Raw genomic sequence first — 72089 nt, 5'->3', positions numbered from 1 at the left:
TCATTTGAGTAAAAATTATATTTTTACCATGAACATAAATATAATATAATATATAATTAATTATATAAATTAAAAATATTATATATATATTATTATTATTTAAAACCGTCGGCAGGAAGAGGTTAAACAAATGTGAGCTGGAACTGGGGACTCTGCACTCGCGGAGCAAAAGCACTACACAACTTCGCACTCGTGGAGTGTGGGTTCCAGAACTGGGCTATAAAGCTCGATCGTGTTCTGCTCAAATTCATTTCATCTATCTCTCTACACGCTATCTTACTCCGTATTATATTTATTATTATTATTATTATAATTATTATTATTATTATTATTTTTATTATTTTTATTATTATTATTATTATTATTATTATTATTATTATTAATCATATTATTACTATTAGGAATTAGTATTATTGTTATTAGTATTTTTATACATAAAATATAATACGCGGTCATGAGCGAGCCATTTCAAAACGGGTTTTATGAGCGGGATAGAGCTAAGGAAATTATGGGTTATAGCTATGGAGGTGATGGGTAATGTTCAAGGTTATGCTCGTGAGGTCAATCTAGTATTTATCATCTCCGTTGCGTCTACATACCTTTCTTGCAATATTGAATCTCAATATTGATACGTGAGCACTCACAACTTAACTTTTATATATTAATAGTGTATCCTTAACTAGTGCTCGAGTATATAGGATTATGCATGCTTGTAATTTTGATATTGCCTTTAGTTAGGTTATGTTGAATCTTGAATTAGTTATACATGCGGTTGAGATAAGGTATAAGATATGCATGTCCTTGGAAAGCTATCGAAAAATTAAGAACTTTTCATTTAGATATCGAATGGTTTCGATGAACGGATTAGAAGTTATAGTCAATTGAATTTTTGTAAAAATGATTATTATTATCGTCGTTATTATCGTCATTCTAGTTTTTATCAAATTATTATTATTATTATTATTATTATTATTATTATTATTATTATTATTATTATTATTATCATTTTCAATAAAAAGTATTATCATTAAAAATTGTTATTTTTATTATTATTACTATCGTTATTATCGTTAAAGTTATTATTATTATTATTATTATTATTATTATTATTATTATTATTATTATTATTATTATTATTATCATCATTAAAATAGTTAGTAGTATTATCATTATCATAATATTTATTATTATTAGTATTATTATAATTAAAACTAATATTAGTAACACTTAATTATTATGATTACTATTATTATCATTAAAATGAACGCGATATAAAAGACGATTTAAAAGCTATTAACAAATTGATTAGGAAATAATGAGTATGGGTATCATGATGAAATTTAAAATATTGTAAGATATTGATTTAGATAAAATCATCGTTTTTCACTATTATTATTATTAAAAGTATTAATATTAAAAATATTATTTTTACAAAAATTATTATTTTTAATAGGAATATCATTGTTAATAAGAATTATCATATTGTTATAATACCATTTTCGTAAATATAAATATTGTTATTATTATTAGTAGAATAATAATAATTATTAATACAAAATAATACAACTTTTACTTATTATTATTATCAATGTTATTTTATCAAATAAAAATATAATACAAATAATAAAATTACCTTAATAAAACCTATCATAACATTTTTAAGATATTCAATGAACTTTATAAATTTTATTATCTAAGATATATAAAAGTATATTTTTATATAAAGTTTTATTTGTTAATAAATGAATTATATTATTTACTCTAATAATTTTTTTTAAAAATATTTAAAAATATAAAACGATGATATTTAAACTATATAATAGTCATGTATAAATTTTGGAAATCATTTTGAGTTAAATTGACTTTTGTTGACTTTTGCATATTAGTCTCGAGCATTAGGATTGTGATACACTATGACATGACCTAAATTGTTTGATAGATATTGACCATTATATGAATATATATAATTAATATAGGTTCGTGAATCCGAGGCTAACCTTACGCTTGTTCAATGATGTTATATGTATTTTTACTACGAAATACAGTATGGTGAGTTTCATTTGTCTTTTTACCCTTTACATTTTTTGGCTGAGAATACATGCACAATTTTTATAAATGTTTTACGTAATAGACACAAGTACTTAAAAACATTCTACGAATGAGTTATTATGACGTACACTGGATATCACCCCTTTATAGTCTGGTAATCTAAGAATTTGGAAACCGATCTCCAAATTGACGCGAATCCTAAAGATAGATCTATGGGCACTAACGAGCCCCAGTCAGAGAATTTGAACTGCTTTAGTACTTCGAAATAGGTATACAACCGCCAGCTTTAAAAGATATGATCTATTTGTGAGGTGTACACAACCATCATATTTAAAAGAGTGGCCTGGTTGTATGTCTTTGCATGACTGTAATAACCCGGACTTTTTCGATCAATTTATACTTATAAGATTAATATTTACATAAATTAAAATTTACCAATATGATAAGCAATCCAAATTGTTGAGACTTATGTTTTTGAAAAGAGTTTTACACAACGTTTGACCGTCTAGTTGACCGATGATATCACGAACTATATAACATATGATAATTATACGTTTGTGTATATATATGTATATATACATATTTAACATGATCTAAGGATGTTGTAATACCTCATTTTGTATTAATAACAATAAGTTATAAGTATATTTTGAAATTACTAACTTAAGTTTTCAAAACAATAACCATACGTAACGTTATTTGACATAAATACTTATGACCTATAATGTTTATACATATATCGTATATGTAATGTATTTAATCACTTTTAAGGACTTAAATACATAAAACAATATAAGTGTATTCACAAAAGATAGCTATATTTGAATCCTCGTTCTGTTTTCACAAGATTTCTATACGTATATCTAGAGTATATGTACTCGTATCATATCTAGCTTCTATACATATTTACTATTGGTATATACACATCAAATCACCACCAACCAGCCCTTGTTCATGCCTTATGTATAAGGTAACTACTTTGTTATCTAGTATGACTAATTATACAAGAAAACAACCTAAAATCTTGTCTTTGTTCATCATAAATCACGCCACCACCATCATTTATACATGCATCCATTTTCAATTTTTGATACATCATTTCTCTAGCTAAACACACACACTTACTAGCCTCATGTATCTCTAAGAACTCCAGCAAAAATCCTCTCAAGAATCACCTTAAACACCACCATAACAAGATCAAACAAAAACACTACAAAGATACAACTTTCAATTCAAGTTTATGTCTTAAGTTGCTTCCAAACTTTCATCCAATTCCATCACTCTTTTGGTTCTAGGTTTTTACTCCTCTTTTACAGCAATCTTGTCCAAGTAACTTGAGGTAGTAACTTTGTTCATAACCTTATTCGATTCATATATATATTGCTATCTTATTTTATGGTATACAATTTTAACAACAAGAACATAGTTTGAATGATTTCAAACTTGTTTGCAAACTAAATAGATCTTTCTAACTTAACTTTTAAAATTCTTCAAGACCTGTAATATATCATAAATATATGCTAATTTAACAAGGTATAACTTGGTTTTTCAAAGAACACCTTAAAAACTGAATTTACGACGTCGGAGTGCAACCGGGAGCTGTTTTGGGTTGGATAATTAAAAACTATTTTGAACCTTGAATTGGAGGTTTATTTTCTGGAAAAATGATATTTACTATGAATATGATAACACATAAAAATTTCATGATTTAACTCAAAGTATAAGTATTTTTAGAAAAATAATCATTTAATGTTGTTTGCATAAGGGAAAATGATTAACTTCATAAGTTTCACCAAAGTTTGACCTATGACCTGTGATTTTGAATACAAAATAAGGTATTTACAGTTCATATTCTTAAAGAAGGATTCTATCCAAGGAAGTGGCAAGTTGAACCAACGAAAACGGAGTTGTAACGAAGAAACTATGACCAAAACAAGATCGGATATCCAAAACTAGTTTAGCCACGAAAATAATTGGAGAAAAATTAAATAAATCACATCTTTCTAAAATAACATGATATTTTATATATATGTACTCATAATTTAATTTTATATATTTCAGGATCACCCGTAAACAACACGAGAAGATTAATCATAAGACCTCATGTACGTACGCAACACGTCATTTGACAACACCGGTACTTTATGTACGCAACACGTCATTTGACAACATGGTACCGTGGGTTAAGATTAATCCCGACCAATACGAATACGATGGGGGTTTTATTTATTTCGATGGGGGTTTTATTTATTTATTGAACACCTAAATATGAACCATTAAAATTGAATTGCTATCTACGGACTAAGAAGACATTAAAAGTATTATAAGTATATATACGTGACGATTGTTTAAAATGAAAATATATTGATATATTATATATGGATAGGTTCGTGATATCAACCGGAGACCAAGTCAAAATATATATATCTTCAAGGCAAAAGTGAGTATATAGTCCCACTTTTAAACTCTAAGTATTTCGGGATGAGAATACATGTATTTTATGTTTTACATTATGGACACAAGTAACTGAAAAATATATTCTACGTTGAGTTGTACCACTGGCATACTTCCCTGTAGCTTGGTAACTACTATTTACAGCGGTATTGTAAACGCGAATCCTGTTGATAGATCTATCGGGCCTGACAACCCCAACCGGACTGGACGACCAGTATTCAACGGTTGCACAGTACTTCGTTTCGTGACTACACTTGGTACGGTGTAGTAAGATTTCATAATAAAGGGAATATGCGACGTGATTAAATGTTAAGTATGGTTACCAAGTGCTCAACCACTTAGAATATTTTTATTAAAATGTTTATATATAAAATCTTGTGGTCTATATATATATATATATATATATATTGCTGCCGGCATTAAACCTATATCTCACCAACTTTATGTTGACGTTTTAAGCATGTTCATTCTCAGGTGATAATTAGAAGCTTCCGCTGCAACATGTTGAATTTAAGCAAGATCTTGAGTATGCATATTTGTGTCAAAAATAAAACTGCATATCCGAGGAGTTGTAATGTAAAATATGCTAGAAATCGTATTGTTATCATCACATGTAAAGTTTGTAAGTCTAAGATTATCGCTAAACGATAATCATCTTTATATTGTCTAAAGCTTGTATTATCATAAGAGTTATGGTTTGTAATGTAAAATAAATGCAGTTGTTCTTTTAAAAAAATGTCGCATATAGAGGTCAATACCTCGCAATGAAATCATACGTTATCTAACTTGTTCTTATGGTTAAGGACGGGTTATGACAATGACCGTTTGCGAAATGCCGGTATACAGGGGATATTCTATATACATCTTGTTAAGGTCGATTACCAGGTGTTTGTAGTTCGTATGAATGACTTTTATCTCTATCCAGTTTGCGAAATGCCTGATACGAGATTATGTTTATGAAAATGATTTTTATCTCTATGCAGTTTGCGAAATGCCTGATACGAGATTATGTTTATGAAAATGATTTTTATCTCTATGCAGTTTGCGAAATGCCTGATACGAGATTATGTTTATGAAAGATGGAATCTAAATCTTGTGGTCTATTAAAAATATGAGATTTATGAATTTTGATAAACTAATGAACTCACCAACCTTTTTTGTTGACACTTGAAAGCATGTTTATTCTCAGGTTTGAAAGAAATCTTCCGCTGTGCATTTGCTCATTTTAAAGATATTACTTGGAGTCATTCATGACATATTTCAAAAGACGTTGCATTCGATTCGTTGAAGTTCATTAGAGATTATTATTAAGTAAATGACAGATTAGGTTATTTATAGTTTGGATATTATGAAATGGTATGCATACCTGTCAACTTTCGATAAAATGAAAGTTTGTCTTTTAAAAGCGAATGCAATGTTTGTAAAATGTATCATATAGAGGTCAAATACCTCGCAATGTAATCATATGTTATTGTATTCGTCCTGATGGATTGGGACGGGTCATTACATCAGGATGCGGAAAAAAGACATTTTACTCATTTTTAATGTTCTCTTTGAACGTTTTTCAATTTATATAGTATTATTCCTTTTTGTATGTATGACGTAGCATGGTATATATAGTTTTAAGGTCTATTATTTCACTCGCAATGTAATTATGTATAACGCACGTAGATTTGAATCTATTGTCTGAAATTCTCGAGATCACCCTAAAGCGGTCGAACGAGCAAGACTCTATGAACGTGCTTGCCATTCGAGGTCATCTAGATTCCAAAAAAGACATTTTTCTCGCAAATTCGCACCACGCACTAAACACCACCGACGGTTCATGGTGCTTGGTATTTTGTGTGTTTGGCCAAAATGATAGATCTATCGTATCTTTTGACTCGTAGCTCCGATTTAGTCACTGTTTTTTTCAAATCATGTATTTATTCGAGATCTATCCATTGGCAAACTGTCGTAGGTGTTTTTTCCCAAATATTTATCGAAACGAGTCATCGAAAGCCTTCAATTTTGACTTTTTTCCTATTTTTGACCGTTTTGAATTTCATTCATATTATTCCTTTTGTGTATGAATGACTTAGCATGGTAGATATTGTTGTAAGGCCTATTATAACACTCACAATATAATTATTATAACGCATATAATTTTGAATCTAGTGTCACTTCATTAAATACGCTTTTTAAATCACTAATACGCGCCGCCAAATGGAGTACCATTTGGCGGCGCATAACCTTTGGTTTCAGATTGTGCTAAAATTCTCGAGATCGCCCTAAAACGACCTTAACATCAAGACTCACGGAAAGTGTCTTGGCATTCGAGGTCCTCAGGATGCAGAAAAAAGACATTTTACTCATTTTTAATGTTCTCTTTGAACGTTTTTAAATTTATATAGTATTATTCCTTTTTGTATGCATGACGTAGCATGGTATATATAGTTTTAAGGTCTATTATTTCACTCGCAATGTAATTATGTATAACACACATAATTTTGAATCTAATGTCACTTCATTAAACACGATTTTTAAATTATTTATATGCGCTGCAAGATGGAGTACCATTTGGCGGCGCATAACCTTCGATTTCAGATTGTGCTGAAATTCTAGAGATCACCCTAAAACGGTCGAACGAGCAAGACTCTATGAACGTGCTTGCCATTCGAGGTCATCTAGATTCCGAAAAAGACATTTTTCTCGCAAATTCGCACCACGCACCAAACACCACCGACGGTTCGTGGTGCTTGGTATTTTGTGTGTTTGGCCAAAATGATAGATCTATCGTATCTTTTGACTCGTAGCTTCGATTTAGTCACCGTTTTTTTTCAAATCATGTTTTTTTTTTCGAGATCTATCCATTCGCAAACTGCCGTAGGCATTTTTTCCCAAATATTTATCGAAACGAGTCGTCGAAAGCCTTCAATTTTTACTTTTTTCCTATTTTTGACCGTTTTGAATTTCATTCATATTATTCCTTTTGTGTATGAATGACTTATCATGGTAGATATTGTTGTAAGGCCTATTATAACACTCACAATGTAATTATGTATAACGCATATAATTTTGAATCTAGTGTCATGATGTACGCAGAGGTGTATATGAAATAGCTTTATTTTTACAACTAAATACTATTAAATACGATACAATTTTATACAAGATATTTATTTATTTATAGAATGGATATACTTAAACCTTGCTACAACACTTATAGGCAGTGTACCTAATCGTACAGTAGTGTAGTTTTTAGTAAGTCCGGTTCGTTCTACAGGGAAAATCTTTAAACAAAGCTTAACGCTATATTAGTTTTAATTTATAAAAATACAAATATATATATAAGTAATATTATTATTATAAAGGGGGGTTTTTACCGTTTAATGACCGGTTTGTCGATTTTAAAACTTAGTCCCAGTTAAAACCTAATGTAAAATATTAAAAATAAATACAACTTAATTTAAAGCATAAAGTAAATAACGATAATGAAATTGCGATACATAAAAGTGCGATAAAATAAACTTGCGATAATTAAAAAGTACGATAATTAAAAGTGCAATTAAATACAATAACAATAAATAAAAGTGCGATAATTAAAAGTGCAATTAAATATAAAATAAAGGAAATTAAATATGAAATAAAAGAATTATGCTTATTTAAACTTTCGTAATCATGATGTTTGACGTGTTGATTTTAGTTTTATGTCCATGGGTTAATTGTCCTTTGTCCTGGATTATTCAATATGTCCGTCTGATTTTTGTCCACAACAGTCCATCAGTCATAAATATAAAGTGTGAGTATCCTCGTCAAATTATCCTTATACCCGAAGTCAAATATTCCAACTAATTGGGGACTTAAACTGTAACAAGGTTTTAATACTTTGTTTAATAATTACACCAGGATATCGACTGCGTGTAACCCAAGGTTTTAATACTTTGTTAACAATTACGCCAAGTGTCCTTGTACATAATTTCACCCCTGTTTTAATAATTCCATAGACTATTAATCCATTCCCGTGTCCGGTTAAATGAACGATTATTCGTACATATAAATACCCCGCCCATCGTGTCCGATCGAGTGTATATGGTTATTTATAGGGACGTCCAATTGTAAATCTTTATATTAAAATTAACAAACTATCATTTAGTTAAAAAAAATATAAAGCCCATTAATAGCCCATAGTCTAATTTCCACAAGTGTCGTTCTTTTGTCCAAACCCCAATTATGGTACAAAGCCCAATTACCCAATTTTAGATATTTTTAACCCAACATCATGATTACTTTGGTATTAAATAAGCATAATAATAACTTAGCTACGAGACATTAAATTAAAAAGGTTGAACATAACTTACAATGATTAAAAATAGTGTAGCGTTACACGGACAGAATTTCGACTTACACCCTTACAATATTCGCTAACATACCCTTATTATTATTAAATAAAATTAAAATTAAAATTAAAATATAAATTATATATATACGTTTACATATAGATAGAGAGATTGATGGATTTTTGATATATAAAACGTTCAGAATGCGCGAGCTTTTATAGGCATTTTTTTCCAGGACAGCTCCGCGAGTTGCGGCATTTTTGCACTACAAACTCCGCGAGTCACGGAGTTCGTAAATCCAGCTCACATAAGTTTGGATCCTAGTCTGCCGACGGTTTTAATATATAAATATAATTTATATAATTTATATAATTAATTATATATTATATTATATTTATATACATAGTTAACTTGTAATTTTTAGTCTGTTGCGTCGAGCGTTGAGAGTTAACTCTGGTCCCGGTTTCGGATTTTCGAACGTCCTTGCGTACAATTTAATATCTTGTACTTTGCGTTTTGAATCTTATACTCTTGTAATTCTGAGACGTTTCTTATCAATAATTGGAACCTCTTTGATTGTATTTTATACTTTTGAGCTTTTTGGTCGTTTGCGTGTTCAATTCGTCGAATCTATCTTTTGTCTTCACCTTTTATTATTTAACCGAATATCACTTGTAAATAGGACAATTGCAACTAAAAGCTTGTCTTTCTTGAGGAATAATGCTATGAAATATATGTTCATTTTTAGCATTATCAAATATTCCCACACTTGAGCGTTGCTTGTCCTCAAGCAATATAGTCTTGAAATATACTAGAATCACTTCTTTATTCTTCACACTTTGTACATCAGTGATTTTTATACGGCGGTATAAACAATGGTAGTAATGATGTGGTTTACAGTCTTGTGATGACCCGGGAATTTTTGACCAAATTTAAACTTAATCTTTACATAAATTCGACACGATAAGCAAAGTCTATAATGTTGAATCTCAAAAATTTTGAAATGTTTCATATATTCATTTAACCTTGACTATTCCTGAAGATTCACGAACCTTTAATTATAAATAGAAATGTTTATATAAATAAAAATATATGTAAATAAATATATATTATAAATTAAACTATTATGCAATTTAGTTATTAAGGAATATAACTTAAGATAAATTAAAAACTGTTATTCAAAAATGTTTAGTTAATTATTGAGAGTATATTGAATGTAAATGATTTAACGTTAATAAGTATTAAAGGTGTACGCTGAGATTATTGTTTCAATATATATAAGGAATATATTTATGTTACATGCGATCTAAAACATAATTAAATATGTAGTAGTAGAAATATATATATATATATATATATATATATATATATATATATATATATATATATATATATATATATATATATATATATATATATATATATATATATATATATAGTCTAGTATTATTAATGTTAATGATAATAATAATAATAATAATAATAATAAGTAACAATGATAATAATGAAAAGGATAATAATGTTATTAATGATGATAATAATACTAGTTATAATAATTCTAGTATTATTAATGTTAATGATAATATTAGTAATAATATTACTACAATCATTTATTTATAATAATTTCGTATCTATAGACTATATATATATATATATATATATATATATATATATATATATATATATATATATATATATATATATATATATATATATATATATAGTCTATAGATACGAAATTATTATAAATAAATGATTGTAGTAATATTATTACTAATATTATCATTAACATTAATAATACTAGAATTATTATAACTAGTATTATTATCATCATTAATAACATTATTATCCTTTTCATTATTATCATTGTTACTTATTATTATTATTATTATTATTATTATTATTATTATTATTATTCTTAATATATATGAAATTTGATATGTACAATTAGTGTTATTAATATTATTAATATTATTAATTTAATATATAATACATAAATATGGGATTTGATAAGCGTAATTTGTTATATCAATATTATTAGTATTACTCTCATAATTAGTATTAATAATAATATTAGTATTATTAGTATTATTGTTATAAACAACATTATTGTTATATATTTCTATAATAATTGTTATCATTATCATTACTATTATATTATTATAGATTTGTATCATTATTATTATAATATTAAGAGTATTATTGTAATTATATTTATTAATAGGATAAATTATAATCTATAAAAGTAAATATATAAATATAACTGTTATATAAATACGGAACTAAAAATAGATATATTAGGAAAATAGTTTATTTTTTTTTGACATTACAGCCTATTATTATTAATTAATCATTATTTATAAATTTATTAACAGTATATATAAGATAATTAATATTATAAAGTGTTAAAATTCGTAACCAACTTTATCTGATTTTGTTGCCATCTGAATTTTTTGTTATATGTCAACTTCAAATCTGTCAGGATCCACAAACTTGTACAAATCGATTTTCCAAATTTTATTTTATCTGATTCAGTTAGAAACCTTTACCTGCTTTTATATATTTTATACTGTTATTTTATTTTTTCATTTTTTTTTCTCTTCTGTATATGATTGAGCTATCCTGTTGACTTCAATTCAGCTACCAAACAATTTTGAACGAATCTGGTTACAGTAAATTGTAGTGACCCGAACTTTTCCATGTTTATATATATTAATTGAGATTGATATTTACATGATTAAATGTTTCCAACATGTTAAGCAATCAAACTTGTTAAGACTTGATTAATTGAAATATGTTTCATATAGACAATTGACCACCCAAGTTGATCGGTGATTCACGAACGTTAAAACTTGTAAAAACTATATGATGACATATATATGGATATATATATATATATATATATATATAGTTAACATGATACTATGATAAGAAAACATATCATAAAGTATATTAACAATGAACTACATATGTAAAAACAAGACTACTAACTTAATGATTTTTAAACGAGACATATATGTAACGATTATCGTTGTAAAGACATTTAATGTATATATATCATATTAAGAGATATTCATACATGATAATATCATGATAATATAATAATTTAAAATCTCATTTGATATTATAAACATTGAGTTAACAACATTTAACAAGATCGTTAACCTAAAGGTTTCAAAACAACACTTACATGTAACGACTAACGATGACTTAACGACTCAGTTAAAATGTATATACATGTAGTGTTTTAATATGTATTTATACACTTTTGAAAGACTTCAATACACTTATCAAAATACTTCTACTTAACAAAAATGCTTACAATTACATCCTCGTTCAGTTTCATCAACAATTCTACTCGTATGCACCCGTATTCGTACTCGTACAATACACAGCTTTTAGATGTATGTACTATTGGTATATACACTCCAATTATCAGCTCTTAGCAGCCCATGTGAGTCACCTAACACATGTGGGAACCATCATTTGGCAACTAGCATGAAATATCTCATAAAATTACAAAAATATGAGTAATCATTCATGACTTATTTACATGAAAACAAAATTACATATCCTTTATATCTAATCCATACACCAACGACCAAAAACACCTACAAACACTTTCATTCTTCAATTTTCTTCATCTAATTGATCTCTCTCAAGTTCTATCTTCAAGTTCTAAGTGTTCTTCATAAATTCCAAAAGTTCTAGTTTCATAAAATCAAGAATACTTTCAAGTTTGCAAGCTCACTTCCAATCTTGTAAGGTGATCATCCAACCTCAAGAAATCTTTGTTTCTTACAGTAGGTTATCATTCTAATACAAGGTAATAATAATATTCAAACTTTGGTTCAATTTCTATAACTATAACAATCTTATTTCAAGTGATGATCTTACTTGAACTTGTTTTCGTGTCATGATTCTGCTTCAAGAACTTCGAGCCATCCAAGGATCCATTGAAGCTAGATCCATTTTTCTCTTTTCCAGTAGGTTTATCCAAGGAAATTAAGGTAGTAATGATGTTCATAACATCATTCGATTCATACATATAAAGCTATCTTATTCGAAGGTTTAAACTTGTAATCACTAGAACATAGTTTAGTTAATTCTAAACTTGTTCGCAAACAAAAGTTAATCCTTCTAACTTGACTTTTAAAATCAACTAAACACATGTTCTATATCTATATGATATGCTAACTTAATGATTTAAAACCTGGAAACACGAAAAACACCGTAAAACCGGATTTACGCCGTCGTAGTAACACCGCGGGCTGTTTTGGGTTAGTTAATTAAAAACTATGATAAACTTTGATTTAAAAGTTGTTATTCTGAGAAAATGATTTTTATTATGAACATGAAACTATATCCAAAAATTATGGTTAAACTCAAAGTGGAAGTATGTTTTCTAAAATGGTCATCTAGACGTCGTTCTTTCGACTGAAATGACTACCTTTACAAAAATGACTTGTAACTTATTTTTCCGACTATAAACCTATACCTTTTCTGTTTAGATTCATAAAATAGAGTTCAATATGAAATCATAGCAATTTGATTCACTCAAAACGGATTTAAAATGAAGAAGTTATGGGTAAAACAAGATTGGATAATTTTTCTCATTTTAGCTACGTGAAAATTGGTAACAAATCTATTCCAACCATAACTTAATCAACTTGTATTGTATATTATGTAATCTTGAGATACCATAGACACGTATACAATGTTTCGACCTATCATGTCGACACATCTATATATATTTCGGAACAACCATAGACACTCTATATGTGAATGTTGGAGTTAGCTATACAGGGTTGAGGTTGATTCCAAAATATATATAGTTTGAGTTGTGATCAATACTGAGATACGTATACACTGGGTCGTGGATTGATTCAAGATAATATTTATCGATTTATTTCTGTACATCTAACTGTGGACAACTAGTTATAGGTTACTAACGGGGACAGCTGACTTAATAAACTTAAAACATCAAAATATATTAAAAGTGTTGTAAATATATTTTGAACATACTTTAATATATATGTATATATTGTTATAGGTTCGTGAATCAACAATGGCCAAGTCTTACTTCCCGACGAAGTTATAATCTGTGAAAGTGAGTTATAGTTCCACTTTTAAAATCTAATATTTTTGGGATGAGAATACATGCAGGTTTTATAAATGATTTACAAAATAGACACAAGTACGTGAAATTACATTCTATGGTTGAATTATCAAAATCGAATATGCCCCTTTTTATTAAGTCTGGTAATCTAAGAATTAGGGAACAGACACCCTAATTGACGCGAATCCTAAAGATAGATCTATTGGGCCTAACAAACCCCATCCAAAGTACCGGATGCTTTAGTACTTCGAAATTTATATCATATCCGAAGGGTGTCCCGGAATGATGGGGATATTCTTATATATGCATCTTGTTATTGTCGGTTACCAGGTGTTCACCATATGAATGATTTTTATCTCTATGTATGGGATGTGTATTGAAATATGAAATCTTGTGGTCTATTGTTACGATTTGATATATATAGGTTAAACCTATAACTCACCAACATTTTTGTTGACGTTTAAAGCATGTTTATTCTCAGGTGAATATTAAGAGCTTCCGCTGTTGCATACTAAAATAAGGACAAGATTTGGAGTCCATGTTTGTATGATATTGTGTAAAAACTGCATTCAAGAAACTGATTTCGATGTAACATATTTGTATTGTAAACCATTATGTAATGGTCGTGTGTAAACAGGATATTTTAGATTATCATTATTTGATAATCTACGTAAAGCTTATTAAACCTTTATTTATGAAATAAAGGTTATGGTTTGTTTTAAAAATGAATGCAGTCTTTGAAAAACGTCTCATATAGAGGTCAAAACCTCGCAACGAAATCAATTAATATGGAACGTTTTTAATCAATAAGAACGGGACATTTCAGTTGGTATCCGAGCGTTGGTCTTAGAGAACCAGAAAATTTGCATTAGTGTGTCTTATCGAGTTTGTTAGGATGCATTAGTGAGTCTGGACTTCGACCGTGTTTTCTTTAAAAATGATTGCTTAACATTTTTGTTGGAAACTATATATTTTTAACATATGAATATTATGTGATATATTAATCTCTTAACGTGTTTGATATTATGTGATAGATGTCTACCTCTAGAACAAGTCCCATTGACTCACCTAATAATAATGAAGAGTCAAATGTAAATTGGAATGATTTGTGGACTGATTCACAAGTTCCCGAAGAGGAACCGGAAGAAGAGTCGGAACCGGAAGAAGAATCGGAACCGGAAGAAGAATCGGAACCGGATGAAGAAATAGAACCGGTGGGGGAAATAATAAAACGGTTAAGTAAAAGAAAATCCTCAACCAACCGACCAAAGTTAATTATGGTCAATGGTGTTTCCGCCAAGGAAGCAAAATATTGGGAGGATTACCAATTCTCCGATGAATCGGATTCCGACGAGAATTCCGATGATGTTATAGAAATTACCCCAACTGAATTTAAAAAGGCAAAAGAAAATAATAAGGGAAAGGGCATAAAAATAGAGAAATCTAATTCCAACCCCGATGAACTTTATATGTATCGTCAACCCCCGAAGTCCTTAAGTTGTAACAATGACCCGGGAACCTCTAAACCACCAGGTTTTTCTAAACCAATGTGGACAACGACGGCTCGTATTAGGGGAACATCATATATCCCTAGAAACTTGGCAAAACGAACCAAAACCGAAGAAGAAGAAACGAGCGAGTCGGAATAAGATAGTTGTATTCGTGTGGTGTAATATATGTAATATAGTGTTCTTATGCTTTATGATATATGTAAAAATTACTTGTATTAATAAGTATTTTTTTATGAAACTAACTCTTGTCTATTTTACAGTTTAAAAACACAAAATGGATAGACAACCCAATATTTTAAGAGACCTACCCGGAGACATGATTGATGAAATCTTGTCTAGAGTCGGCCAGAATTCTTCGGCACAACTATTTAAGGCGAGATCAGTTTGTAAGACATTCGAAGAACGTTCCAAGAATGTCTTGGTTTATAAGAGACTTTCGTTTGAAAGATGGGGGATATCACATTGGGAAACCCATAAGTTACGATGTGTTTACTTTGACGCATATATTGCGGGGAACCCAAATGCTATTTTACGCAACGGGTTAAGAAATTATTTTGACTCAATATATCCGAATATTGGACTTCGTGATTTAGAAAAAGCGGCTAACATGCAACATAAAGAAGCATGTTATGCTTACGGATTAGTAATGTTCGCTTCTCACCAAAGTGAGAACAAGAACATCGGGCTACAACTATTAAACAAAACGTTTCCACAAGTGACGGAGTCGGTAATTGGGGTAAGAAATGAGGTTTTTAGATTATTACGGGACTGTTGGACATTACGTAACCCTCGTCCCTTTGATGACGTTACAACACGCTGTCTTATCAACGGCCATAACGGTTATGTTGCACAAGACCAAGGATGGGAAGTAGTCCTAGTAAAACCAGAATGCATGACTTGTTTCTGGACGTATGAATTACGTGTCTTTATTGCCTTTGCCGAACGACTTGTGTACTAGCTAGAATTGTCTTCACAACTATCTTGTATCAAAGTTATTGTGTGCTATATTTCATGCTTTATGTAAAATAAGCGGTATTGTAAGTTTGTAAAATATTGTATAAAAGTTTGAACGCGAAATATTATTACAATCAGTTTTTCATATAGAATTGTAGTAGTTGAATTGTATATTAGCTACTAAGTATGAACTTAACGGGTAGGTACTACCCGGATTTAAACTTATAAAACGCTAATATGAAGAAAAAGCTTTTATAAATGAGTTCATATTATGCTACGAAATACTATTAACTACTCTTAATATTCTGTATGATTAACTTGTTCCATTTAACTATTTTGAAGGAAATGGCACCGACTACTCGACACACCGTGAATATGAATGAAGAGGAATTCCGTACTTTTCTAGCTTCAAACATAGCCGCAGTACAGGCTGCGCTACATACCAACAATAACCTTGGATCTAGCAGTACAGGAAATCGTGTAGGATGCACCTACAAAGAATTCACTGCCTGCAAACCTTTGGAATTTGATGGAACCGAAGGACCGATCGGATTGAAACGGTGGACCGAGAAGGTTGAATCGGTGTTTGCCATAAGTAAGTGTACTGAAGAGGACAAAGTGAAGTACGCTACGCATACCTTCACTGGTTCTGCGTTAACATGGTGGAATACCTATCTAGAGCAAGTGGGACAAGATGATGCGTACGCACTACCGTGGTCAGCATTCAAGCACTTGATGAACGAGAAGTACCGTCCCAGAACCGAGGTCAATAAGCTCAAGACAGAACTTAGAGGGTTACGAACCCAAGGATTTGATATTACCACGTACGAAAGACGATTCACAGAATTGTGCCTATTGTGTCCGGGAGCATTCGAAGATGAGGAAGAGAAGATCGACGCGTTTGTGAAAGGATTACCGGAAAGAATCCAAGAAGATATAAGTTCACACGAGCCCGCCTCCATACAACAGGCATGTAGAATGGCTCACAAACTAGTGAACCAGATTGAAGAAAGAATTAAAGAACAGACTGCTGAAGAGGCCAATGTGAAGCAAGTCAAAAGAAAGTGGGAGGAAAACGGTGATAAGAATCACCAATACAACAACAACAGTAATTACAACAATAATCGCAACAATTATCCCAACAATCGCAACATCAATCGCAACTACAACAAACGGCCCAACAACAACAACAACAACAACAACAACAGCAACTACAACAATCATCCCAACAACAATAATAACCGCAACAACAACAACAATCAGAAGCAGCTATGCCAAAGGTGTGAAAAGAATCACTCGGGGTTCTGCACCAAATTTTGCAACAAGTGTAAAAGAAATGGTCATAGCGCGGCGAAGTGTGAGGTCTACGGACCAGGGGCTAATAGAACGAAAGGAACAAATGGTGTCGGAACGAGTAATGGCGGAGCAAGTAGTGTCGGAGCAAGTTATGCCAATGTAGTTTGTTATAAATGTGGAAAACCAGGCCACATTATTAGAAATTGCCCGAACCAGGAGAACACGAATGGACAAGGCCGTGGAAGAGTTTTCAATATTAATGCGATAGAGGCACAGGAAGACCCGGAGCTTGTTACGGGTACGTTTCTTATTGACAATAAATCTGCTTACGTTTTATTTGATTCGGGTGCGGATAGAAGCTATATGAGTAGAGATTTTTGTGCTAAATTAAGTTGTCCATTGACGCCTTTGGATAGTAAATTTTTACTCGAATTAGCAAATGGTAAATTAATTTCAGCAGATAATATATGTCGGAATCGAGAAATTAAACTGGTTAGCGAAACATTTAAGATTGATTTGATACCAGTAGAGTTAGGGAGTTTTGATGTGATAATCGGTATGGACTGGTTGAAAGAAGTGAAAGCGGAGATCGTTTGTTACAAAAATGCAATTCGCATTATACGAGAAAAAGGAAAACCCTTAATGGTGTACGGAGAAAAGGGCAACACGAAGCTACATCTTATTAGTAATTTGAAGGCACAAAAACTAATAAGAAAAGGTTGCTATGCTGTTCTAGCACACGTCGAGAAAGTACAAACTGAAGAAAAGAGCATCAATGATGTTCCCATTGCAAAAGAATTTCCCGATGTATTTCCGAAAGAATTACCGGGATTACCCCCACATCGATCCGTTGAATTTCAAATAGATCTTGTACCAGGAGCTGCACCAATAGCTCGTGCTCCTTACAGACTCGCACCCAGCGAGATGAAAGAACTGCAAAGCCAATTACAAGAACTTTTAGAGCGTGGTTTCATTCGACCAAGCACATCACCGTGGGGAGCTCCTGTTTTGTTTGTCAAGAAGAAAGATGGTACATTCAGGTTGTGTATCGACTACCGAGAGTTGAACAAACTTACCATCAAGAACCGCTACCCACTACCGAGAATCGACGACTTATTTGATCAACTACAAGGCTCGTCTGTTTATTCAAAGATTGACTTACGTTCCGGGTATCATCAAATGCGGGTGAAAGAAGATGATATTCCAAAGACTGCTTTCAGAACACGTTACGGTCATTACGAGTTTATGGTCATGCCGTTTGGTTTAACTAATGCACCAGCTGTGTTCATGGACCTTATGAACCGAGTGTGTGGACCATACCTTGACAAGTTTGTCATTGTTTTCATTGATGACATACTTATTTACTCAAAGAATGACCAAGAACACGGTGAACATTTGAGAAAGGTGTTAGAAGTATTGAGGAAGGAAGAATTGTACGCTAAGTTTTCAAAGTGTGCATTTTGGTTGGAAGAAGTTCAATTCCTCGGTCACATAGTGAACAAAGAAGGTATTAAGGTGGATCCGGCAAAGATAGAAACTGTTGAAAAGTGGGAAACCCCGAAAACTCCGAAACACATACGCCAGTTTTTAGGACTAGCTGGTTACTACAGAAGGTTCATCCAAGACTTTTCCAGAATAGCAAAACCCTTGACTGCATTAACGCATAAAGGGAAGAAATTTGAATGGAATGATGAACAAGAGAAAGCGTTTCAGTTATTGAAGAAAAAGCTAACTACGGCACCTATATTGTCATTGCCTGAAGGGAATGATGATTTTGTGATTTATTGTGATGCATCAAAGCAAGGTCTCGGTTGTGTATTAATGCAACGAACGAAGGTGATTGCTTATGCGTCTAGACAATTGAAGATTCACGAACAAAATTATACGACGCATGATTTGGAATTAGGCGCGGTTGTTTTTGCATTAAAAACTTGGAGGCACTACTTATATGGGGTCAAAAGTATTATATATACCGACCACAAAAGTCTTCAACACATATTTAATCAGAAACAACTGAATATGAGGCAGCGTAGGTGGATTGAATTATTGAATGATTACGACTTTGAGATTCGTTACCACCCGGGGAAGGCAAATGTGGTAGCCGATGCCTTGAGCAGGAAGGACAGAGAACCCATTCGAGTAAAATCTATGAATATAATGATTCATAATAACATTACTACTCAAATAAAGGAGGCGCAACAAGGAGTTTTAAAAGAGGGAAATTTAAAGGATGAAATACCCAAAGGATCGGAGAAGCATCTTAATATTCGGGAAGACGGAACCCGGTATAGGGCTGAAAGGATTTGGGTACCAAAATTTGGAGATATGAGAGAAATGGTACTTAGAGAAGCTCATAAAACCAGATACTCAATACATCCTGGAACGGGGAAGATGTACAAGGATATCAAGAAACATTTTTGGTGGCCGGGTATGAAAGCCGATGTTGCTAACTACGTAGGAGAATGTTTGACGTGTTCTAAGGTCAAAGCTGAGCATCAGAAACCATCAGGTCTACTTCAACAACCCGAAATCCCGGAATGGAAATGGGAAAACATTACCATGGATTTCATCACTAAATTGCCAAGGACTGCAAGTGGTTTTGATACTATTTGGGTAATAGTTGATCGTCTCACCAAATCAGCACACTTCCTACCAATAAGAGAAGATGACAAGATGGAGAAGTTAGCACGACTGTATTTGAAGGAAGTCGTCTCCAGACATGGAATACCAATCTCTATTATCTCTGATAGGGATGGCAGATTTATTTCAAGATTCTGGCAGACATTACAGCAAGCATTAGGAACTCGTCTAGACATGAGTACTGCCTATCATCCACAAACTGATGGGCAGAGCGAAAGGACGATACAAACGCTTGAAGACATGCTACGAGCATGTGTTATTGATTTCGGAAACAGTTGGGATCGACATCTACCGTTAGCAGAATTTTCCTACAACAACAGCTACCATTCAAGCATTGAGATGGCGCCGTTTGAAGCACTTTATGGTAGAAAGTGCAGGTCTCCGATTTGTTGGAGTGAAGTGGGGGATAGACAGATTACGGGTCCGGAGATTATACAAGAAACTACCGAGAAGATCATCCAAATTCAACAACGGTTGAAAACCGCCCAAAGTCGACAAAAGAGCTACGCTGACATTAAAAGAAAAGATATAGAATTTGAAATTGGAGAGATGGTCATGCTTAAAGTTGCACCTTGGAAAGGCGTTGTTCGATTTGGTAAACGAGGGAAATTAAATCCAAGGTATATTGGACCATTCAAGATTATTGATCGTGTCGGACCAGTAGCTTACCGACTAGAGTTACCTCAACAACTCGCGGCTGTACATAACACTTTCCACGTCTCGAATTTAAAGAAATGTTTTGCTAAAGAAGATCTCACTATTCCGTTAGATGAAATCCAAATCAACGAAAAACTTCAATTCATCGAAGAACCCGTCGAAATAATGGATCGTGAGGTTAAAAGACTTAAGCAAAACAAGATACCAATTGTTAAGGTTCGATGGAATGCTCGTAGAGGACCCGAGTTCACCTGGGAGCGTGAAGATCAGATGAAGAAGAAATACCCGCATCTATTTCCAGAAGATTCGTCAACACCTTCAACAGCTTAAAATTTCGGGACGAAATTTATTTAACGGGTAGGTACTGTAGTGACCCGAACTTTTCCATGTTTATATATATTAATTGAGATTGATATTTACATGATTAAATGTTTCCAACATGTTAAGCAATCAAACTTGTTAAGACTTGATTAATTGAAATATGTTTCATATAGACAATTGACCACCCAAGTTGATCGGTGATTCACGAACGTTAAAACTTGTAAAAACTATATGATGACATATATATGGATATATATATATATAGTTAACATGATACTATGATAAGAAAACATATCATAAAGTATATTAACAATGAACTACATATGTAAAAACAAGACTACTAACTTAATGATTTTTAAACGAGACATATATGTAACGATTATCGTTGTAAAGACATTTAATGTATATATATCATATTAAGAGATATTCATACATGATAATATAATAATTTAAAATCTCATTTGATATTATAAACATTGAGTTAACAACATTTAACAAGATCGTTAACCTAAAGGTTTCAAAACAACACTTACATGTAACGACTAACGATGACTTAACGACTCAGTTAAAATGTATATACATGTAGTGTTTTAATATGTATTTATACACTTTTGAAAGACTTCAATACACTTATCAAAATACTTCTACTTAACAAAAATGCTTACAATTACATCCTCGTTCAGTTTCATCAACAATTCTACTCGTATGCACCCGTATTCGTACTCGTACAATACACAGCTTTTAGATGTATGTACTATTGGTATATACACTCCAATTATCAGCTCTTAGCAGCCCATGTGAGTCACCTAACACATGTGGGAACCATCATTTGGCAACTAGCATGAAATATCTCATAAAATTACAAAAATATGAGTAATCATTCATGACTTATTTACATGAAAACAAAATTACATATCCTTTATATCTAATCCATACACCAACGACCAAAAACACCTACAAACACTTTCATTCTTCAATTTTCTTCATCTAATTGATCTCTCTCAAGTTCTATCTTCAAGTTCTAAGTGTTCTTCATAAATTCCAAAAGTTCTAGTTTCATAAAATCAAGAATACTTTCAAGTTTGCAAGCTCACTTCCAATCTTGTAAGGTGATCATCCAACCTCAAGAAATCTTTGTTTCTTACAGTAGGTTATCATTCTAATACAAGGTAATAATCATATTCAAACTTTGGTTCAATTTCTATAACTATAACAATCTTATTTCAAGTGATGATCTTACTTGAACTTGTTTTCGTGTCATGATTCTGCTTCAAGAACTTCGAGCCATCCAAGGATCCATTGAAGCTGGATCCATTTTTCTCTTTTCCAGTAGGTTTATCCAAGGAAATTAAGGTAGTAATGATGTTCATAACATCATTCGATTCATACATATAAAGCTATCTTATTCGAAGGTTTAAACTTGTAATCACTAGAACATAGTTTAGTTAATTCTAAACTTGTTCGCAAACAAAAGTTAATCCTTCTAACTTGACTTTTAAAATCAACTAAACACATGTTCTATATCTATATGATATGCTAACTTAATGATTTAAAACCTGGAAACACGAAAAACACCGTAAAACCGGATTTACGCCGTCGTAGTAACACCGCGGGCTGTTTTGGGTTAGTTAATTAAAAACTATGATAAACTTTGATTTAAAAGTTGTTATTCTGAGAAAATGATTTTTATTATGAACATGAAACTATATCCAAAAATTATGGTTAAACTCAAAGTGGAAGTATGTTTTCTAAAATGGTCATCTAGACGTCGTTCTTTCGACTGAAATGACTACCTTTACAAAAACGACTTGTAACTTATTTTTCCGACTATAAACCTATACCTTTTCTGTTTAGATTCATAAAATAGAGTTCAATATGAAATCATAGCAATTTGATTCACTCAAAACGGATTTAAAATGAAGAAGTTATGGGTAAAACAAGATTGGATAATTTTTCTCATTTTAGCTACGTGAAAATTGGTAACAAATCTATTCCAACCATAACTTAATCAACTTGTATTGTATATTATGTAATCTTGAGATACCATAGACACGTATACAATGTTTCGACCTATCATGTCGACACATCTATATATATTTCGGAACAACCATAGACACTCTATATGTGAATGTTGGAGTTAGCTATACAGGGTTGAGGTTGATTCCAAAATATATATAGTTTGAGTTGTGATCAATACTGAGATACGTATACACTGGGTCGTGGATTGATTCAAGATAATATTTATCGATTTATTTCTGTACATCTAACTGTGGACAACTAGTTATAGGTTACTAACGAGGACAGCTGACTTAATAAACTTAAAACATCAAAATATATTAAAAGTGTTGTAAATATATTTTGAACATACTTTAATATATATGTATATATTGTTATAGGTTCGTGAATCAACAGTGGCCAAGTCTTACTTCCCGACGAAGTTATAATCTGTGAAAGTGAGTTATAGTCCCACTTTTAAAATCTAATATTTTTGGGATGAGAATACATGCAGGTTTTATAAATGATTTACAAAATAGATACAAGTACGTGAAATTACATTCTATGGTTGAATTATCAAAATCGAATATGCCCCTTTTTATTAAGTCTGGTAATCTAAGAATTAGGGAACAGACACCCTAATTGACGCGAATCCTAAAGATAGATCTATTGGGCCTAACAAACCCCATCCAAAGTACCGGATGCTTTAGTACTTCGAAATTTATATCATATCCGAAGGGTGTCCCGGAATGATGGGGATATTCTTATATATGCATCTTGTTATTGTCGGTTACCAGGTGTTCACCATATGAATGATTTTTATCTCTATGTATGGGATGTGTATTGAAATATGAAATCTTGTGGTCTATTGTTACGATTTGATATATATAGGTTAAACCTATAACTCACCAACATTTTTGTTGACGTTTAAAGCATGTTTATTCTCAGGTGAATATTAAGAGCTTCCGCTGTTGCATACTAAAATAAGGACAAGATTTGGAGTCCATGTTTGTATGATATTGTGTAAAAACTGCATTCAAGAAACTGATTTCGATGTAACATATTTGTATTGTAAACCATTATGTAATGGTCGTGTGTAAACAGGATATTTTAGATTATCATTATTTGATAATCTACGTAAAGCTTATTAAACCTTTATTTATGAAATAAAGGTTATGGTTTGTTTTAAAAATGAATGCAGTCTTTGAAAAACGTCTCATATAGAGGTCAAAACCTCGCAACGAAATCAATTAATATGGAACGTTTTTAATCAATAAGAACGGGAAATTTCATAAATGAGCTCCATTATACTCAATAAAAATCATTGAATCAATTGAATGAGTGAAATCAAATAAAATAAAACACAGAAAAAGAAAAACGTTCTCTGTTCTTGAGTCAAATTAGCAATACTTCGATTTCGAATGAAAAATTAAATTGTGTAAATGCAGTCTCGTTATGAATTGTTTACTTAATCAAACTGCAAAATCTTAAACTCCAACTCTTCCTAACGAATCCAAATTTTCAAGTCAATGTTCTGATTTTAAAAAAGTCAAATTACGTTCTTCAATTAAATTCGAGTTCTCTGTTTTAATTCAAGTCCAATTGAAGATTTGGGAAGTTTACATGAATGAATCCTAACCTATTTCATGTTATAAGTACAGTCTAAAACACTCACGATTTCGAAATCAATTTTTTTTTAAAACCGTAAACAGCAGCACGCTGTTCTTCTTCTTAAATTTTTATTTATTTATTTTAATTGCTTAATTTAACAAGTGAACATCACTGATTATTGTTAGATCCTAATTTGAAATTATAAAACACGTTTTTGTTGGAATTGGATGCTTTGGTCGACTGAATAATATGAAGAAGAAGGAGGAATATAACAAAAGCATTATAAATAAATCGGGGTATATAAAAACAGAAAAATTGGGATGGTTCAATGGTCTTGGATGTTGTTTGGTTAGCTAGAGGTCGCGAGTTCGAGTCCCGGTTTGGATGAATTGTATCTTTTTGAGACTCTAAGGTAGTAATCAATTTTGTTATTACTTTTATTTTTATTATTATTATTATTATCATTATTATTTTTATTAATTGTTGTTATTATTCTTTATTACTAATGTTACTAGTATTATAATTATAGCTATTATTATTATTACTATTATTACTAAAATAAGTATAGTTATATTTATTATTGTTATCATGATATAAATATAATTACAATTACAAATATTATTATTATTATCATTGTTATTATTGGTATTATTGTTATAGCTATCACTAGTAGTAAAAATTATCATTTTAGTTATTATTATTATCAGTAGTATTATCATTATTATTAAATATCATTCTTAACAATGTCATTATTATTATTAGTATGATTATGATGAATATGTTTAATATTATTATTATTATGAAAATAATATAGATTATTATTATTTTCATGGATATTAGTATAATATCTTTTTATGAACAAAATTAACATAAGTAATATTTGATATATTATCACAAGTATTATTATTATTATTATTATTATGTAAGTTATAAAAGATATCAATCGATACATAAATATATTTTTATCATATAAAAACCCTAGTATAAGTTTTTTATTTTTTTTATTACATATTATAAAGAAAGATAAATATTAGTATGTATATATAATATATATAAATTAAATATAGTAAATTTAACTAAATAACATAAAATATAACAAGCATATCATAAATAACAATATATATATATATATATATATATATATATATATATATATATATATATATATATATATATATATATATATATATATATATATATATATATATATGTTCGATTACAATTATGTATTTTAATAATTATACAAATGATATAGGTTCGTGAATCCGAGGCCAACCCTATACTTGTTCAATGTCGTCATATGTATTTTTACTACAAAATACATTAGGTGAGTTTCATTTACCTTTTTTTACTCTTTACGTTTTTGGGCTGAGAATACATGCAAATGCTTTATTAAATGTTTTACAATATTTATATGCGTGAGTTTCATTTGATTCCCCTTTTACTCTTTACATTTTTGGTGCTGAGAATACATGCAATTATTTTATTAACTTTTTTACAATAATTATATGCGTAAGTTTCATTAATCCCTTTTTAAATGCTTTTGCAATATATATTTTTGGGACTGAGAATACATGCGCTGCTTTTATAAATGTTTTATGAAATAGACACAAGTAATCGAAACTACATTATATGGTTGAATGATCGAAATCGAATATGCCCCTTTTTATTTAGTCTGGTAATCTAAGAATTAGGGAACAGACACCCTAATTGACGCGAATCCTAAAGATAGATCTATTGGGCCCAACAAGCCCCATCCAAAGTACCGGATGCTTTAGTACTTCGAAATTTATATCATGTCCAAAGGAGGATCCCGGAATGATAGGGATATTCTTATATACATATTGTGAATGTCGGTTACCAGGTGTTCAATCCATATGAATGATTTTTGTCTCTATGCATGGGACGTATGTTTATGAGAAATGGAAATATGAAATCTTGTGGTCTATTAAATTTATGAAATGATTATTTATGATAAACTAATGAACTCACCAACCTTTTGGTTGACACTTTAAAGCATGTTTATTCTCAGGTACGAAAGAAATCTTCCGCTATGCATTTGATCATTTAAAAGATATTACTTGGAGTCATTCATGACATATTTCAAAAGATGTTGCATTCGAGTCGTTGAGTTTATCAAGATCTTTATTAAGTCAATTATAGTTGAATATATTATGAAATGGTATGCATGTCTGTCAACTTTAGATGTAATGAAAGATTGTCTTTTCAAAACGAATGCAATGTTTGTAAAATGTATCATATAGAGGTCAAGTACCTCGCGATGTAATCAACTGTTGTGAATCGTTTATAATCGATATGGACTTCGTCTGGATGGATTAAGACGGGTCCTTTCAGTTGGTATCAGAGCGGTGGTCTTAGTGAACCGGGTCTGCATTAGTGTGTCTAACTGATAAGTCGTTAGGATGCATTAGTGAGTCTGGACTTCGACCGTGTCTGCATGACAAAAGTTTTGCTTATCATTTTTGTCAGAAATCATTTGTTTATCATCCTTAGTAAATTACCTGCTTATTATTCTTAGTCTAGACACATCTTATTGCATTGACTGCATGAATAGTGTATAGACAAAATTCATATCTTAGCGTATCTGTTATTGTTATCTTTAGCTGACAGCTTTCGTAGATTCATCCGTAACTTATGAGATTTTAGTATTACATATGCATATGTAAATTATGTATTGCAGAATACTAATCTACATCCTATAATCTAATTCTTATCGAAAATCCTTCATCTGATCGTACGAGATGAATCCTACAACTAGTTCGAGGCCCTCAGATTCCGATAGCTATTCCGATAGTTATTCCGACAGCTATTCCGACATAGATGTTCACCTAAGCTCTGAAAACAGCGTCATCGGCATGAATCAACCAATCAGCCATTATCAATTCATCTGATGGGTTCGTAGTTGACTTAATTAATGGAAACGCGTAGAAGGCAATCCCTTCCACCAACCGAAGTCACCTCTTGACAATGAACCTGAAGCGTTTACCGGCGAACCTGTTCGAGACACCATTTTCAGTCTCATTTCCAGGGTAACTCGACAAGGTTATATTCTATCCACAATTCTGAACCTTATTCATCCACTCATTCCGACCGAAAATCATCCTGGATTAATAAATCAACAAACTTCGCGCTCGAATAATCAATTCGGAGAATATGGTGCAAAATGTACCAGCTTCAGCAACATCACCGGCACTAACAGTACAACCAATAACAGCACCAGTACCATCAACAATCCATGCTTCAGTATCATCATCTGTACTTTGAGTATAATCTTCGTTCTACGTATCGTTCTACCTCATTTATCTTCGTTCAACATGGCGAATATGTAATCTCTAAAGTTTTAGAGATTATTTATTCTAGTTCCAACCGAAAAGCAAATGAGTTTAATATTATATTAACTCATTAAATCCATGAATACATCTGAAGAAAATATATATGTATATATGTTTTCATAAAGATTGTAATTAAAAAAAATTCTCTTGTACAAACTGTTAATGGTGAAAATATTTTAACGAGTAGGTAATACCTGAGGAATATGTAAATTTCACATTAATAAGTTACATTGTACATTCTTCGAATCTGTTCAACAGTTATATACTATCCTACTTACATCCACCAATATACAAATTCGTCTACCGCAGAATAACCATTTTCATTCAATTTCATATTTGGATTTTGATCTATCAGAATCCAACAAGTGGCATAATGAAGAAATAATAGACACAATAAAAATTGATTAGAAACAGACTAATTAACAATATTAAATTTTATTAAGAAACCACGCTAACAAAATCCTAGCTAACTGTTCCTAGCTAACTGTTAATTCCGTATTACATTTTATTTATCGCAATTTAATTATCGCAATTTATTTTATCGCAATTTATATTCTCGCAATTTTATTTATTGTCATTTAATTTCTGTTATTTACTTTACTCACTTTATTTATCGTCATTTAATTTCTGTTATTTATTTTACGCACTTTAAATATCGGGACACGTATACAAAGTTTTGACATATCATATCGACACATCTATATATATTATTTGGAATCACCATAGACACTCTATATACAGTAATGATCGAGTTCTCTATACAGGGTTGAGGTGGATTCTATAATAATATATATACTTTGAGTTGTGATCGAGTCTGAGACATGTACACGGGTCACGATACGTATTAATTAATTCAATTATTACATATTAAATTATATATGAATTATTGGACTGTCAACCGTGGACTATAGACTGTAGACTAATAACATTGGATAATTAAAATGAATTAAAATATTGATCATAACATATGAAACTAAACAATTCTTCAAGTTTGCCACTTGATTTCATCTTAAACCTCATCTGTATCTTGACGATTACAATCTGCGTTCAAACCTTTCATGATTCTTGAAAACACTTCAATCGATAGAACGAACCAACCGCACTTCATCTATGGAAGAAAAGATTGATGCATATAGTTATGCACTTGAAAAACTCTCGGAAACTGAGTAAACGTTTAACACATAGCTGTGCTAATTTCTTTAGTTTTATTATCACCCAAAATAACTTTGCAGTTCTTCTTCAAAATAGCCAATTTTGTCACAGCTCCAGCAAGACAACTTTGACTTTTCGTACGAAACAACCTTATTATAATGTTGATATATACGCGTGCTCTTTTATTGTCACCAGAGAACCTTTCATATTCCACCATGTTACCATCAGCGTTTAATCATCTAAAAACACAATTCTCCTGAAACCACCTCGGATTAATAACCGATGATTCAGATATCATAGCATTAAATGCAGAGGAAACATAAAAATGATAGGTGGTCTAAATGGCCAAAAGTTTGATGATAAAGAAAGGAGTGTTAGGAACACTCGATAAAAAATTGGGTATTGAAAAACAGATTGAACTACCCATGAAGGAGACCAAGGACAAATACAAGGACCAAACCTTATATTCAAAGGATTCAGGTAATTATGGATCCGTTGAAATCTTTAGAGAATATCTTGCTCCGAAGTCATGTTAAAATCTTGCGGAAAATCTTTCTCCATCAACCATTGAACTTAGAAATTCCAAAATATCATCATCAATATCTTCGATATTTCTGAGGATATTTTCATAAATATTCTCGTCTGAGAATATATACCACTTCGTGCTTCCTGTGTATCATTATATTGGAAACATTCAATAGAAAATATAGAACCGAAAAGCAGATTATGCGAAACTATGAAGAAAGCCGTGGACAAATCACAAAGAATAAGTTTGACTTCAAAGAATCCAAATTATTCAATGTCTGCTAAAGTCTTTAGTGAATATCTTGCTCCTTACTCTAAACCCTTGCAGACAATAGTTTCTATCATCCTCTGATCTTAGATATTCAAAGATATCATCGTATCTTTCATTAAAAATATCCTCCATATTTCTGAAGATATTTTCATAACTATTCTTATCTGAAATCATTAATCCCTTCGTGCTATTAGTGTTACATCATATAGAAACTGTTAGTTTCTATATTCTGTAAACTTTCAAGCTTAAAATATGAATGTTATTGAAGTAATGTTAGGAACTGATGCATGAGTTAGTATAATATAATGACACTTGATCAACGTGATTATATTACAGTAAGTCATGCTGAGTTTCTAATGAAACGTGATGATTCACAGACCATAATGTCATCATGAGTCATGTTACATAACTCTTTCATTCTACATAACCTCCGAACATATCAAGAAGAATATATTCTTGATAGTTCTATCTTCTGTAATTTTGATAAATTTGAAAATCAAATCGTGCTATCACGTTCCACCATGCTTAGAACATTATAATCATTTGAAACTCTATATCTACAAATTCTGGAATCATTGTTCACTTGACTTGGAGTCGGGAAGAGAAAACAAGAACATGGGACTCCGAAAAATAAAGGAAAATATAAAGCCGATCACAAACATAGGAATTACAAACCGTGTATATCAATGTTTATCGCAACATAAAGACACGGGAGAATTAAAAACATTATAACCTCGAGGGCGAAGTAGAAGAAAACAGATTCCTCTGATTGTAATTGGAAAAGGAGAATAATTGTTGCGATAGTGAGGATAAGGACAGGGATCAGAATTGGATTAAGCACTTTCATAATCTTTTGAATTTGTGGATTTTATAGAAATGGTGAGAATAAGGGAACGGAAGAGCTTAATTTATAAGGGAAATATCAGACAGAGTAATCGAGGCAGATCACCGTATTAAATTATAGAGATCTTAATCTCCTTATTCACTGAAGAATCAAATCTTTTAGATTTTGAAGATTTTCTTTAAATCCCTTGAATTCCGGAATTCAACCAAATCAACGTCACAAGTTAAGATGCATCTTATTTTCTAAATTCAACCCTGACTCTGTCAAAAATTAAGATGAATCTTTATTTTCCTATTTCACTCTTTGGTGATAGTTTCATTCGTACTTTTCGAATAATCGAGTTATTTTATCCATATTAATCAATGATGATAAAACTCAATTAATCAACTCATATTCGTCATGAAAACATTTTTATTGTTAGCTATGACCGCCTCACTCAAATTTCGGGACGAAATTTCTTTAACGGGTAGGTACTGTGATGACCCGGGAATTTTCGACCAAATTTAAACTTAATCTTTACATAAATTCGACACGATAAGCAAAGTCTGTAATGTTGAATCTCAAAATTTTTGAAATGTTTCATATATTCATTTAACCTTGACTATTCCTGAAGATTCACGAACCTTTAATTATAAATAGAAATGTTTATATAAATAAGAATATATGTAAATAAATATATATTATAAATTAAACTATTATGCAATTTAGTTATTAAGGAATATAACTTAAGATAAATTAAAAACTGTTATTCAAAAATGTTTAGTTAATTATTGAGAGTATATTGAATGTAAATGATTTAACGTTAATAAGTATTAAAGGTGTACGCTGAGATTATTGTTTCAATATATATAAGGAATATATTTATGTTACATGCGATCTAAAACATAATTAAATATGTAGTAGTAGAAATATATATATATATATATATATATATATATATATATATATATATATATTCTATAGATACGAAATTATTATAAATAAATGATTGTAGTAATATTATTACTAATATTATCATTAACATTAATAATACTAGAATTATTATAACTAGTATTATTATCATCATTAATAACATTATTATCCTTTTCATTATTATCATTGTTACTTATTATTATTATTATTATTATTATTATTATTATTATTATTATTCTTAATATATATGAAATTTGTTATGTACAATTAGTGTTATTAATATTATTAATATTATTAATTTAATATATAATACATAAATATGGGATTTGATAAGCGTAATTTGTTATATCAATATTATTAGTATTACTCTCATAATTAGTATTAATAATAATATTAGTATTATTAGTATTATTGATATAAACAACATTATTGTTAAATATTTCTATAATAATTGTTATCATTATCATTACTATTATATTATTATAGATTTGTATCATTATTATTATAATATTAAGAGTATTATTGTAATTATATTTATTAATAGGATAAATTATAATCTATAAAAGTAAATATATAAATATAACTATTATATAAATACGGAACTAAAAACAGATATATTAGGAAAACAGTTTTTTTTTTTTTACATTACAGCCTATTATTATTAATTAATCATTATTTATAAATTTATTAACAGTGTATATAAGATAATTAATAATATAAAGTGTTAAAATTCGTAATCAACTTTATCTAATTTTGTTGCCATCTGAATTTTTTGTTATATGTCAACTTCAAATCTGTCAGGATCCACAAACTTGTACAAATCGATTTTCCAAATTTTATTTTATCTGATTCAGTTAGAAACCTTTATCTGCTTTTATATATTTTATACTGTTATTTTATTTTTTCATTTTTTTTTCTCTTCTGTATATGATTGAGCTATCCTGTCGACTTCAATTCAGCTACCAAACAATTTTGAACGAATCTGGTTACAGTAAATGAGCTCCATTATACTCAATAAAAATCATTGAATCAATTGAATGAGTGAAATCAAATAAAATAAAACACAGAAAAAGAAAAACGTTCTCTGTTCTTGAGTCAAATTAGCAATACTTCGATTTCGAATGAAAAATTAAATTGTGTAAATGCAGTCTCGTTAAGAATTGTTTACTTAATCAAACTGCAAACTCTTAAACTCCAACTCTTCCTAACGAATCCAAATTTTCAAGTCAAAGTTCTGATTTTAAAAAAGTCAAATTACGTTCTTCAATTAAATTCGAGTTCTCTGTTTTAATTCAAGTCCAATTGAAGATTTGGGAAGTTTACATGAATGAATCCTAACCTATTTCATGTTATAAGTACAGTCTAAAATACTCACGATTTCGAAATCAAATTTTTTTTTAAAACCGTAAACAGCAGCACGCTGTTCTTCTTCTTAAATTTTTTTATTTATTTATTTTAATTGCTTAATTTAACAAGTGAACATCACTGATTATTGTTAGATCCTAATTTGAAATTATAAAACACGTTTTTGTTGGAATTGGATGCTTTGGTCGACTGAATAATATGAAGAAGAAGGAGGAATATAACAAAAGCATTATAAATAAATCGGGGTATATAAAAACAGAAAAATTGGGATGGTTCAATGGTCTTGGATGTTGTTGGGTTAGCTAGAGGTCGTGAGTTCGAGTCCCGGTTTGGATGAATTGTATCTTTTTGAGACTCTAAGGTAGTAATCAATTTTGTTATTACTTTTATTTTTATTATTATTATTATTATCATTATTATTGTTATTAATTGTTGTTATTATTCTTTATTACTAATTACTAATGTTACTAGTATTATAATTATAGCTATTATTATTATTATTATTACTATTATTACTAAAATAAGTATAGTTATCATTTATTATTGTTATCATGATATAAATATAATTACAATTACAAATATTATTATTATTATCATTGTTATTATTGGTATTAGTTATAGCTATCACTAGTAGTAAAAATTATCATTTTAGTTATTATTATTATCAGTAGTATTATCATTATTATTAAATATCATTCTTAACAATGTCATTATTATTATTAGTATGATTATGATGAATATGTTTAATATTATTATTATTATTATGAAAATAATATAGATTATTATTATTTTCATGGATATTAGTATTAATATCTTTTTATGAACAAAATTAACATAAGTAATATTGGATATATTATCACAAGTATTATTATTATTATTATTATTATTATTATTATTATTATTATTATTATTATTATTATTATTATTATTATTATTATTATTATTATTATGTAAGTTATAAAAGATATCAATCGATACATAAATATATTTTTATCATATAAAAACCCTAGTATAAGTTTTTTATTTTATTTATTACCTATTATAAAGAAAGATAAATATTAGTATGTATATATAATATATATAAATTAAATATAGTAAATTTAACTAAATAACATAAAATATAACAAGCATATCATAAATAACAATATATATATATATATATATATATATATATATATATATATATATATATATATATATATATATATATATATATATATATATATATATATATATATATATATATGTTCGATTACAATTATGTATTTTAATAATTATACAAATGATATAGGTTCGTGAATCCGAGGCCAACCTTATACTTGTTCAATGTCGTCATATGTATTTTTACTACAAAATACATTAGGTGAGTTTCATTTACCTTTTTTTACTCTTTACATTTTTGGGCTGAGAATACGTGCAAATGCTTTATTAAATGTTTTACAATATTTATATGCGTGAGTTTCATTTGCTTCCCCTTTTACTCTTTACATTTTTGGGGCTGGGAATACATGCAATTATTTTATTAACTGTTTTACAATAATTATATGCGTGAGTTTCATTAATCCCTTTTTAAATGCTTTTGCAATATATATTTTTGGGACTGAGAATACAAGCGCTGCTTTTATAAATGTTTTACGAAATAGACACAAGTAATCGAAACTACATTATATGGTTGAATGATCGAAATCGAATATGCCCCTTTTTATTTAGTCTGGTAATCTAAGAATTAGGGAACATACACCCTAATTGACGCGAATCCTAAAGATAGATCTATCGGGCCCAACAAGCCCCATCCAAAGTACCGGATGCTTTAGTACTTCGAAATTTATATCATGTCCGAAGGAGGATCCCGGAATGATGGGGATATTCTTATATACATATTGTGAAAGTTGGTTATAAGGTGTTCAATCCATATGAATGATTTTTGTCTCTATGCATGGGACGTATGTTTATGAGAAATGAAAATACGAAATCTTGTGGTCTATTAAATTTATGAAATGATTATTTATGATAAACTAATGAACTCACCAACCTTTTGGTTGACACTTTAAAGCATGTTTATTCTCAGGTACGAAAGAAATCTTCCGCTGTGCATTTGATCATTTAAAAGATATTACTTGGAGTCATTCATGACATATTTCAAAAGACGTTGCATTCGAGTCGTTGAGTTTATCAAGATCTTTATTAAGTCAATTATAGTTGAATATATTATGAAATGGTATGCATGTCTGTCAACTTTAGATGCAATGAAAGATTGTCTTTTCAAAACGAATGCAATGTTTGTAAAATGTATCATATAGAGGTCAAGTACCTCGCGATGTAATCAACTGTTGTGAATCGTTTATAATCGATATGGACTTCGTCCGGATGGATTAGGACGGGTCCTTTCAAGTCTCACATGACTTATGAAAATTTAGATCCATTAAGGAAATTGGATCTTTATGAAAACATTTGATCTTTTGAAAATTAAATCTAGCTTTTACCCTAGATAAGTTTTCCGAAATAACCCTTCACCGGTGTTTGCAAATTCTTTTTGTGGGTTTGGTGGGTTTCATATTTGAAATTTTTAGCTCAAAACTTGTGGTTTTGTGTCACCCACTTGCTAACCTTGTATTGGGAAAGCAACACGTCCAGTATACTTGCTCCGTATATTACCTTTCGGTAAACTACCGTCCGATTGTAAAGGAAAGTGTTGAACAAGAACTGTTAAGGCAATGTCCCCTGACATGCTTTTAATTATGGTCTATAACGTGTCGGACGCAATTACTATCCTTGGTAGGAGCAATAGTAAAGCTCACCCTTATAATTTTCCGGTCTGGCACAAGGTCCTGTCTTTGACCATGCTATGCAACCACCGTTCTTACGATTGACACCCGATTTGGTTCAGGTGACCTAATGAATTCCAGGTGAATTCCTAGGATTTTACGTTCAATGGTAATGAACGGATTGAAAATGGGTTTTTAGAAAACAAATCGGTTTGAAATTTTGATCAAAATATTTTCTCGTTCAAGCTCGAGTTTTGATATCATTGAATTCCATGAGTTTGTAATTCTCAATCTTTAAGGTCAATCTCTAGGATTGAGTAATATCAGTCTTAAAAGCTGATTTTTGATCTTTAAGGAGATTATCCTTTCTGGGGATCTGATTCATTAGTCTTATCCAGCTAATTTGCACGGCGTCCTCCCCATTTTACGAGACAGATCATCTCATGGTTAGGATAAGTCTGACCACTTGGCGACCCTGTTTTATGCTTAGGTCCGTGGATTTCCTGCTGATTTTAGAGATGACTTTTCTAGGTTTTTCGTCAACCTACAGCTGGTCTGGACGACAACTTCATGACCTAAATCAAGAAGCGCGTTTCTTTTTCGGAAGACTTTACTTCCTTTTAATGATGGAATTGATTCATCGTGTAGATCCATCTTTCTTACAGTAAATCGGGTAAAACTTTTTAGTTTAGTCCAAAGCAAAAGTATCTTCAATTATTTGTTACAGAAATATGTGACATATGTTTAAAATAACTTGGTAAATATTCCCACACTTGGCTTTTATTTTCTTTTATTTGCCTTTTTATTGTCCTCTATTCCATTTTAAATGAATTCTAACATTTTGGTTTGTTTCTCAATTTATGTCCTTTTCGAGGTAAAAATAATTTCGGTGTTAATGCCTAGTTTTATCGTTCATAAATATGTATAAACATGATTTTGAGTTCATTTAATTGAAAATTTTGAAAATTTTTACTAGAATTGGGTAGTCAGTATATAAAACTAGGGATTTTCTTTATTATCAGAGAGCACTAGATTCTAATACAACTACTGCTTTACTAGTATTTCTAATGGTAACCAAGTGTATAAAGTAAAAATTTTAAAATCCGAAAAAATTTAACCCCTTCCCACACTTAAGATCTTGCAATGCCCTCATTTGCAAGAAATCAGTAACAATTTAAATTATTGAGGGTGATTAGCGTAGAAAAATGATTAAATTTTACCAAAGTTTCCAAACATATTGTTGTTTGTGTTGAATGGTAAATGGTGCATATCATTTGTTCATTCCGTCTTGTTGTTACATCACATTTATTTTTCATCTTGTCGTCAAAAATAGTTGCTTTTGCTGAACTTAATGCCAGTCTTTGAAAATGCGTTGTTTTACCCTGTTGTGTACATAAGATAAACTGCAAACATATATACATATTTTTGAAGTTTGGTATATTACCCCACATTCAAAAATTATTAAAATCTAATAATAAAAGTTAGAATATTATAAAACTATTACAATATCAACATAAGTGTTAAATGTAGTAATATTACAAAAATAAAATAAATAAAACTAAATAAACTAGGGTTGATACTGATACCAGTAGGGGTTCCATGCATAACCGTATGTGTTATAAAATGCTTCTGCTGGGTTATAAGTAGGATACGGTGGTTGGATCTCTATCGACCAGGGAGGAAATACGGGCTTTGGAGTAGGAATATAGTTTCTACCTACATGTTGGCAATGAGCTATGATGTGGTTTTGATGAACTTGCCAATCTTCAAATGCTCGATGTCTAGCATTTTCATACTCTTGTGAAGCTATAAACCTTTGCATTTCTGTCATTTCATTTCCCCCTCCCACATTACCTGGCTGTTGATTTCTTTCAACCTGTGGATGTCTTCCATTATATTGTAGTGCGGCGTTATTTCGCCTCTTCAAAACCTTAGCACCATGATATACATTTAAACCAATTGTATCGTGGGGTTCTGGTTCTTCGATTAATAATCCCCTCCGACTTATATCCACATCGAGATACTCAGCAATTAATGTAATAATTATACCACCTCCTATTATACTGTGCGGTCTCATCCCCCTAACCATAGCCGATAAATAATAACCCACACAATAAGGTATACTTACAGTGCTTTGTGGGTCTCGAATACACATGTGGTAAAATAAATCTTTCTCATTTACCTTTTCCTTATTTTTACCTCGCTGTGTAATCAAGTTCGCTTGAAACCTATGGATTACTCTTAATTCAGCTCTATCAATATCAAGATAAGAGTAATTTCCCCCTTTAAATCGGTGATGGCTAGTCATTTGACTCCATACACCATGCGTATCAAAATTTTCATCAATCTTCCTACCAGTTAATATCAACCCTTGACAATCGGCAGATGCTAGCTCCTCAGGCATATATATACGTAAGGCCTGAGCCATGTCTAGTAAAGACATGTGGCGCATCGAACCTCCTAACAAAAATCTAATAAAAGTTCGATCGGTTAAACTAGCTACCCGATCATTTATTTCTATATTACACAATAATTCTTCACACCATACTTTATATACAGGTCTACGCATGTTGAATAATCGTACCCAATCGTTAAAAGTAGAATTACCATACCTCTGTGTAAGTAATTCTCTAATTGGCTCGGCCAATTGCACTACCTCTAATGGTTCCCATTCTATTACCCTTGATACTTCAACAGCTTTAGAATGAAGAGTGTGCAAGCCCCTTTGGTATTTTGGATAATCTATCCAACGTCTGTCTAATCTCAAGTTCGGGTGCAAATCTTCCACGTGCATATCTGAAAATGTCATAACTGGATGAGGTATATCTTGTTTGTAATAGTTATCAACATCCTGTTGTTCCGCATTCTCAGGAGGAGCAATGTGAGCTTGGGATGAAGATTCACCCCTTTCAGTCTGAAAAACACATCAAACACAATTTTTGTGCATCCAAATATGCATTAGTGTCAGCAAAATCATCAATCAAAATAATTACAATGACATGTTCAATTTATATCAAACTTATGCTCATTTTCATATTTTTATCAAATCTACACTTTTTCAAATAAGCATATACGAAAATGTTCGCCAAGTTCATAAGCATTCAACTCAAATAATATGTCAAAATAATCATTATTAGCAATTAAACAAGTTTCAAATGGCAGTATCTCTCAAAAATCAAGTTCATGAATTTTTGACTTGAAAAAGTCCACTTTAATTCTCAAAAATCATGTTTAGGCTCAAAGTTTGGATCATTTAATTACCTAAACATGTTACACTACTTAATTTAGCAATAATTCATGACAAAAATCGGCCATAACCTATTTATATCAAAAAGCCCCAAATTGCTCAAGAACACAAACCCTAGATTACTCAAAATTTGAAGTTTAAGGCTTCTAATCATGTTAAATAGCATCAATCTAGGTTATACAAGCATAATACATAAACAATTTAAGTATAATTACACTAACAAGCATCAAAATCGAATTGGGTATAAATTTGTTCAAGAACACTAATTTTCAGATTAAATGGTATTTAGGTGTAGAAATTTACTGTTTTCCTTGAGTAATTCCTTGATAGCATCCTTCTTAACATGATTTTGTGAAAGATTTGATGAAAAATGGTGAAAAAATTCGATTTTGTGTGTGTTTTTCGTGTTTGTTTTCGCAGTTTTGTGGGGTGTTTGTGTGGATACTGATCTGTTCGGCCGTTTTTATTTTTTTCTGGATTTTGCAAACTCCGCGAGTCGCGGTGTTTACCCATTACAAACTCCGCGAGTCGCGGTGTTTGTATTTTTTTTTATTTTATAAAAACCTTAACTTATAAAACAATTAATTAATTAATTTTAAAATTTTGTTTCCCTTGTTATTTAGGGCGAGGTCGTTTTGGAACGATGTCCTAGTCCGTCCCTCGACAAAATTTTAAAATTTGTCAATTTAAAGCGCGGTTTTAAAAGCAAAGATTTATGGGTTTTTTAATGTTTTTGGCATACTTTAATTCAATAAGATTAAAAATAATGATAATAAAAGTTCTCGTCTCTCCCTCGGGTAAAGCAATTTCGGTTCAAAGACCTAGTCTTCAACTCACGACGAATTTTAAAAATCATATTTTTAACTTAGCAAAATAAAGTAAATTTTTGTTTTTAAATTCACACCAAACTTAAATTTATAATGCATAAAATTAAAAATTCACACCAAACTTAAATTATATTTTTGTTTTTATACATACAAACTTATATTAAAAATATTAATTTTTCAAATATTTACAATTTTAAATATATTAATTTTAAAAATTGCATAATATTAATTTAATATTAATTTTAAAAATATGGTAAAAATAAAATTAAAAATCTTTTTGGCTTTTATCCCACTTTAATCAATCAAATATTATCAAAAATATGCGCCCCTCTTTTCGGTAAAGTATTTTCGGTTCCATGAACTAATTTAACTCATGACGAATTTTTGAAATATTTTGGGTTGATTGATTAAAGATATTTATACCTTAATAATAAACGTTAAATTTCGCAGTGATGTAATAATTTTTTTTTTTTTATGATATCAACAATTTCAGTCGCAAGACCTAATTTTATCGAATACCAATTTAATACTTTATAGCGAACAAATTAGCGTTTATTATCAAAAGGTTAAAAATAAAAATAAAAATAAAAACTGTACAAACTTACCTGTGAAATAGATTTCTTAGAGATATGCTCTAGCCCACTCATAAGATAGTCGGACTAATTGATTTTCCATGGCTACATAGGCGTAACCTCGAGCATTTAATGTTTTTTCTTCTAAACATATGAACGGTCCATCTCTGCATAAAGTAACAAATTCGGTGTTTAAATAGGTTTGATTATTTGAACATTTACCTTCGTGTGACCATTTTCCGCATTTGTGACATCTTTCAAGGTGCCGTGCTCTTCTTTTCGCTGGGGATTTTGATTTTCCTTTACCAAATTGTAACTTATTATCTTCGCATCTGGATTCTTTTCTTACTCCGTCCAATTTTTCTCTGATTACTGATACCAGTTCACTCGGAATTGTGTCATTATTACGTTTAGTAATCAAAGCGTGTAGCATTAGACCATGGTTTAGTTCACAGGAAGTCTTCATTTCGTAAAACCTAAAAAAATAAAAATTCAGAATGGGGGGAGAAGACTAGTTCTTTAGGGTCTGCTAGGGAAAGACCATTCGGGTTCCATTTTCGAGAACTACACGAAAACAAAAAATCTAACTCTAACAGAAATACATATTATCCTTTAAAGACTTGATTCTCCCCACACTTAGTTAGCTGTGGTGTTGAAATTGTGATTAACTTCGTTGTCGACTTCCATCGGACTATCTATGTAGTGTTTAACCCTGTGACCATTAACTTTAAATTCAATCCCATTTGAATTTATTAATTCTATCGTTCCGTATGGGAAAACTCTTTTGACTATAAATGGTCCAGACCATCTTGATTTCAATTTTCCAGGAAATAGCTTGAATCGTGAATTGAAAAGAAGAACTCTGTCTCCTTCTTTAAATTCTTTTGAACTTCTGATTCTTTTATCATGCCATTTCTTTGTTCTTTCCTTATAGATTAACAAATTTTCATATGCTTCATGTCTTAATTTTTCTAATTCGTTTAGTTGACTTAATCGTAGACGTCCGGCTTCATGTAAATCAAGATTACATGTCTTCAAAGCCCAAAATGCTTTGTGTTCAATTTCTACTGGAAGATGACATGCTTTTCCATAAACGAGTCTGAAAGGTGTGGTTCCAATTGGAGTTTTGTAGGCTGTTCTAAAAGCCCAGAGTGCATCCTCCAACTTAATGGACCATTCCTTCGGATTTGATCCTACGGTTTTTTTTCTAGAATACGTTTTAAAGCTCGGTTGGTATTTTCAACTTGTCCACTCGTCTGTAGATGATAAGCGGTGGAGATTTTATTAGTTACTCCATATATTTTGAGAACTTTCTCAAGTTGATTATTACAAAAATGAGTTCCCCGATCACTTATTAAAGCTTTCGGTGTTCCAAACCTTGCAAAAAGACGTTTTAAAAAGTTGACTACAACTTGTGCATCGTTAGATGGGAGAGCTTGTGCTTCCGCCCATTTAGATACATAATCAATGGCAACGAGAATGTAGAGATTATTATGAGATTTTGGAAATGGACCCATAAAGTCAATACCCCAAATGTCAAATACTTCACATACTTGAATGACATTTTGTGGCATTTCATCACGTTGACTTATTTTTCCGGCCCTTTGACAAGCATCACATGATTTGCAAAGAAGGTGTGCGTCTTTATAAATTGTAGGCCAATAAAATCCAGCATCATAAACTTTTCTTGCTGTTAGTTGAGGCCCATAATGCCCTCCTGTTGGTCCTGTGTGACAATGGTTTAAGATTTGATTGGCTTCATCTCCGAATACACATCGGCGTATTATTCCATCGGGACAACTTTTAAACAAATGTGGATCTTCCTAGAAATAGTGTTTTATATCACTAAAGAATTTCTTTCGTTTTTTGGTACGATAATCCTTTTTCAAGGAATCCACATACTAAATAGTTTGCATAGTCTGCAAACCATGGAATTTCATTATAATCTATCTTCAATAGATATTCATCAGGAAAGTTGTCTTGTATGGCCGATTCATTTAGAACTTCTAATTCAGGATTTTCAAGACGAGAAAGATGATCAGCGGCGAGATTTTCTGCTCCTCTTTTATCTCGGATTTCAATATCGAACTCTTGTAAGAGTAAGATCCAACGAATTAATCTTGGTTTGGCATCTTGTTTCGAAAATAGGTATCTAAGAGCAGAATGGTCGGTATAGACCACCGTTTTAGCTAGAACGAGATATGAACGAAATTTGTCAAAAGCAAAGACAATAGCAAGGAGTTCTTTTTCAGTAGTTGTGTAATTTGTTTGTGCTCCTTATAACGTCTTACTAGCATAATATATAGGTTGAAATCGTTTTTCAATCCTTTGTCCTAAAACGGCTCCCATTGCAAAATCACTTGCATCGCACATAAGTTCAAACGGTAGATTCCAATTTGGAGTTATCATGATCGGCGCATTAGTGAGTTTCTCTTTAAGAATATTAAAAGATTTGATACATTCATCTGAAAAGATGAATGGAGCATCCTTTTCTAGGAGTTTATTCATAGGAGTGGAAATTTTATAGAAATCTTTTATGAAACGTCGGTAAAAACCGGCATGCCCTAGAAAACTCCTAACTCCTCTAACATTGGTGGGATGTGGAAGTTTAGCAATTACATCTACTTTAGCTCTATCCACTTCAATTCCTTCCTTTGAAATTTTATGACCCAGAACGATGCCTTCTTTAACCATGAAATGGCATTTCTCCCAATTAAGAACTAGATTTGATTGTTCGCATCTAATAAGCATTCGTTCAAGATTAACTATACATGATTCAAATGTATCACCGAAGACTGAAAAGTCATCCAGGAAAACTTCCATGCATTCTTCTATCATGTCGTGAAAAATTGCCATCATGCACCTTTGAAAGGTTGCAGGGGCGTTGCAAAGTCCAAATGGCATGCGTTTGTAAGCAAAAGTACCATTAGGGCACGTGAATGTGGTTTTCTCTTGATCTTCGGGTGCTATTGGAATTTGAAAATATCCGAAAAAACCATCAAGAAAACAATAGTAACTATTTTCGGCTAATCTTTCCAACATTTGATCAATAAAAGGTAAGGGAAAGTGATCTTTTCTGGTGGCGTCATTTAATTTTCTATAATCAATACAAACACGCCATCCTATTACGGTCCTAGTAGGAATAAGCTCATTTTTCTCATTTGTGATGACAGTCATGCCACCCTTCTTAGGTACGCATTGAACTGGGCTTACCCATGGACTATCAGAGATTGGATAAATTAAACCTGCATCTAGCAGTTTAATAATTTCTTTCTTAACATGTAACGACCCGAATTTTTCCGCTCATTTTATACTTATGAGATTAATATTTACATAAATTAAACCTTACCAACATGATAAGCAATCTAAATTGTTGAGACTTGTGTTTTTGAAAAGAGTTTTACACAACGTTTGACCGTCCAATTCGACCGATGATATCACGAACTATATAACATACGATAATTATATGTTTGTGTATATATATGTATGTATATATATTTAACATGATCTAAGGATGGTTTAACATCTTATTGTGTACTAATGACAATGAGTTATAAGTATATTTTGAAACTACTAACTTAAGTTTTCAAAACAATAACTATACGTAACATTCTTTAATATATATACTTATAACCTATAATGCTTATACATGTATCGTATATATAATGTATTTAATCACTTTTTAAGGACTTAAATACATAAAACAATATAACTATATTCATAAAAGATAGCTATCTTTAAATTTTCGTTCCGTTTCCTCAAGATTTCTATACGTATACGTAGGGTATATGTACCCGTATCATACCCATCTTCTATTCGTATTTACTATTGGTATATACCCATAAAAATACACCAATAATTAGATCTAATCAGTTAAGGAACATGTGAGGATTTAGCTTTTGACAATTATCAAAAATATTTAGCAAAATAACAAACTAAAAATCTTATCCTTGTCTCCCCATGAAAACGCCATTTATGGCTATAAGTATCCTCATTTTGATTCAAGTTTTATCTTCATTTCTTAGCTAAAACACACACACTTCCATAACCCTTAAACACCTTCAATAATTCAGCAAGTTACCTTGAAGATCTAGCATTAAAAACAACCCTTAATCTTCATAAGAAAAACCACTCAAGAACACTTCAAAAATCCTTCCAACTATACAAGTTTACTTCCAACCTTTTGATCCAACTCCACCACTCCTTTGGTTCTAGGATTTTAATCGTCTTTTACAGTAACTTTTTCTAAGTAACTTGAGGTAGTAACCTTGTTCATAATTTTATTCGATTCATATTTATATAGCTATCTTATTTTATGTTGTAAAATTTTAACAACAAGAACATAGTTTGAATGATTTCAAACTTGTTTGCAAACTAAATAGATCCTTCTAACTTAACATTTAAAACACTTCAAGACCTGTAATATATCATAATGATATGCTAACTTAACAAGATATAACTTGGTTTTACAAATAACACCTTAAAACTGAATCTACGTCGTCGGAGTGCAACCGGGGGCTGTTTTGGGTTGGATAATTAAAAACCATCTTAAGCCTTGAATTGGAAGTTCATGTTCTGGAAAAATGATATTTCTTATGAATATGTTAACACATAAAAATTTCATGGTTTAACTCAAAGTGTAAGTATTTTTAGAAAAATGATCATTAAATGTTGTTTTTATGATGGAAAATGATCACTTTCATAAGTTTCACCAAAGTTTGACCTATAACCTGTGATTTCGAATACAAACTAAGGTATTTTCAATTCATATTCTTAAAATTTGACTCGATCCAAGGAAGTGGCAAGTTGAACCAACAAAAACGGAGTTGTAATGAAGAAACTACGACTAAAACAAGATCGGGTATCCGAAGCTAGTTTAGCAACGAAAATATTTGGAGAAAAATTAAATTAATCATATATTTTCTAATTAATATGATATTTCATATATATTTACTTATGATTTGATTTTATATATTTCAGGACCACCCGTAAACAACACGAGAAGATTAATCATAAGACCTCATGATTGTACGCAACACGTCATTTGACAACACAGTACTTTATGTACGCAACACGTCATTTGACAACATGGTACCATGGGTCAAGATTAATTCTAATCAATACGAATACGATGGGGTCTTTATTTATTTTATTGAGTAACTAATTGTGGACCATTAACATCGGACTGCTAACTATGAACTAAGAAAATATTAAAAGTAATATAAGTATATATATATATATATATATATATATATATATATATATATATATATATATATATATATATATATATATATATATATAACGATTATTTGAAAAGAAAATATGTTAATATATTATATATATGGTTTGGTTCGTGATATCAATCGGAGACCAAGTCGTGTTATATATCTTCAAGGCAAAAGTGAGTATATAGTCCCACTTTTAAACTCTAAATATTTCGGGATGAGAATACATGCATTTTATGATTTACGTTATGGACACAAGTGATTAAAATATATATTCTACGTTGAGTTGTACCACTGGCATACTTCCCTGTAACTTGGTAACTACTATTTACATGAGGTATTGTAAACGCGAATCCTGTTGATAGATCTATCGGGCCTGACAACCCCAACCGGACTGGATGACCAGTATTCAACGGTTGCACAGTACTTCGTTTCGGTGACTACACTTGGTACGGTGTAGTAAGATTTCATAATAAAGGGAATATGCGACGTTGATTTAATGTTAAGTATGGTTATCAAGTGCTCAACAACTTAGAATATTTTTATTAAAACATTTATATATTAAATCTTGTGGTCTATATTTATAATGCTGCCGACATTAAACCTATATCTCACCAACTTTATGTTGACGTTTTAAGCATGTTTATTCTAAGGTGATAACTAAAAGCTTCCGCTGCAACATGTTGAATTTAAGCAAGATCTTGAGTATGCATATTTGTGTCAAAAATAAAACTGCATATCGGAGGATTTGTAATGTAAAATATGTTGGAAGTCGTATTGTTATTATCACATGCTAAGATTATCGCTCAACGATAATCATTATTAAGTTGTTTAAACCTGGTATTTGTAATAAAAGCTATGGTTTGTATTGTAAAAACGAATGCAGTTTTTGAAAAATGTTGCATATAGAGGTCAATACCTCACGATGAAATCATATGTTATTGTATTCGTCCTTATGGTTAAGGTCGGGTTTTGACATGTGGTATCAGAGCGTTGGTCTTAGAGAACCAAAAAATTTGAATTAGTGTGTCTTATCGAGTTTGTTAGGATGCATTAGTGAATCTGGACTTTGACCGTGTTTGATTTAGAAAACTATTGCTTATCCTTGTTGGTTAAAAAATAATATTTAAATATTATGAGGTACTAACGTGCTAGTTATTATGTGATAGATGTCTGGCTTAGAACTTGTTATCATATTCAGCGACTCCAAATCAGAATCTTCAGATGGTGTTCCAGTCATTAACCTATCCGATGATGAAAACGACACCTTTGGGGAAGACTCACAATTTTCGGATGAATCAATTGAAGAGGAATCGAAAAGTGATCCTGAGGAGGAAGAAATACAGGAAATTACGAAAGACAAGTTCGAAAGAGGAAAGAAACGAAAGGCTACTGAATTGGAGAATCCAAATCCCGAGCTTAGTAAGGATGTTGTGGCACCAACTCCACCAGACACTTCCACCCCTATTCCGCTATTCCTATTAGTTCTATCCCGGCATCCAGTTCTTCAGCCCCTCAGCCAAAACGCAGGGAGACAGTCAAGATAACCTTTAAGCGATTTCTTTGAACACAAACGTTTTGGGTTAAATGATGCGCTGTTGTTTTAAACGGATCATATAACGTTTTGTATAATATTACTAATGTGGTTTGGTTAATGTTTGATGTAAGATAAGCATATGTAAAATAGTGAAGTGTGAAATGCAATAATTTTCCATGGTTGAGTATTATTTGGGTGATAGTAATTGATTTCTGTACTAAGCTATTAAGTATGAACTTTAACAGGGTAGGTACTACCCTAGATATAATTATAAAACGCTAATAAGAAGAAAAGGCTTTTATAATAATAATTGGTTCATATTATTAATAAGCTACGATGCACTGTAAATACATACTACATCTATAATATTCCATGTGAATAATTATTTTTTTTCATTCTTATTGAAGATTATGGCGCGATTGAACCGAATGACGGAACAAGAAATCGAGGAACTCATCAATTAGCGAGTGGACGACAGAATGTTATGGGTCGAGGCTGCGAGAGGTTCTGCAGTTAACCCAAATCCTCTTGTGGGATGTACTTACAAAACTTTTCAAGGCTGCAAGCCCTCATCATTCAGTAGAACAGAAGGACCGGTCGGTTTAACCCGGTGGATCAAAAAGATTAAGTCCGTGTTTAAAATCAGTGGTTGTATTGAGAAGGACATGACCAAGTATGCATCGTGCACCTTACAAGATAGTGCACTCACGTGGTGGAAAAACTATGTGAAGGCCGTAGGAGGAGATGTAGCTTATGATACTCCCTGGGAAGAATTCAAAACAATGCTAATCAACGAGTATTGTCCAAGGAACGAGGTTAGGAAGTTGGAAGCTGAATTACGAAGCCTGAAAGTTGTTGGTACTGAACTCACCAACTACAATCAGCGATTCATGGAATTAGCTTTGCTATGTCCCGAATTGGTACCAACCGAAGAACGAAAGATAGAACTGTACAAAGATGGTTTACCTAAAAATGTCAAGGCAAATGTTACAACATCGAAACCCAAGACTATTCATGAAGCCATCACCATGGCAAACGAGTTGATGGACCAGATTATTCTGGATAAGAACACCGATGTTAAGACATCAGAAAATAAAAGAAAGTGGAAAGGTAATCAACAATCCAACAAGAAACAAGAAACCACGCAAGGTGTGGGTAGTGGTTCAAGCTTAGGTTACAAAGGACGAAATCCTTTATGTAACAGATGCCACAAACATCACTCTGGTTATTGTAATGTGGTGTGCGATAGTTGTAATCGAAGGGGTCATCTTGCTGAAGATTGTAGGATTCCTGTTACAAATACCAATGGCACCAAGACTCCTGCCACCAATGCAAATAGAACTGCCTTGGCCACTGTTACTTGTTATGGGTGTGGGAAACAGGGTCATTATAAGAGCCAGTGCCCAAATCCAGATAAGAATAACGGATCTGCACGTGGAAGAGCATTTATTATTAATGCTAGAGAGGCATATGAAGACCCGAAGCTGGTTACGGGTACGTTTATCATTAATAACTTATCAGCATTTATTATATTTGATACTGGTGCCGATAGAAGTTACGTGTGTAGAGACTTTTACGCTAAATTGAATTGTTCATCATTACCTCTAGATGCTAAGTACATGATTGAGTTAGCCAATGGTAAACTAATTAAAGCCGATAAAATTTGCTGTGATTGTAAAATAAATTTAGCTGGAGAAACATTTAAGATTGATTTGATACCCATAGAATTAGGAAGTTTTGACGTAATTATCGGCATGGACTGGATGTCCAAAGTAGGAGTCGAAGTGGTGTGTGCTGATGAAAGGACCCGTTCATATACATTATAAACGATTCACAATAGTTGATTACATCGCGAGGTATTTTGACCTCTATATGATACATTTTACAAACATTGCATTCGTTTTTAAAAGACAAACTTTCTTTACAATGAAAGTTGACGGAATGCACACCATTTCATAATACATCCAACTATAATTGATATAATAATAATCTTGATGAACTCAATGACTCGAATGCAACGTCTTTTAAAATATGCCATGAATGACTCCAAGTAATATCCTTAAAATGAGCTAATGCACAGCGGAAGATTTCTTTAATACCTGAGAATAAACATGCTTTAAAGTGTCAACCAAAAGGTTGGTGAGTTCATAGGTTTATCATAATAATCATTTCAATATATTAATAGACCACAAGATTTCCGTTTATAAATATATGTACACTCGCAAGTGTATAAAAGTATTCTATAAGTTGTAGGCACCCGGTAACAAGCCTTAACGTTCATGTTTTACCCTCTAAAGTACGAAAGATCAGGTGTGTTTAAAATAACTTCGAAGTACTAAAGCATCCCATAGTTAGGATGGGGTTTGTCAGGCCCAATAGATCTATCTTTAGGATTCGCGCCTACCGTACATAGACAAGTAGTTTAATGTTACCAAGCTAAGGGTATATTTCTGGTTTAATCCCACATAGAATTTGTTTTAGTACTTGTGCCTATTTCGTAAAACATTTATAAAACAGCGCATGTATTCTCAGCCCAAAAATATATATTGCAAAAGCAATTAAAAAGGGAGCAAATGAAACTCACCATACTGTATTTCGTAGTAAAAATACATATAACGTCATTTAACAAGTGCAAGGTTGGCCTCGGATTCACGAACCTATATTAATTATATATATTTATATGTTGGTCAATATTTGTCTAACAATTTTTGGTCAAGTCATAGTGTACCACAATCCTAATGCTCGAGACTAATATGCAAAAGTCAACAAAAGACAACTTGACCCAAAATGACTTCTAAAATTTATACGTGTTTATTATATAACTTAGCTATAGTCGTTTTATATATTTAAATATATTTATTAGATTTTATAATAATAAAAGTCATTTATTAATAAAAATTTATATTAACGTTTATATATGATAAAATATACTTTTATATATCTTAAGTAGTAAAATTTATAAAGTTCACTTAATATCGTAAAACTATAGTGGTAAGTATTATTAATGTAATTATATTACGCGTGGTGAAAAATATCTTTGTATCCCCTATTTATTTGATAAAATAATATTGATCATAATAATAATAAGTAAAAGTTGTATTATTTTGTAATAATAATTATTATTATTCTATAAAAAAATAACAATATTTATATTTACTAAAAATGTTATTATGATAAAATGATAATACTAACATAATAGTAATAATGATATTTTATAATAACAATGATATTTCTATTAAAATAATAACGACGATAGTAATAATAATCATTTTAACAATAATACTAAAATTCAGTTGACTTTAACTTCAAATCCGTTCATCGAAACCATTCGATATCTAAATGAAAAGTTCTTAATTTTTCGCTAGCTTTCCAATGACATGCATATCATATACCCTATCTCAGTAGCATATGTATCTAATTCAGGATTCAACAAACCTATCTAAGGACAATATCGAATGTACAAGCATGCATAATCCTATATACTCGAGCACTAGTCAGGGATACACTATTGATATATAAAAGTTAAGTTATGAGTGCTCACGTATCAATATTGAGATTCAATATTGCAGGAAAGTACGTAGACGCAACGGAGATGATAAACACTAGATTGACCTCACGAGCATACCCATGAACCATACCCATCACCTCCATAGCTATAACCCATAATTTCCTTAGCTTCGACTCATTCAAAAAACTATTTTGAAATCACTCGGACATCACTCCGTCGTAATATTTTATGTATACTAATAATATCTTGAAATAATATAGAGCAAATATATATATATATATATATATATATATATATATATATATATATATATATATATATATATATATATATATATATATGTAAATCGATTGAGAGAGTTTAGAGAAATATATTTTCAAGTTTCTATGAAATAATGAAACCTATTGAATTCTATTTATAATAGATTTTTGAATTATTAAAGTGAATTATTAAAGTATGAATTATTAAAGTGAATTATTAAAGTATGAATTATTAAAGTGAATTATTAAAGTATGAATTATTAAAGTATGAATTATTAAAGTGAATTATTAAAGTTAAAGTAAAGTAAAAGTAAAGTAAAGGTAAAGTTAAATTATAGTAAAAATATAAAAACTATGTATGTATAATACGTGTATAAATATATATAATATTAATTTAAATCGTTATATATATATTTAATGAAATAAAATATAAATATCGTTATATTTATTATACTGGTTAAGTAATGAGTTGTCAAAAGTGATTCTAGATATTTATAAAAGTTATATACGTTTTAATAATAAAGTTCTTTTTAAACTGAAAACATTTTTGTACGTTTGAAAATAGATTAATAGAATATTATGGAAACCAATTCTCCAATAGCTTTTGTCTAACTTTCATAAATGACACTTTTTATTTTTATTTATAAATAGCTTTACAAATTATTCCGAATATCGTTAAGAGGAATAGATTTCTCAAATCATAGTGGACCTCTCAACAGAGACTTGTAATCATAATTCAATGTTTCTGATAATTCAATCATTTAATATATATATATATATATATATTTTTTAATTTCGTCGATAATCATATTGAAACAAATACATTCATATAAAGTATTATACTTTTTAAATACTTTGTAGACATTTTCAATTTATAACATATACACATATACATACATATTCATATATGTTCATTTAATGGTTCGTGAATCATTGGAATTTGGTCGAGGTTTAAATGAATGTATAAACATAGGTTAAAATCCTTGAGATTTAACTTAACAAACATTGCTTATCGTGTCAGAATAATATAAAGATAAAGTTTAAATTTAGTCGGAAATTTCTGGGTCGTCACAGTACCTACCCGTTAAAGAAATTTCGTCCCCGAAATTTGATAGAGGTCGTTATGGCTAACAATGAGAATGTTATTATGACGATTATGAAGTTTTATCATGTCTAAGAAGTATGGATAAAATAATTCGATTACTCAAAGCGTATGAGGGAAGTTATCGTAAATGAAGGAAATAAGATTATAGTGATTCGTCATATCTTTTGACGTCATCACAATTGATCTCCGAATTTAAAGAAAATCTTTGTAATCTATGTTGGATTTGATGCTTCGGTGATTAAGGAAATTATGATTCTCTTCGAATTAATACGATAATCCATCTTGATTTCTCTGTCGGGTATTTCACTATAAATCCACCTCCTTCATTTCCTTACAACTCACACCTTCTATTCTTTCTCCCTCAACTCATATTTTAAAGTATTTGTCAATATGCTTCATCCAGTACTGATTCTCGATATACTCCTCACTTTCATATCTGTCGTTCTTCTTTTTCATCTGCATCCGGAAGAATCTATTTATTACTACTATACTCTCGGTTTTATAGTGTTTTTAGTTCTTCCGTGTCTTTATATTGCTATATGCATCGATATATACGGTTTATAATTTTTGGGTGGTTGTTGGGTTTTTTATCTTCCCTTATATTTCAAAGCCCCTGCTTTTGTCTTCTATAATCATTGACATCCAAGTTAATGCTCCCTTCTATTTGCTGCGATTTATACTCCAATTTCTATTTTGGAGTTTTGTCCTTTCGTTTCTTCTTCTTGAGATTAAGCAACGTTTGTAATGGTCCAGTATTCGCAGATATGAATTTCAGAATGAACATAGTTAATGTTCTAAGAAGGAAATGGTAATGGCACGATCTTGATTTGTTAATTTACTAGAATACCCTGAAAAGACCGAATCATCAAGAAAATATATTCTTGATATTTTTAGAGATTAAATAGAATACAAGAGTCGTGTAACATGGAACATGATGACGGCATGGTCTGTGAATCGTCATGTCCCATTAGAAACTCAGCATGACTTACTGTAATATAATCACGTTGATCAAGTGTCATTATATTATACTAACTCATGCTTCAGTTCCCAACACTACTTCAAAACATTCATAATTTAAACTCGAAAGTTTATAGAATATAGAAACTAATAGTTTCTTATATGATGTAACACTGATAGCGCAAAGAGATAAATGACTTCAGATAAGATTAGTTGTGAAAATATCTTCAGAAATATCGCGGATATTTATAATGAAAGATATGATAATATCTTAGAATTTCTAATATTGATGGATGATGATGAAGATTTGTCTGTAAAGGTTTAGAATAAAGAGTAAGGTATTCGTTAATGACTTTAGCAGGCACTGAATCATTTGGATTCTTTGAAGGCAGATTTAGTCTTTGTGATTTGTCCACAGCCTCCTTCATAGTCTGTTCAATCCGTTTTCCAGTTCCAAACCTTCTCTTTTTCTCAGCTTTACCACCTTACTATTCTTTGTCATCAAACTTTTTACTGTTAAGATCGTTTACAGTTTTTGATGCTTCGTCAGCATTTCAAGAAATAGTTTGCAGTTCAAAATATTTTTCAGAACTTCACATTCAAAGTATGTAAGTCCAGGAGATAGACATTTTACGTACACATATAACTGTTGGCGTAGACATGCTGCGAGATTTCAAAATACTGGTTACTGTTTTTCGATGATTCATATGACAATTCTCGTTACAAGATGCGAATGAGTTAATGATGTGATTTCAATAAATATAATGATTTTTCGAAAAGTCAAAGATAATTGAAGTTGTTGGTAAGTTTATTGCTAAGGTGGCGAGATATGAAAGGTCCCCAGTACTGATGACGAAAGGGCAACGTATCTATCGAGGTTATAATAAGACTAGTCCGACTGAAAAGTCGAAGTTGACTTGCTGGAGCTGTGACAAAACTGTCTACTTTGAAAAGGAATTGAAAAGTCATTTTAGTTAATAAATGCCAAAGGGTCTGACAAGGATACGCGTCGAACTATGACTTTGGCTTCGAGAGCTTTTTAGGTACATAAATGTGGGTAATATGTGGTTGGATCATCATCTCGATTGTTCATTGTTTGAAGTGTCTTCGAAAACTTCGGAGAGTTTGAACACAGTTTGTAATCATTAATATACATATGATGTTCTAACACGGTTTTGAAGTCAAAGTATAGCTTTGAAAGATGTAGGAATCTAAGAGTGATGTTTTCTGTTAAATCATGACTTGGATTTTGATTTGTCAAAATCAGAATGCGTAATCAAATTTGGGTGAGAATGGTTGTTTTGATTTCTATACAAGAATGTATATTGTTATGAGATTTTGGGAGTATAGTTGATGATTTGCTTAATCAGATTCGAAAAATGTAATATATTAATTGTGAATTTATATATCTCTCGGGTATTACCTACCCGTTAAAAAAAAATTTCACAATTAATATTTTGTACAACAGAATTTTATTACAGTCTTTATGAAAATATATATGTGCATATTTTCTTCGGATGTAACATAGATTTAATGAGTTAATATTAAATTAAACTCATTTGATTTACGGTTGAAACTAGAACTGAATAATCCCTAAAGACTTTAAAAATTACATAACTTTTACGGAGTATTTATTCAATAAAATTGAAATTATGAATTAATACTTCGTTATTTGTTGGTGTTTGTAACCCTTGCACCATATTCTCTAAAGCCACTACTCGAGCGCGAAGCTCGTTGACTTCTTCTATTACACCGGGGTGATTGTCGGTTCGGACGAGCGGATAAATAAAATCTAGAATTTGATGTAGTATATAATCATGACGAGATACTCTGAAAATGAGAGAGAAAATGGTGTTTCGGACCGGTTCGCCAGTAAGTGCTTCAGGTTCATCGCCAAGAGGGCAATGTGATGGATGGAAATGATCACCTTCTTCTTGTCTCCAATTATTGAGGAGGCTACGAACCTATCCCCAATTCATTCATAATAGATGATGGCTAATTGGTTGATCCATTCCGGTCACACTGCTTTCGGAGCTTGAGTGGGATTCCATATCGGAATTCGAGGGACTTGAACTAATGACGAATTCCATTTCGTTCGATTGAATAAAGAATTTTTCGATATGAAATGATTTTTCGGCTATCGGGTGGTATTCTAATTACATAGAATATCTATATATATAGCGCAAAAGATTTCGTAGATTACGGAGGAAATTACGGGATATGTCAGGCAAATTTTACAGTAACAGATACGCTAAGATATGGATTAGCAGATACGCTAAGATATGAATTTTGTCTATACACTATTCATGCAATCAATGCAGTAAGACGTGTCTAGACTAAGAATGATAAGCAGGCAATTTCCGACAAAAATGATAAGCAAAACTTTTAACATGCAGACACGGTCGAAGTCCAGGCTCATTAATGCACCCTAACGACTATCAGTTAGACACACTAATGCAGACCTGGTTCGCTAAGACCACCGCTCTGATACCAACTGAAAGGACCCGTTCATATACATTATAAACGATTCACAATAGTTGATTACATCGCGAGGTATTTTGACCTCTATATGATACATTTTACAAACATTGCACTCGTTTTTAAAAGACAAACTTTCTTTACAACAAAAGTTGACAGAATGCACACCATTTCATAATACATCCAACTATAATTGATATAATAATAATCTTGATGAACTCAATGACTCGAATGCAACGTCTTTCAAAATATGCCATGAATGACTCCAAGTAATATCCTTAAAATGAGCTAATGCACAACGGAAGATTTCTTTAATACCTGAGAATAAACATGCTTTAAAGTGTCAACCAAAAGGTTGGTGAGTTCATAGGTTTATCATAATAATCATTTCAATATATTAATAGACCACAAGATTTCCGTTTATAAATATATGTACACTCGCAAGTGTATAAAAGTATTCTATAAGTTGTAGGCACCCGGTAACAAACCTTAACGTTCATGTTTTACCCTCTAAAGTACACCAGATCAGGTGTGTTTAAAATAACTTCGAAGTACTAAAGCATCCCATAGTTAGGATGGGGTTTGTCAGGCCCAATAGATCTATCTTTAGGATTCGCGCCTACTGTACATAGACAAGTAGTTTAATGTTACCAAGCTAAGGGTATATTTCTGGTTTAATCCCACATAGAATTTGTTTTAGTACTTGTGCCTATTTCGTAAAACATTTATAAAACAGCGCATGTATTCTCAGCCCAAAAATATATATTGCAAAAGCAATTAAAAAGGGAGCAAATGAAACTCACCATACTGTATTTCGTAGTAAAAATACATATAACGTCATTTAACAAGTGCAAGGTTGGCCTCGGATTCACGAACCTATATTAATTATATATATTTATATGTTGGTCAATATTTGTCTAACAATTTTTGGTCAAGTCATAGTGTACCACAATCCTAATGCTCGAGACTAATATGCAAAAGTCAACAAAAGTCAACTTGACCCAAAATGACTTCTAAAATTTATACGTGTTTATTATATAACTTAGCTATAGTCGTTTTATATATTTAAATATATTTATTAGATTTTATAATAATAAAAGTCATTTATTAATAAAAATTTATATTAACGTTTATATATGATAAAATATACTTTTATATATCTTAAGTAGTAAAATTTATAAAGTTCACTTAATATCGTAAAACTATAGTGGTAAGTATTATTAATGTAATTATATTACGCGTGGTGAAAAATATCTTTGTATCCCCTATTTATTTGATAAAATAATATTGATCATAATAATAATAAGTAAAAGTTGTATTATTTTGTAATAATAATTATTATTATTCTATAAAAAAATAACAATATTTATATTTACTAAAAATGTTATTATGATAAAATGATAATACTAACATAATAGTAATAATGATATTTTATAATAACAATGATATTTCTATTAAAATAATAACGACGATAGTAATAATAATCATTTTAACAATAATACTAAAATTCAGTTGACTTTAACTTCAAATCCGTTCATCGAAACCATTCGATATCTAAATGAAAAGTTCTTAATTTTTCGCTAGCTTTCCAATGACATGCATATCATATACCCTATCTCAGTAGCATATGTATCTAATTCAGGATTCAACAAACCTATCTAAGGACAATATCGAATGTACAAGCATGCATAATCCAATATACTCGAGCACTAGTCAGGGATACACTATTGATATATAAAAGTTAAGTTATGAGTGCTCACGTATCAATATTGAGATTCAATATTGCAAGAAAGTACGTAGACGCAACGGAGATGATAAACACTAGATTGACCTCACAAGCATACCCATGAACCATACCCATCACCTCCATAGCTATAACCCATAATTTCCTTAGCTTCGACTCATTCAAAAAACTATTTTGAAATCACTCGGACATCACTCCGTCGTAATATTTTATGTATACTAATAATATCTTGAAATAATATAGAGCAAATATATATATATATATATATATATATGTAAATCGATTGAGAGAGTTTAGAGAAATATATTTTGAAGTTTCTATGAAATAATGAAACATATTGAATTCTATTTATAATAGATTTTTGAATTATTAAAGTGAATTATTAAAGTATGAATTATTAAAGTGAATTATTAAAGTATGAATTATTAAAGTGAATTATTAAAGTATGAATTATTAAAGTGAATTATTAAAGTATGAATTATTAAAGTGAATTATTAAAGTATGAATTATTAAAGTGAATTATTAAAGTATGAATTATTAAAGTGAATTATTAAAGTTAAAGTAAAGTAAACGTAAAGTAAAGGTAAAGTTAAATTATAATAAAAATATAAAAACTATGTATGTATAATACGTGTATAAATATATATAATATTAATTTAAATCGTTATATATATATATTTAATGAAATAAAATATAAATATCGTTATATTTATTATACTGGTTAAGTAATGAGTTGTCAAAAGTGATTCTAGATATTTATAAAAGTTATATACGTTTTAATAATAAAGTTCTTTTTAAACTGAAAACATTTTTGTACGTTTGAAAATAGATTAATAGAATATTATGGAAACCAATTCTCCAATAGCTTTTGTCTAACTTTCATAAATGACACTTTTTATTTTTATTTATAAATAGCTTTACAAATTATTCTGAATATCGTTAAGAGGAATAGATTTCTCAAATCATAGTGGACCTCTCAACAGAGACTTGTAATCATAATTCAATGTTTCTGATAATTCAATCATTTAATATATATATATATATATATATATATATATATATATATATATATATATATATATATATATATATATATATATATATATATATATATATATATATATATATATATATATATATTTAATTTCGTCGATAATCATATTGAAACAAATACATTCATATAAAGTATTATACTTTTAAATACTTTGTAGACATTTTCAATTTATAACATATACACATATACATACATATTCATATATGTTCATTTAATGGTTCGTGAATCATTGGAATTTGGTCGAGGTTTAAATGAATGTATAAACATAGTTTAAAATCCTTGAGATTTAACTTAACAAACATTTCTTATCGTGTCAGAATAATATAAAGATAAAGTTTAAATTTAGTCGGAAATTTTCGGGTCGTCACAGCTGAAAAGGCAATTCGTATTCCTCGAAAGGATAAATCAATGATAATGATTTACGGAGATAAAGGTAACCCAAACCTAAATCTCATTAGCTGTTTGAAAGATCGAAAGTGTTTAGAAAAGGGATGTTATGCCATCCTAGCACATGTAAAGAAAGTTGAAAAAAAGGAGAAGAATATTAACGATGTAAATGTAGTAAGAGACTTTCCTGATGTATTTTCGGAAGAATTACCGGGACTACCTCCTTTCAGGTCTGTAGAATTTCAAATAGATCTTGTACCAGGAGCTGCACCGGTTGCTCGTGCTCCATATAGACTTGCACCGTCCGAGTTAAAAGAACTTCAGAGTCAGTTAAAAGAATTACTGGACCGAGGATTCATATGACCAAGTACTTCACCGTGGGGAGCTCCAATTTTATTTTTTAAAAAGAAGGATGGATCTTTTAGGATGTGTATAGATTATCGTGAATTAAATAAGTTAACTATCAAGAATCGGTATCCACTACCGATAATTGACGACTTATTTGTTCAACTGCAAGGATCATGTGTGTACTCGAAAATCGACTTAAGATCGGCCTATCATCAACTACGTGTCAAAGAAGAAGACATTCTAAAAACTGCTTTCTGGACACGTTATGGTCATTACGAATTTTTGGTCATGCCGTTTGGGTTGACAAATGCGCCAGCTGTATTCATGGACCTCATGAATCGAGTTTGTAGTCCATATTTAGATAAGTTTGTTATCGTTTTCATTGACGATATTCTTATCTATTCCAAGAGTGAGCAAGAGCATGAGCAGCATTTAAGGTTGGTATTAGAATTGTTAAGAAAGGAACAGTTATACGCCAAATTTTCTAAGTGTGCATTTTGGTTGGAAGAAGTGCAATTTCTTGGTCACGTTGTTAGTAGCAAAGGAATTCAGGTTGATCCAGCTAAAATTGAGGCCATTGAAAAATGGGAGACTCCTAAGACACCAACGCAGATACGCCAATTTTTGGGTTTAGCCGGTTATTATAGAAGGTTTATTCAAGATTTTTCTCGAATAGCTAAACCATTAACAGCGTTAATGCAAAAAGGGAAGAAGTACGAATGGACCTCTGAGCAGGAGAGTGCATTTCAATTACTGAAGAAGAAGTTGACTACGGCGCCTATTTTATCGTTACCTGAAGGGAACGATGATTTTGAGATATATTGTGACGCTTCGCGACAAGGTTTTGGTTGCGTCCTTATGCAACGAAAGAAAGTTATTGCATACGCATCTCGAAAATTGAAGATTCAAGAGCGAAATTATACGACGCATGATCTAGAACTGGGAGCAGTAGTGTTTGCATTGAAGATATGGAGACACTACTTATATGGGGTTAAATGCACTGTGTTTACCGATCATAAAAGCCTTCAACATATCTTCGATCAGAAACAGCTGAACATGAGGCAACGTAGGTGGGTCGAGCTGATAAACGACTATGATTGTGAGATTCGTTATCATCCCGGGAAAGCGAATGTAGTGGCCGATGCTCTAAGCAGAAAGGAACGGGAACCAATTCGAGTACGAGCGATGAACATAAAAATTCGCATGAGTCTCAACTCACAAATCAAAGAGGCTTAATGAGAAGCTCTTACTAAAGAAAACATAGGAAATGAAATAATGAAGAAGTATGAGAAGCAACTCGTTATACGGGAAGACGGAATTCGATATTTTGCAAACCGTATTTGGGTACCAAAGTTGGGTGGATTAAGGAAGTTGATATTGAATGAGGCACATAAGACAAGATACTCGATACATCCTGGAGTTGGAAAAATGTATCAAGATCTTAAGACGCATTATTGGTGGCCTAATTTAAAGACAGATGTTGCAACATATGTTGGTGAATGTTTAACTTGTTCCAAAGTCAAAGCATAACACCAGAAGCCGTCAGGGTTACTTCAACAACCAGAAATCCCAGAATGGAAATGGGATGGTATTACAATGGATTTTATCACAAAGTTACCTAAGACTGCCTGGGGTTATGACACCATTTGGGTAATAGTTGATCATCTCACCAAATTTGCACATTTCTTACCTATAAAGGAAACGGATAGGATGGAGAAACTATTACGATTATACATAAAGGAAATTGTTTCAAGGCATGGAATACCTATTTTCCTTATATCCGATCGTGATAGTAGATTTACATCAAAGTTCTGGCAATCACTACAGGAAGCCCTGGGAACTCATTTGGATATGAGCACCGCATATCATCCACAAACTGATGGGCAGAGTGAAAGAACAATTCAGACTCTTGAAGACATGCTCAGGGCATGTGTGATCGATTTTGGAAACGGATGGGATAAATATCTACCATTAGCAGAATTCTCGTATAATAACAGTTATCATGCGAGCATTAAAGCTGCACCATTCGAAGCATTATATGGAAGGAAGTGTAGATCCCCTATCTGTTGGAATGAAGTAGGAGATCGACAATTAACTGGTCCCAAGATCATACACGAAACGACTGAGAAGATAGTACAAATCAAGGAGAGATTAAAAACAGCCCGTAGTCGCTAAAAGAGCTACGCCGATGTCCGAAGGAAACCATTAGAGTTTCAGATCGGTGACATGGTTATGTTAAAGGTGCCACCTTGGAAAGGTGTAATACGTTTTGGTAAAAGGGGTAAACTGAACCCAAGGTATGTAGGCCCGTTCAAGATCATCGAACGCATTGGACCGGTAGCTTATCGACTCGAATTACCACAACAACTCGCCGGAGTACATAATACATTTCACGTTTCAAACCTTAAGAAGTGTATTGCAAAGGAAGACCTCACCATTCCTCTTGAAGAAATTCAAGTCGACGAGAAACTACAATTCATAAAAGAACCAATCGAAATCATGGACCGTGAAGTTAAACAACTCAAGCAGAGCAACATACCAATCGTTAAGGTTCATTGAAATGCTCGAAGAGGTCCCGAGTTTACTTGGGAACGAGAGGATTAGATGAAACAAAAGTACCCACATTTGTTTCCCGAGAACGCAAAATAGGTACAACTTTAAAATTTCGGGACGAAATTTATTTAACGGGTAGGTACTGTAACGACCCGGATTTTTCCGCTCGTTTTATACTTATGAGATTAATATTTACATAAATTAAACCTTACCAACATGATAAGCAATCTAAATTGTTGAGACTTGTGTTTTTGAAAAGAGTTTTACACAACGTTTGACCGTCCAATTTGACCGATGATATCACGAACTATATAACATACGATAATTATACGTTTGTGTATATATATATATATATTTATATATATTTAACATGATCTAAGGATGGTTTAACATCTTATTGTGTACTAATGACAATGAGTTATAAGTATATTTTGAAACTACTAACTTAAGTTTTCAAAACGATAACTATACGTAACATTCTTTGATATATATACTTATAACCTATAATGCTTATACATGTATCGTATATATAATGTATTTAATCACTTTTTAAGGACTTAAATACATAAAACAATATAACTATATTCATAAAAGATAGCTATATTTAAATTCTCATTCCGTTTCCTCAAGATTTCTATACGTATACCTAGGGTATATGGACCCGTATCATACCCATCTTCTATACGTATTTACTATTGGTATATACCCATAAAAATACACCAATAATTAGATCTAATCAGTTAAGGAACATGTGAGGATTTAGCTTTTAACAATTATCAAAAATATCTAGTAAAATAACAAACTAAAAATCTTATCCTTGTCTCCCCATGAAAATGCCATTTATGGCTATAAGTATCCTCATTTTGATTCAAGTTTTATCTTCATTTCTTAGCTAAAACACACACATTTCCATAACCCTTAAACACCTTCAACAATTCAGCAAGTTACCATGAAGATCTAGCTTCAAAAACAACCCTTAATCTTCATAAGAAAAACCACTCAAGAACACTTCAAAAATCCCTCCAACTATACAAGTTTACTTCCAACCTTTTGATCCAACTCCACCACTCCTTTGGTTCTAGGATTTTACTCATCTTTTACAGTAACTTTGTCCAAGTAACTTGAGGTAGTTACCTTGTTCATAATTTTATTCGATTCATATTTATATAGCTATCTTATTTTATGTTGTAAAATTTTAACAACAAGAACATAGTTTGAATTATTTCAAACTTGTTTGCAAACTAAATAGATCCTTCTAACTTAACATTTAAAACATTTCAAGACCTATAATATATCATAATGATATGCTAACTTAACAAGATATAACTTGGTTTTACAAAGAACACCTTAAAACTGAATCTACGTCGTCGGAGTGCAACCGGGGGCTATTTTGGGTTGGATAATTAAAAATCATCTTAAGCCTTGAATTGGAAGTTCATGTTCTGGAAAAATGATATTTCTTATGAATATGTTAACACATAAAAATTTCATGGTTTAACTCAAAGTGTAAGTATTTTTAGAAAAATGATCATTAAACGTTGTTTTTATGATGGAAAATGATCACTTTCATAAGTTTCACCAAAGTTTGACCTATAACCTGTGATTTCGAATACAAACTAAGGTATTTTCAGTTATATTCTTAAAATTTGACTCGATCTAAGGAAGTGGCAAGTTGAACCAACAAAAACGGAGTTGTAATGAAGAAACTACGACTAAAACAAGATCGGGTACCCGAAGCTAGTTTAGCTACGAAAATATTTGGAGAAAAATTAAATTAATCATATATTTTCTAATTAATATGATATTTCATATATATTTACTTATGATTTGATTTTATATATTTCAGGACCACCCGTAAACAACACGAGAAGATTAATCATAAGACCTCCTGATTGTACGCAACACGTCATTTGGCAACACGGTACTTTATGTACGCAACACGTCATTTGACAACATGGTACCATGGGTCGAGATTAATTCTGATCAATACGAATACGATGGGGTCTTTATTTATTTTAATGAGTAACTAATTGTGGACCATTAACATCGGACTGCTAACTACGGACTAAGAAAATATTAAAAGTAATATAAGTATATATATATATATATATATATATATATATATATATATATATATATATATATATATATATATAACGATTATTTGAAAAGAAAATATGTTAATATATTATATATATGGTTAGGTTCGTGATATCAACCGTAGACCAAGTCGTGTTATATATCTTCAAGGCAAAAGTGAGTATATAGTCCCACTTTTAAACTCTAAATATTTCGGGATGAGAATACATGCATTTTATGATTTACGTTATGGACACAAGTGATTAAAAATATATATTCTACGTTGAGTTGTACCACTGGCATACTTCCCTGTAACTTAGTAACTACTATTTACATGAGGTATTGTAAACGCGAATCCTGTTGATAGATCTATCGGGCCTGACAACCCCAATCGGACTGGACGACCAGTATTCAACGGTTGCACAGTACTTCGTTTCGGTGACTACACTTGGTACGGTGTAGTAAGATTTCATAATAAAGGGAATATGCGACGTTGATTAAATGTTAAGTATGGTTATCAAGTGCTCAACAACTTAGAATATTTTAGTAAAACATTTATATATGAAATCTTGTGGTCTATATTTATAATGCTGCCGGCATTAAACCTATATCTCACCAACTTTATGTTGACGTTTTAAGCATGTTTATTCTCAGGTGATAACTAAAAGCTTCCGCTGCAACATGTTGAATTTAAGCAAGATCTTGAGTATGCATATTTGTGTCAAAAATAAAACTGCATATCGGAGGAATTGTAATGTAAAATATGTTGGAAGTCGTATTGTTATTATCACATGTAAAGTTTGTAAGTCTAAGATTATCGCTAAACGATAATCATTATTAAGTTGTTTAAACCTGGTATTTGTAATAAAAGCTATGGTTTGTATTGTAAAAACGAATGCAGTTTTTGAAAAATGTCGCATATAGAAGTCAATATTCGTCCTTATGGTTAAGGTCGGGTTTTGACATAACAACATCTTGCATATTCGGATTTAGTCTTCGTTGGCGTTGCACATACGTTTTATGACCTTCTTCCATAAGGATTTTATGTGTGCAATACGAAGGACTTATTCCTTTAATATCATGAATCTTCCATGCAATGGCTGATTTATGAGCTTTTAACACAGAAATGAGTTGTGATTTCTCATTTTCAGTAAGAGAAGATGATATTATTACAGGTAATTCAGATTCACCATGTAAATAAGCGTATTCCAAATGGTTTGGAAGTGGCTTTAACTCTAATTTTGGTGGTTCTTCTATCGATGATTTATATCGATATCTGTCTTCTTCTTTTAGCATTTGAATTTCTTCTGTCATTGGTTCATATCCATTAGCCATTAGTGTAGCTAACATTTCAGTTTCATCAATTGGTTCAGTTCCTTCTCCTAAAGAACATTCTCCTGTTCCTTGTAATTCTGGAAATTCTTCTAACAATTCTGCATGTGAATCTATAGTTTGAATATAATAACATGTATCATCTGCAGATTGCGGTTGTTGCATAGCTCTATCAACTGAAAAGGTAACACTCTCGTCCTCTATACTTAGGTTCAGTTTCTTACCAAACACGTCTATCATTGCTTTAACCGTGTTTAAGAATGGTCTTCCTAATATGAGAGGAACTTGAGAATCTTCTTCCATGTCCAGAACAACAAAATCTACTGGAAATACTAAAGTACCGACTTTAACTAGCATGTTCTCCATTATCCCTCTAGGATATTTTATTGATCTATCGGCTAGTTGTATGCTTATTCTTGTTGGTTTCAATTCTCCAAGGTCTAGTTTTGCGTATAGTGAATACGGCATTAAATTTATACTAGCACCTAAGTCTGCCAATGCTTCTATTGAACTAAGACTACCCAGAAAACATGGAATTGTGAAACTTCCTGGATCAGATAATTTTTCTGGTATCTTATTCAACAGCACTGCAGAACAATTAGCATTCATAGTAAAGGCCGAGAGTTCTTCCATTTTCTTTCTATTTGTGATTAAATCTTTCAGAAATTTAGCATATCTAGGCATTCCTGAAATCACATCAATGAAAGGAAGATTTACATTTATCTGTTTAAACATATCCAAGAATTTGGATTGCTCGGCTTCAAGTTTCTCTTTTTTTATTTTACTCGGGTAAGGAAGTGGTGGTTGGTATGGTTTAACATAAGGTTTAGCTTTAACTGTGCTATCTTCATTAACCTTTTCAACTACCGGTTCTTTTTCCTTATCTTGATCAGGTTGTGGTTCTTGTGGAGTAGGAATAGCTTCATCAGAAATTACAGGTATTTTAGGTGGTTTAAGTGTTGTACTTACTTCTTGTTCCAAATTTTGAATAGAAGCTTGTTGATTTCTAAATGCTTGAGCATTTTGTTCATTGGTTTGTTTCTGAGATGTGAAAAACTGCGTTTGAGTTTCAACTAGCTTCGTCATCATATCTTCTAAATTTGGCTTTTTATCATCGGGTTGTGGTGGTTTGTTTTGAAAATTAGGTCTTTGCTGGTTGTAAGTATTATTGGATACTTGTTGATTGCTAGGACCTTGTTGGTTGTTGTATGGAACATTTCGATTATAATTCTGGTTTTGATTATAAATCGGTCTTGGCGGTTGATAATTATTCTGATAATTATTTCCAGGCCTTTGGTTTATGTAAGAAATATTCTCTCTTTGTTCCATTGTTAGTTCAATACTGAGACAATCTTTTGTCAAATGTGGTCCTCCATACTGCTCACAACTAATTCGTATTGAGTGTATATCCTTAGTCATCTTTTCCATTCGTCTCTCGACAGCATCTATCTTTGCAGAAATGGAATCTAACTCATGACTAGAATCGGCTCTAGCTGCTTTAGATGATCTAACGATATTTTTTTCTTGGTGCCACTCATGTGAGTGGGAAGCAATGTTATCAATAATTTTATAAGCATCAGTTTCAGTTTTCTTCATAATAGAACCACCAGCTGCTATATCGATGTCTTTCCTTGTAGTGATGTCGTATCCTTGGTAGAATATTTGTACTATTTGACAAATGTCTAAACCATGTTGCGGACATCCTCTCAATAACTTTCCAAATCTGGTCCACGCCTTATATAGAGTTTCATTTGGTTTCTGTGTGAACGTAACAATTTCTCCTTGAAGTCTCACGGCTTTAGATGCCGGAAAGAATTGTTTATGAAATTTTTCAACTAAAACGTCTCATGTATCAATCGCCCCTTCAGGTAACGATTCCAACCAATCTTTGGCTTCTCCCTTTAAAGTCCAGGGAAATAACATGAGATATATCAGTTCATCTTCCACTTCTCTTATTTTAAATAGTGTGCAGATCCTATTAAAGGTACGAAGATGTTCATTTGGATCTTCCTTCGGCGTACCACTAAATTGGCATTGATTAGTCACCATGTGTAGAATTTGTCCTTTGATTTCATAATCTGGCGCATTAATGTCTGGATGAGTAATTGCGTGACCTTGGCCAGTGCGTTTAGCTCGCATTCGGTCTTCCATACTTAAAGGTTCCAGATTCTCCATGATTGAATTTGTTGAATCTGAATCACTAGAGGATTCTGATTTAATGTTTCGTTCCTCAACAATCTGTGTTTGAATGATTGGTGGTTCCTGAGGAAAAAGTAATGGTTCAGGATCTATGAATTGTCCCTGAATATTCTCCGGATTCTCAATTGTGAGGTCGGGTTCAAAAAATGGATTATCGGAAATTTGAATTGGAGTACTTGGTCGACTGGATGACGATTCTAAAGAAAAATCAACGGCGGTAATATTAGCTAGATGTCTTGATCGAGTTACAGGTGGTGAACGTACAAAAGGTGGTGAACGTCTTGCTCGGTGCATTCACTGAATATCCTATTAGTTTTTAAAAGGAAAGAAAAATTATATAAGTTATCCAATTAATAGACTTTTCAGATTTTGCCCACGTTTCGAATAGCCAAAAGATGCAGCAGAGGGGCAGGATTCGTTTGGTCTCAATATAATTGAGTACTTTTTGGCTCCAATAACCCGGTCCACGTACAAATCCAACTATTACTACGAACCAGAAAATTTTGATGTCTATCAATTTAACCACTTAAAATAAATTTTCGTAATTTTAAGAAATTTAGATAAGAAGTAGAATAAAAATCTATGTCCTAAAACTAGAATTTCGAGAAATAAGAAAGAAAAAGAGCGCGTCGGTATTAAAATTGGAGAAATAAGAAAGAAAAAGAGTGACTTATAAAACTTTAAAACACTCGACTAACCCAACCTTATTATTATCACTAACTTAAAATTAAAATTGAAAATTGAGATTACTAATTGGAGTGATAATTGATACATAGGTAAAAGGCGTCGAAAAATAGAAATAAGAAAGAAGCGCGTCGAAACTTAAAAAGGAACTAAAAACTTTAAAAATTAAAAGTTGCGTCTAAAAATATTAAAGCTTACAAGTAAAACTATATCCCAAATGGCAATAACTTAAAAAGGTACTAAAACTTAAAAAGGCGTCGCAAAATTCTAAAGCACCTAGATCTTAGTCTAAAGAAAAAGCACTTAAGGGATTTTACGGCAAAGCCTAAAAATCTATAAATAAAAATAATAAGCTACGGCAAAACTAAACTTAACACTAGCTACGAACGATAAATATACAATATTACGATTAAACGATTAAAAAGTTACGAAATATGAAAATATATAAAAAGTGATAAATTTATTTATTTTTATAAAAATATTTTTTTTATACTTATTATTTTATAAAAGTATTAATTTTTATATATTTAAAACTAATTAAAACTTTTAATATTACAATTAATTAAAACTTAAACTAAATACTATTTTAATTAAAACCTAAATACTAAGTAATTAATAATAATAATAAATACTCCGTAATAAATGTGTTTTAGGGTTTCTGTCGGTGGCCTGACACGGCGGCTCCGCGAGTCGCGGTGAACCCAGTTCAAAACCCCCGTAAGTCGCAGAGATTGCAAGTTCAAAAGAGGCAGGTCAAGTTTCGACTGGTCAGCTTTTTTTTTATTTGTTTTTATATTTTTCTGTTTTATATTTTTTGTTTTAATAATTAAATAAAATATTTATATAAATTATATAAAAACTTATGTTTTAAAAACTAAAATAAAAATAGAAATACTTTATAATTTTATAAAAATCTTAAAAATAGATTTATATATATATATTTTTTTTCGGTTTTTGATTTTTTTATATATTTTTTATATATTTAAAAAGTATATATTTTACAAAAACTAATTAAAACTTAATAAGAATTTTTTTTTATGTGTGTGGCGTTTCGCTTCGGCGTTCCCCGGCAGCGGCGCCAAAAATACTTGATGTGCACAGAGGTGTATATGAAATAGCTTTATTTTTACAACTAAATACTATTAAATACGATACAATTTTATACAAGATATTTATTTATTTATAGAATGGATATACTTAAACCTTGCTACAACACTTATAGGCAGTGTACCTAATCGTACAGTCGTGTAGTTTTTAGTAAGTCCGGTTCGTTTCACAGGGAAAATCTTTAAACAAAGCTTAACGCTATATTAGTTTTAATTTATAAAAATACAAATATATATATAAGTAATATTATTATTATAAAGGGGGGTTTTTACCGTTTAATGACCGGTTTGTCGATTTTAAAACTTAGTCGCAGTTAAAACCTAATGTAAAATATTAAAAATAAATACAACTTAATTTAAAGCGTAAAGTAAATAACGATAATGAAATTGCGATAAATAAAAGTGCGATAAAATAAACTTGCGATAATTAAAAAGTACGATAATTAAAAGTGCAATTAAATACAATAACAATAAATAAAAATGCGATAATTAAAAGTGCAATTAAATATAAAATAAAGGAAATTAAATATGAAATAAAAGAATTATGCTTATTTAAACTTCTGTAATCATGATGTTTGACGTGTTGATTTTAGTTTTATGCCCATGGGTTAATTGTCCTTTGTCCTGGATTATTCAATATGTCCGTCTGGTTTTTGTCCATAACAGTCCATCAGTCATAAATATAAAGTGCGAGTATCCTCGTCAAATTATCCTTATACCCGAAGTTAAATATTCCAACTAATTAGGGACTTAAACTGTAACAAGGTTTTAATACTTTGTTTAATAATTACACCAGGATATCAACTGCGTGTAACCCAAGGTTTTAATACTTTCTTAACAATTACGCCAAGTGTCCTTGTACATAATTTCACCCCTGTTTTAATAATTCCATAGACTATTTATCCATTCTCGTGTCCGGTTAAATGAACGATTATTCGTACATATAAATACCCCGCCCATCGTGTCCGATCGAGTGTATATGGTTATTTATAGGGACGTCCAATTGTAAATCTTTATATTAAAATTAACAAACTATCATTTAGTTAAACAAATATAAAGCCCATTAATAGCCCATAGTCTAATTTCCACAAGTGTCGTTCTTTTGTCCAAACCCTAATTATGGTACAAAGCTCAATTACCCAATTTTAGATATTTTTAGCCCAACATCATGATTACTTTGGTATTAAATAAGCATAATAATAATTTAGCTACGAGACATTAAATTAAAAAGGTTGAACATAACTTACAATGATTAAAAATAGCGTAGCGTTACACGGACAGAATTTCGACTTACACCCTTACAACATTCGCTAACATACCCTTATTATTATTAATTAAAATTAAAATTAAAATTAAAATATAAATTATATATATATACGTTTACATATAGATAGAGAGATTGATGGATTTTTGATATATAAAACGTTCAGAATGCGCGAGCTTTTATAGGCATTTTTGTCCAGGACAGCTCCGCGAATTGCAGAATGCGCGAGTCGCGGAGTTCGTAAATCCAGCTCACACAAGTTTGGATCCTAGTCTGCCGACGATTTTAATATATAAATATAATATATATATATAATTTATATAATTAATTATATATTATATTATATTTATATACATAGTTAACTTGTAAGTTTTAGTCCGTTGCGTCGAGCGTTGAGAGTTGACTCTGGTCCCGGTTCCGGATTTTCGAACGTCCTTGCGTACAATTTAATATCTTGTACTTTGCGTTTTGAATCTTGTACTCTTGTAATTCTGAGACGTTTCTTATTAATAATTGGAACCTCTTTGATTGTATTTTATACTTTTGAGATTTTTGATCGTTTGCGTCTTCAATTCGTCGAATCTATCTTTTGTCTTCACCTTTTATTATTTAACCGAATATCACTTGTAAATAGGACAATTGCAACTAAAAGCTTGTCTTTCTTGAGAAATAATGCTATGAAATATATGTTCGTTTTTAGCATTATCATGTCACTTCATTAAATACGCTTTTAAATCACTAATACGCACCGCGGCGCATAACCTTTGGTTTCAGATTATGCTAAAATTCTCGAGATCACCCTAATACGACCTTAACATCAAGACTTATGGAAAGTGTCTTGGCATTCGTTTTTGTATGCATGACGTTTTTCATGTTCTCTTTGAACGTTTTTCAATTTATATAGTATTATTCCTTTTTGTATGCATGACGTAGCATGGTATATATAGTTTTAAGGTCTATTATTTCACTCGCAATGTAATTATGTATAACGCACATAATTTTGAATCTAATGTCACTTCATTAAACACGCATTTTAAATCATTTATATGCGCAGCCAGATGGAGTACCATTTGGCGGCGCATAACCTTCGGTTTCATATTGTGCTAAAATTCTCGAGATCACCCTAAAACGGTCGAACGAGCAAGACTCTATGAATGTGCATGCCATTCGAGGTCATCTAGATTTCGAAAAAGACATTTTTCTCGCAAATTCGCACCACGCACCAAACATACTGACGGTTCGTGGTGCTTGGTATTTTGTGTGTTTGGCCAAAATGATAGATCTATCGTATCTTTTGACTCGTAGCTCCGATTTAGTCACCGTTTTTTTTCAAATCGTGTATTTTTTTTCAAATCATATATTTTTTTCGAGATCTATCCATTGGCAAACTACCGTAGGCATTTTTTCCCAAATATTTTTCGAAACGAGTCGTGGAAAGCCTTCAATTTTGACTTTTTTCCTATTTTTGACCGTTTTGAATTTCATTCATATTATTCCTTTTGTGTATGAA

Source organism: Rutidosis leptorrhynchoides, chromosome 1, assembly GCF_046630445.1.
Source record: "Rutidosis leptorrhynchoides isolate AG116_Rl617_1_P2 chromosome 1, CSIRO_AGI_Rlap_v1, whole genome shotgun sequence".
Lineage (NCBI taxonomy): Eukaryota > Viridiplantae > Streptophyta > Magnoliopsida > Asterales > Asteraceae > Rutidosis > Rutidosis leptorrhynchoides.
Note: the sequence above shows the minus strand (reverse complement) of the source record.